At 49.8% G+C, this 69,620-nt stretch overlaps 1 protein-coding gene and 1 long non-coding RNA gene across 5 annotated transcripts; one reads left to right on the forward strand and one right to left on the reverse strand.

Moving 5' to 3' along the window:
* Window positions 1-6,190: 6,190 nt before the first annotated feature.
* On the reverse strand, window positions 6,191-11,917 carry LOC121344504. Of its 2 annotated transcripts, none has more exons than XR_005953835.1 (5): window positions 11,713-11,917; window positions 9,683-9,773; window positions 9,078-9,280; window positions 8,814-8,936; window positions 6,191-7,282 (listed from the first exon to the last, which is right to left on the reverse strand). It is a non-coding gene; the product is annotated as an uncharacterized LOC121344504 (long non-coding RNA). The 2 variants fall into 2 exon arrangements; XR_005953836.1 differs by having other exon boundaries at window positions 6,192-6,411; window positions 11,713-11,916.
* TBX5 (T-box transcription factor 5) lies at window positions 10,980-51,705 on the forward strand. Of its 3 annotated transcripts, none has more exons than XM_041420522.1 (9): window positions 10,980-10,999; window positions 15,780-15,955; window positions 17,373-17,467; window positions 19,997-20,116; window positions 21,149-21,296; window positions 23,425-23,577; window positions 31,949-32,040; window positions 42,015-42,241; window positions 50,761-51,705. In XM_041420522.1, exons 2-9 carry the CDS (start codon window positions 15,809-15,811, stop codon window positions 51,336-51,338), a joined length of 1,560 nt encoding a protein of 519 aa, XP_041276456.1. In that variant the 5' UTR covers window positions 10,980-10,999; window positions 15,780-15,808; the 3' UTR covers window positions 51,339-51,705. The 3 variants fall into 3 exon arrangements, with proteins under 3 accessions (XP_041276456.1, XP_041276454.1, XP_041276455.1); XM_041420520.1 differs by lacking the exon at window positions 10,980-10,999 and adding an exon at window positions 13,066-13,418; XM_041420521.1 differs by lacking the exon at window positions 10,980-10,999 and adding an exon at window positions 15,595-15,644.
* The last annotated feature ends 17,915 nt before the right edge of the window (window positions 51,706-69,620 follow it).

The following is a 69,620-nucleotide window of genomic DNA, read 5'->3' on the forward strand; positions in this document are numbered from 1 at the left end:
AGGTCTGTGGGACATGGATAAAAACTTGGGGCAGGATGATCCTGGCTGGAGACTTCCTTAGTATGAGGGCTTGGCCCTGCAGCCGTGGGGTTTGCCATGGGGAGATCTGTCCTTGCTGTCCATCCCTGTGACCTCAGGGAGCTGAGGAGCCTCTCTGGCCACAGGAGGTGTCTCACAGGCAGCTGGGGCAGCAGCTGAGCTCTGGAATCCGATCTGCACTGGAAGCTGGTGGCAGGAAAGCTTTGGCAGAGGGAGGGCTGGGACCAGCACGGCGTGTGCAGCGTCCCTGCCTGTCCAGCAGTGACATCCAAGGCAGGGCACCTGGCTCCAGCAGCTGCAGCTTCACAGTCCTGCCTGGCCCCAAATCTGCTCTGGGTGGGCATCCCCACTCTGAATTCCCTCTCAGGATGGTTTCTGAGCATGCTGAGCCTGGCCTTGCTACAGGCTCCCTTCTGGTGCCAGGATCAGCATCAGCAGATCCAGCAGAGCCAGCTCTCACTGGGCATTCCCAAATCAGCCCCCTCTCACCCAGTAGCTGCAGAAAATACAGCAACAGGATCTAATGCCAGCTCACCTGGTGAAGCTGGAGAGCCAAGTTGTGGAGAGAGTGTTGGCATCTATTTTTTTTTTTTTTTTTTAATAGGCGGGTTTCATTTCTGTGTATTTGGAAAGAGCAGGTTAAAAGCACAAGTCAGTGATAAGTTAAAGCATGCATACAAGAAATAAAAATAGCCCGGGCTGGGCTTGGTGGAGAGAAGGGGAGCTTGCACCATTTCCATTAAAAATGGCATTTAAGTGGAAGGTGAGCTTGAAACTTTGACAGGACCATGTCCATCCCCTTTGGAGACTGCTCCTGCAGAGTCAGGGTAGAACAGCTTTCCCTGCTGCTGACTTTTGTCACTTTTGAGTGTAGGGAAGGTCCACTTAAAAGAAAAATAACCAGATTTTTTTTCCCTGAAATACCCCTATCAAAATCTGCTCCTACAGAAAAACCACTCTCCTGCTGGAGATCTCATTTAGGAGTAATTGATGTGCTCCTCTTTCCTCCTTTCTGTGATGGAAAAGGGTATTAAAGGGTGTGCTCAGGTGCCATCCTGTGTCTGAAGATGACACGGGATATTTGGGCTTTAATAAAGCTCAGTTCCTGCATTTTCCAGCACCTGCTGAGCCTCAAGGCCGGGTCTGGAGACATTGTCTGGGATGTAAGTCCCAAGTCCCCTGGGTAGCACTGGGATCTGGCCTTTTCCCACCAGGTTGGGCCTTGCCCACTCAAGGGAAATCAAGGGAAATCAGACCAAAAAAGTCCCGGAAAGGAAAAAGGTGCAAAAAGAAAAACAAATAAACAAAAAAACCCCACCCCAAAATAACTGAAAAACCCTGTAAGCCCACACCTCCCTTCCTGTCCTCCATGGTTTGGAGAGGATGGTTTGGGGGGTGGGAGATCTGTTTTCACTCAAGAGCAGGGCTGTCCTGCTCTGCTGGGTCCACCCCACGGGCCCTGCACCCCTCTGGGCTGAGGTGGCTGCAGCCCAACCCACGGGCTGGGCAGAGCCCTGGGCAGGCACAATAACCCTGGGCAAGGTTCACCCTGCTCTGGCCAGAGCCAGCCCCGCCGAGCTCCCAGCCCCAGCAGTTGTAGGGGTCAAGCTAATGCTGACACTGGGGCCTTTGATTGTGTTTGATTCATGTCCCAACACCACTGGTAGGTCAGATGGGCTGTTAATCCAGATTCCCTTCCCCCTTCCACAGAGGAAAAAAAACGGAAAATGAGAAATAAGTTTAGTGGGTGACTTCCTAGCTCGCTTCAAGGCTTGTGGTGCCAGCTGGCTGCAAGCTCTGGGTGTTCAGAAATGCATTTCCTCCTCCTCAGTTTGGTTTTTGGTTGTTTTTTGTTTGGTTGTTTGTTTGTTTGTTGTTTTTTGTATGTTGGTTTGTGATTTTTTGTGGTTTTTTGTGTTTTTTGGGAGGTTTTTGTTGTTGTTGTTGTTGTTGTTGTTGTTTGGTTTTTTTGTTTGTTTTTTTTTGGGGTTTGGTTTTTTTTTGGTTTTTTTTTTTTTTTTTTTTTTTTTTGTAGCCTGCTGACTAAAATGCATTGGAAAGAAAAAGAATCTCAGCTGATGTGTGGAGCAGAGTCTGGTTGTGAGGTGGTTGTAGCCTGTTTCAGGGAACCTGGGCTGCCTGGGGAGCTGTGGTAGAAATGGGGTCTCTCTGCTTTGCCGTTTGCATTCAATCCCAGGGATTCCATTTCCATCTAATCTCGGCAGCTGGAGGCTGGAGGAGGAAGGTTTGCTGCAGAACTCAGCATCACCACCCGTTTTCTGTCTGTACAGAGCTTTTGTCTGCTTGAATGTGCTTTTGCATGTGATAGGAGGGGTTTTTTTTCCCAGCTGATAAAATGTATTTGTGCGATAAAATGTATTTGGTGTCGCTACAAGGCCGGATAATCAGATTGTGGGTGCGCTCGGCCAGGACTCGGAGGGTGCTCAGGGGGACAGCCGCCCTGGCGGGCAGTCCCCGGGGTGATGCTGTGTGGCAGACGGGCTCTGTGATTCCCGGGATGAGGGATTTCCCCGGTTTCCCCAGCCGTGCGGGCGGCCGGGAGCGAGCAGGAGCTGTCGCCGTGGATTTGGGAAGGAAGAGGCCGGGGAGCAGCAGCCCAGGGGGTACCTGGGGCGCGACACCCCCGCGGGAGGCTGAAAATAGCGCCAGGAGGGCCCTGGGCTGGGGAAGGCTGCTGTGGGCAAATGACCAATTAGGGAATCTTTGTCAGATTCGGGAAAGCCGAGATAAGTCCCTTTTATCAGCCTATAAAAATACCACTTTCACTTATCTGGAGCTACCTACGCCGCCCAGCTGCGGGAGCCGGGAGGGGGGAGCGGAGCCGCTCCGCAGACAGAGGAGGAGTTTCGGATGCGCTTGACAGCCAGGGGGGTTTGGAAAACCCTTTTCTGCTGGAGAACGAGCCCTCTCCCCTCACCTCTCTTTCCCCCGGAGCCCACCAGCTCTCCTAGCCGCAGTCTGCCTGGGTGGGGAATCCAAATTTTCCCTTTTCCTCCTATTTTCAGCCGTTTTTCCCGGTGTGATGCCGCGGGGGGGCTCGGCCAGGTGGCAGAGGAGCCGAGGAGTTTCTGGGGCAACGCGGAGTGAAGAAGAGGCACCCACGGGCACGGGGGAACCACGGGCTGCTGGGTGGGTGGGAGCAGGCTCCAGTCCCCCTTTTGCACTGAAATTCCCGTATTTAAATGGAAATGCTCAGATCCATCCTCCCCCCGAGGCCGTGCGTGGGGCTGGGTGTTTTCTGGACACCCCAAAAATCTCTTCCTGCATCTGTGCCTGTGCATCTGAAGGCGTCTCCGCCCGGATCCCCACACGCAAACGGAGGATCAAGACGTGGAGAGAGTGCTAACATGAATTCCTACTGTGGGAAAACATGCTGCACTTTGATTATTTTTTCTGTGGTTTCCAGGCTGTTTGGGCTGTAAGAAAACGAGCAGATAGAGCGTGGAGGGGGAAAAGAAACCCATCAGGCAACCCAGCTCTCAGCGCTGCTTTCTAGGTTTTTGAGAGGCTGCTGGGGAAGAGAAAAATGCGGGGAAAATATGGTTTTCGTTAAAAAAAAAAAAATCGCCAAGCAGTTTTGCTGGGTTGGAAAGAGGGCAGAGAGGCAGCTGTTCCCCCCTCGCCCTTCATCCCCCAGATCCAGGCCCGCAGCACTCCCTCCTGCTATTATTGTTTTTTAGGGCAGAACAAGCAAATCTGGCTGGCACCAAGTGAGAGCCTTGGCTGGCGTGGGGTGAAGTCGCCTCTCTTGGGGCTTGGGCAGGCAAAACTTTCAGCTGGGCTTTTTTGGAGTCGTTTCTCTTTCGAGGAATAAACACGGGCATGGAGAGGAGCAGGACGCTGCCTGCTCAGCAGCGGTGCCGCGGGGCGCGGGGCGACCCTTGGGGGGGCTCGGGGAAGGGGCCCGGTACCTTTCGCACAGATTTGCTGGAAGAGCTTCCAAATTCTTTTCCAAATATAGCCCCGGGGCGGCCGCCCGGCTCGCAGCTCCTGCGGGTGCCCTTCACGCAGCCCAGGGGGACAGGCAGTGGGGAGGGAGCGGGGACGGGGTGACCCCCGTGGAAACACGCGTGGAAGCTGCAGGGCCCATCCCCATCGCTCTCCGTTCTCCCTGGACACCGAGCAGCCTTTTGTTTTGCGAGCGAATGGGCTTTTTTGGTCCCTTCTGCCGCGCTGTCACCTCCGGTCCTTCCCCGAGGGTGGCACGGTCCCCGCTGCCCTGGCCCGGGCCAGCAAGGAGGGCCGAGGATTTCTTTTCCTGTCCTGACCCAAATCTGGGAATTCCCACCCCAAAAGGCCCTGGCAGGAGGGGCTGCGTGGGGAGAGCAGCGGTGTGTCCACAAGCCTTCAGATTTTGGGGGGGCACGCGGCTTTGGGGACAGACCCCCTCCTTTCCCTCAGAATTCCCGTCCTGGAGTGAAACCCGGGCTGGGGGAAGGAGGCAGAGCCTGGGGGGCATCTGGGGTGAGGGGTCCCCTCCCCGCCAGGCCTGGGAGCCTTCAAAGATCATTTCCCCCGCGATAAATGGGATTTCCACCCGCACCCCCCCGTCCCGCAGCCCCTGGTTCCATTATAAAAGGCTCCGCTTGGGATATTTCACCCCCATCACGTTTTTATAGCGAGATCAAGGACAAACTTGTTGCGGGTCTTCGGGATTTTTTAAATGTAGTTTCTTTTATTTATTTTAAATTTTTTTTTTCAAATTCTTTTCGGGGTAAAGCTCGGAGAAATTTGCGGTTCTCCCGCCGCAATTAAGAGGCGGAGGGAGCGCGATCTTGATTGCTCCTGCTCGTTCTGCTCGCTTCGGAGGTGGGGAAGGGGAGGGGGAGACGGGACGACGGGAGGGAATTGATTTTAGATTTCTCTTTTATGTCGGGTCTGGTTTCTGGTGATTAAATTTCTCTCTTCTGTGGACTGAACCTCGGGATAACTGATTAATAACATGCCACTTGGCGCCAACACGGGGTCTCGAGGCCTTTAATCGGCAAGATGCACAAGAGAACAGAGAGAAACACAGAGCAGGACAAAACTCCACCGACTATTTCAGCCTGCTGCTCTCTGCCTCGGCGGATTTTTTTTTCCCTCCCCCTCATCTTTTCAGTATTTCCTGCTAAACTCGTAAACTTTATTTGATTTACAGCTATTTCATGAACCTGCTTAAACTAACATGTGTTCCGTCTTGTCCGACTGAATCATAAAAACAATCTTGGATCCAAACGAGATTTTTTTTTTTTTAAAGGAAGAAACGAGTTATTAATGACAGAAAATAGACATTGTCTTGAACGGCGGCTCCTCGGGCCCCCGCAGTGCGGAGGTTGGTGGCTCCTGTGCCCGCAGCCTGCGGGGGGACCCGGGCTCGGCTCCGCAGGTCCCACCCGGGCTCCGGGGGAGCTTTTTTTGCAGAGATTGGAGCCCTCCTTTCTCCTCTACAGAATTTTTCGTTGGAAATGAACGATTTTCAAGCCAAAATGAGCTGGTAAAAGCATTAACCCGCGGCCCCTGCGGTGGCAGCCTGGCAGACACACACGGGGCAGGTAAACACGCCTGGCTGCCCCCCAAAAGTCCCAGGCAGGAACGAAACGAGTTCCAAAAATTGTCTCCAGTGGGGTGAAAGCAGGAATTTTTTGTGCCCAAAACCACAGGACAGAGAAGCAGGTATCAACAGGAACTGTTGATAACCATGGAACAGGTATAAATCTATAGGATTGGATGGATGGAAGCACACGCGGGCTTATAAAAAAAAAAAGTCAGATTTACCACACCGAGTACCGACACCACCCAAATATTCAGCCCCGATTCCCACCTCTGCTTGTGTGGAAAAGCTCTCCAGGGAAGATACCTGCTACCCTCAGAATTAACTCCCTGACACTTCGGGAAGCAGGATAGGACATCCCACTTCTCCCAGATATCGCTGATGACCCGCGGGGCTCTGCCCCTCCAAAACCGATTTCTCTGCTGCGCTCGGGTAGCTCAGGGCCCTGAAGCTGCAGTTTGGGACCTCACCCAGCCCTGGAACAAGAGAGGATATGCTCATTTTTTTTTTCTTTTCTCTTCCTCCTATGATCATTTTTTGGTATTTAACGTTTCCTGAACACGCACACAAAAGAAATCTCAAGAACTGTTTGGGTTATTGATATAATCTGTATTTTTCCCGCAGAGATAAAAATGGATTTTAGGATGCTCGTGATACCGGTCCAAGGCCGAGCCCACAGCCACCCCCCGCCTCTCTGGGAGCGTCTCCCGCTCCCGAAATTCGTGGATAGCCGGGAATACAAATTATAATGTGGATATCCAGAGCGGCCGCGCTGCGCTGTCGTTCGGCGTTATTTAGGGCAGGGGAAGAAAAGCGACCTGGGGCGAGAAAAGGGGGGGGAAACGGAAAATGGGGAAGAAAAGAGGCGAGAGGGCTTGGAAAGGAGAAAAGAGGGAAAGAAAAATGAGTTGGACAGAAAGGGAGGAAGAAATTCGGCCGGGATGAGGGAAGTGGGGATGCCCGGGGGTTCCCCCCCGCCCAGGGCTGCTCTCCCCGGGAGAGCGAGGGAAGGAAAAACATTCACAGGTGATGCTTTGAGGCTTTTTATCAGACACTGAAAAGATTCAAACCCTGCGGGATCGGGCTCCTTTTGCCACCCCCGCCCGCCCTCCAAGGTCAGGACAGGAACGCTCTCAGGGAGAGGCACGGGGCGCTGAGCATTTCCCCTTTTTTGCCCCCATTTCTTTTCTTCCCAGGCAGCGAAGAGAGCGAAGGCCTTATCAGCTTTTATTTTCTCCTCGGGGCCGAGATGAGGCCCTGACTGAGCCCTGCTTGGGCAGAGCAGATCAGCCCGGCCGTGCCCGCGGGGGGAATGGAGCGGGGATGCCCCGTGCCAAAAAATCCCCCACGGCAATGGGCACGAAGAGAAATGCAGCACAATTCCCTCTTCTTCTGGGCAACACTGGGGAAAAACTGGGGAGGGGGTGGTGGACCCCTGTCTTCCCGGAGTCCCCTCCCTGAGAGATGTCTTTTGGAGGGATCGGGGAGAAGAGAATGGATCCCTTCTGCTCCACTGGGGATTAATTTGGGGATCATCACGCTCTGCTTGGCATCCAGGAGGAAAAGGGATCTTCACCCCACGCGTGGGAGGTGCGGAAGGGCAGCGCTGTGCCCGCGCCTCGCCAAGCCCTGCCTCTGCCCGGCTCCTTCTTTTTCATTTTCGTCACCGTTCCAAAGCCTGCAGCTCGCCTGGGAAATTAATGGGCTCAGAGAGGGGAAAAGGGTTTTAATTGCATTTTTTTTTTTCTTAAGGTAGCCAGAAGGGCGGGAAAAAAACCCCAACAAACTAACAAAAACCAAATCCAAAACAACCGAAACCACAAACTGTAAAAGAAAAACGCTATTCACCTGTAATGTAAAAACAAGAAAAAAAATTTAAAAAAAAAAAAAAGAAAAAGAAAAAGAAAAAAGCTCGAGGCAGGTATCTACCCCCGAAGGCTCGTCTAAAGCAATTCTCCAGCACTAAATGCAGGATTTTGTAATGGAAATAATGACACCACAGAACTGTATTGGTGGGACTTTCATACAAATATTTTGTTGATACCAACTCTCAGATCAGTGCAGTCAGTCCCTGCCCCCACGACTGAGGGGAAAGAAAATAGGAAACAATTGGGAGGAAAAACCCAACACATATTAAAAAAAAAGAAAATACAAACCAATAAGTGAATGGACAAAAATGCTTCCAGAGAGGAGGATTATTTTATATTTTAAACACTTGTTTGCTCCCAGGTGCGTATTTCGCCAAAGCGAAAAGCGGCCAACAAAAGGGGAATAAAAGCAAAAAGAGAACTGGTCCGAGAGGGGAAGTAAATTATCTAAAAATGTAAAGGAAAAATAATAATCCCTGCTAGGAGGGAGCTGATTTTCTCTGTAAATATGGCAAGGAGGGGAAAAAGAGCGTCGGGAAGCACAAGCGCTGATGTCTCTGTATTTCACAAGCCGGGCGGCCGCGCTGCCCCGTCCTGGGCAGGACGAGGAGCCGCGAGAGAAAAGCAAAAACCTCTTCGATTTGGTTAAGCCGACCCAAAAAGTGATTTTAAAGGGGTGTGGAGGGCGGGCGGGGGGAGAGTGAGTTCACGCTCGGCACTATTTCTTACTGCTGACACCTCGACCCCACTGCGAGCCAGCACCCCGGCCATCCCCCTCCCTGCAGCTGCCCGGGAATTCCCGCAAGGAGAAAGCTCCGGGCCAGGGACACCCTGCAGGGGCCGTGCGGGGCTCCGGCATGCGGGGCTCCCCAGCCGGGGCTCCCCGCCGCCCGGGGCTGCCCGGGCCGGCTCCTGCGCGCCCCAGGAGCTGAAAACCCGGGAGGCAGCCCGGCAGGGCTGCGCGGAACTCGGGGGGACAGGCACGGAGCAGCCACCCCCACGGAGGTAAGTGCTCCACGGTGCTTGGGGCCGTGGCTGCTGGGGAATGCGTGTGGGGGATTGCTGTTTCTGGATTATATATACATATATTTATATATATGTGTAGGGACAGTGTGGTGCATAGGCGGTGCGTCCGTGCCGATCCACTCGCCCGCCTTCTGCGCAGATTTGCGCCCACTCCCACTGAGCTGGGCGGAGGGTGGGGGTAGATTAAGGCTTGTGTGCACCTAAAAATCTGCCTTTAAACCCTGGGTAAAACGTAAATATCCATATAAAACCAATAGCGGATGGGGCAGGGATGGCTTGAGCCTGAGGAAACGCTGTTGGGCAAGTGTTTGTGAAGATCTCATCACCTGCACATCCACGCGCGCGATTTTTGTGCTGTGCCTGGGGGTATTTCCGTGCACAAACAGCCACGTTTATTCACGAGGAACTCTTGGATCCCAGCACTCGGGCGGTCGCACTGCACGTTTAGTCTAAAGATATCAAATAAATAATACATGGAATACACGGGATAGAAAAATCGCTTAAAGGCTTGAGCGAGGAGGCATCGTGTGTGGGGGCGTGTTTGCAAACGGGGTGTCCGCGCTCATACATGCACATCTGTACTTAAATACCTGTATTTACGTGTGTCTGTCCGCATTTCTGCGTGTGCTGGTCCCGTGTCCCCTCATCCTCCCGCTCCCGGCTGTGTCTCATTCCCCGGCAGCAGCAGCGGGATCCGGGCTGCTCCAGCCCCGGAGGCCGAGAGCGAGCGCTCCGCGATTCCCGTCCCTCGGGGCTGCGGGGGGACCTCAGGGACACCGGGAGGTGATGCCGGCTGCGGGGGAGAATATTTCAATTCTCATTTCGGGTGAGGTCCTGTCCCGCTCCGCTGCCAGCACTTCGGGCGCTCGGTGCCAGCTGCAGAGCCACCCTCGGTGGGTTTTTCCCTTCTCTCGGGGAATTTTTCTCTCCATCCCGGATATTTGGGAGGACTGACAAGCACGGCCAGATCCAGCAAATGGGGGCATCAGGGTTAAGGGGGCCTTTCCCTCCCTAAGCCACTTCCTTTTTATTTTTTTGCTCCATCCTTGCTGGTGCTTTTCCTGCGGGCCTGGCTGCCCCGGAGCGCGCAGAGCTGGGCCCGGGAGCTCGGGGCAGAGCAGGCAGGGCTGGGGGTGCGGGGGGCTGCCTCGGCCCCTCGGCCCGAGCAGGGCTGGGATGCCCGCTGGGAACTCACCTGGGCAGCCTCCGGCTCCCGCGCGGCTCCTCGCTCTTCCTTAGGTGCTGCTCTTTATTTCCTCGCTCCCTGCTTCTCCTCCTCTCTTTTTCTGTTGGAGGAAAAAACGCTTTAGCACTTTTTTTTCTCTATCTGTGTATGTGTAATTTTTTTCCTTTTATTTTTCCTTTACTTTTTAATTTTTTTTTTTTAATTTGAGTGAAATCTTCTTTCTACCACCGCGTGTGCATCCCAAAATTCCTCCAAATTAAGGGAGACCTGGGACACGGGGCAGCGCCAGCGGCATCTCTGCAGCCACTGGCTGCACTTGGAGGGATCTGAAGGGGTTTGATTTTTTTTTTCCCCTTGTCAATCTCATTTGGCAAATAATCGCCTGGACTTATTACTTTTTTTTCCTTCCCTTTTTCCCTCCTATATTTTTTATTTAATCAGAGTAAATAATTGGTTCTCGAAGCACACTCGAATCCGTGCAAATAACCAGGCTATCATTTACTATATATAGCCCAGCGTGCTTGCTTCCAGAGGCGCCTGAGCGTTCATTGAACAAGTTTCCCGCTCGCTCTCACAGAATTATTTGTTTAGCAAAAGAAATTCAGCTGAATAATGGCAATCCCGTTGGATTATTTAACTTGTGGTGAAGAGGGAGTTTTGCTTCCGCTTTCCCCCTTTTCTGCTCCGAGGACGGGCGGGTTTCCCTGACGTTCCCAGCGGCTCCGTGCCTGCTCGTGTATGATACAAACCCCTCACACCCCCATGCCTAAGTCTGCCTTGTGAATATCTATATTTATATGTATAAACATACATCATGTAGAGGTCGCACGCACCCAGCCACGGTTATTTCGCGTTTCACCGAATGGATTTCTTTTTCTCTGATAGAGCTTTAAAAAGAGAAGAATAATACAAATTAACCTTCCATTACTGCTGCAGTCAACCATGACAGAATAGGCCAGTTGCGTGGTTGGTGACGTCTCCGTGTCCTATAGGAGCAAAGCTCGTGAGATAGCAGCTATCGCCTTGAACTCTCTTTATTTTATCGGAGTATGGCTGGTAATAAACAGTAATATTTAATTTGTCTGAGACCACAAACCGGCTACGAGCTGGAAGGCTCCTCGCCTTGCCCTTCCACTCCTGGGGGAGCCTGAATTTGCCTTTCTTTTTTTCCCCAGCTGCTTTTTTTTTTTTTTTTTTTTTTTTTTTGCTTTCCCTCCTTGTCCGCTCCTCCCCCCCCACAACCTGCAGACGGAAATAAATTCGATTTATTTGCATCGTTTTCAACTTGTCTTCAAGGTGTTTGAGAGCTAGTTTGGCACTGGAGAGGTGAGTGCTTTTCTAGGCAGCGGCCGTGCTCGGGTTCGCTCTTCCGAACTTCAGGATTTTCACTTCTCCCTTCCTTTCCGCCGAGGGGAGGGAAGCTCTTGCTCTCTGCGAGAAACCTTTCTCCTCGTTGCTTTTGCTTCTTTTTTTTTTATTATTTTTTAATTCTTTTTTTTAAGGAAAAACCCTCTCTCTTTCGGGGATGCTCGCAGCACACGTGCGGCCGGCCGCGCTCCCCGCGCGTTTCCGCGGCTCCCCCGCACCGCCTGCCCGCCTGCCCCGCTGCCTTCCCGCACCTTCCCCCCGCGTTTGCAGCTCTCGGAGCAGAGCCAGGGCCAGGGAAAGGCTCCGCGGAGCCTCCGCTGCCCGCTCGCCCCAGGCCGGGGCCGCTCCTGCGGGGAGAGGAGCGCCCGCTCTGCTGCCTCGTTTATTTGTGTTTGGAAGGGCTCCACGGCTCCTTTCCCCTCGAAAAATAATGAAATATGGGACAAGCTTCGCTCTGTTTGTTTAAGTAGCATTCTCTGGCTTATTCTCTGCGGCTACAAGTGCAGTTATTTTATTATTCTTATTTGCAAGAGTTTACTGTTGGCTGTTTATTCTCAAGTAGCTGTTGGGACTGGCGTGCACATGGGAAGGGTTTGGAGATGCCAAACTACACCCGCGGACTCACCCCCCTCCCCGAGAGCCGCTCGCCCCCAGACTTTCCCCTTCCTCACCTCAAACTTTCAGAGGGCTCCGGTGTTATCGCGCCCTGCGAGAGCTGGGAGCGAGGGTGGATTTGCTGAAAACTTCCTCGAAACGCCAAAAAAAGAAAAAAAAAATAGAAGAAGAAGAAATTGTCTGAGAGGCAGAAAAGAGTGAGGGGTTTTTTTTTTTTTTTTGGATAGGTGGGGGGACGGGACAGAGCGGCGAGCAGAGGGTGGGGGCAGCAGCAGCAGGAGGAGGAGGAGGGTGGGCAGAGCAGATCTGAACCATGCCATTTATTCCGAGTCTTATCAAAAATCCGCCTCGCCAATCTGGTTCTCTTCAGCCTGCAGAATGCGACAGGGAGGCTGTTTACCCTGCGCTGACCTATTCAACTTTACCCTCCCAATAATACATTAAAAAAAAAAAAAAGGAGAGAGCGAAGGAAGATGCAGATAAACCCCCAGCCCCGCTCCTCGCTGACGGCTTGATTATTTGAGCTCCGGGGGGCTGCGGCCCTCGGCCGTGGCAGCGCGGCGAGGGGTGAGGAAGAGGATGGCAAAGGGCAGGGGAAGGAGCCTGGATGCGGCCACAAGCGGGGACAAGGGACACAGCCCCGCGCACACAGCCCGGGGCCTTCGGTCCCGCTGCGCCGCGTTTTTTGGGGGGTTTGTACTCATTAGGAAAATCTATTTTAGGGGAACACCCCGCACCCCCCAATAGAAGGCCTCTGTGAGCACCAGCAAATTTAGAGCTGGGTTTAAATCCACACCTCCGGGTGCCTTTGAGGGCGGGAGGGGGAACTGGGGGTGGTGCGAGGTTAGCGGAGCCAGCGATTTATTTAGGGCTGGGGGGGCAGGATATTCCCAGACGCTGAATTTTCTCTTTGGTTGGGAGAGATGGATGGAGGAGGGAGGGAGGGAAGGAGGGAGGGAGCGGGGAAGGAGGTAAAGGAGAGGGGGAGGGTTGCTGCGGAGTTTGATGATTGTCTTTGTGCCTTGTTCTTGTTTGCCGGCCAGAAAAATAGGCTGGAAAAGGAGGTTTGGGGGGGAGGGGGCGGGAGGGAGGGCTGTGGGAGAGGGAGTCTCTCCGGAGCAGGATCCCAGCTGGTTGGGCAGTGGGTCCCGGCACTTGGCGAGCGGAGCTGGACGAGCCCACGTCACCTCCGCGCTCCGCTCGGCTCCTCCGCGCCCGCGCCCGGCTCCGCGCACAGCGCAGCGCCGCGAACCTGCCGGAGGAGCGGGGTTACCAGCCGCACGAAACTTTTTTCTTCTTCTTTTCTTTTTTTCCGAGAGAGTGCTGCTTTCTTTTTCTTTCGCCTTGGCGCGCTCTCTTTTTTTTTTTTTTTTTTTTTAATTACTATTTTTAATTTTTAAATTATTTTTAGCTGGGCAGCAGCAGGAGTGGGCTGGGGAGAGCTGCATCTGATCAGGCTGAGAAAAGAGTGGGGGTGGGGGCTTTATCTTGGTCTCAGGATCCTTTCTAGTGCGTCTGACAACCTGGAAGTGTTTGGAGAGAGCAGGAGAGAGAGAGAGAGAGAGAAGCAGGCTTGCATTGGATAGATTTTTTTTCTTCCAGGCTGGGTTTTCACATGCTGATCCGCAAATATAAATAAATAAAAGGAAATATGCACACGAGAAGCCTGATCCTATTGTAATTTCCATTGCAAACGGGGGAAAATAGAGCCACACATTATATATGTGGAGATGCATTGATTGCATGGAACTCAACGAGCAAGGTAACGGCTCTCGCATTGCCATGTCTGTCCGTCGGGGTCTGTCCGTGTGTGCGGGTGGTGAGCTGTGCACAGCCAGAGCGGCACCGGGGCTGCGAGGCCTCGGGGAGAGCAGCGGGGGCTGGGGGGGCCCGGGGCGAAGCCGGAACAAAAGCAGAGGGTGGTGATTTTATTTTATTTTATTTTATTTTTTCAAATTCTCCCCCACACCTTGTGTTTTTTCCTCTCGCAAACCCACTCGGCGCTACTTTAGCAAAGCGAGATGCATTTTTCATCCAGCCACCGCGGCCTGGTTCTGTCAAGCTCCATTTCTTCTCAGAAGCTCTTTTAAGGGGAAAAAAAAAAAGAAAAAAGAAAAAAAAAATTAGAAGCCACGGATCGCCAAATGCTCTTAGTTGTGGGGTTATTTTTTGTCGTCACACCCTCTGTTTTTAAAATGATGAATATTTTTATATCTGCTTATTTATGTCTGGGCGCGGAGAGCATCGAGGAGGCTCCGCTGGGCTGGGCTGCCATGGCCGGGTCCCTCTTTGTTTTAATAAACATGCTTTAGGGTTTTTATTATTATGTTCCCTCGCTCTACCCCCTAACCTTGCCTGCTCTAGGGGAATCAGCTCCAAGCTGGAGGGAAATCGATTATAAAATGCATAAGCAGCACTTCCCAAGGACAAAAAAAAAAAAAAAAAAAAAAAAAAAAAAAAAAAAAAAAAAAAAAGGAGGAGGAGGGGAAGAGAAAAGCCTTAAATGGTCCCTGGAGCTGCGGCTCTGCCCCCACGGGCTGGGCCCGGGCCCGGCGCAGCGGCTCCCGCAGCGCCCCGCGCACTTTCCGCGCTTTCGCTTCGCCCTTGGGTCTGCGGCGGGTGCGAGCTGGGAAAAAAAACCTTTGGGAAGAGAGGGAAGGAGGGAGGGACCGGGCACGGGCCGTGCCTGCACGAGCTGCAGCTCCAGAGGTGCGGACCTGGAGTCCCCTCGCTTTTTGTCCTTTTAAATTATAAATCCGTCCTTGTGTGCGTTACCCGCCACCAGCGGGAAGATCATTTTCTGCCCCCTCCTTTCCACTCCCAATTTTCCTTCGCTTTTAAAGGAGAATTGTCTTTTTCTCCCTCTCTCTGCTCTATTTTGAACAGCTTTCAAATATCGTTGCAGGGCGAAGAACCCATTTAAAAACATTCTCATGTATTTAAACCCAATATTGCCTCCATATGGTTGGCCTTTCAAAACTGAATCCCCTTCTTTGAGACATGCAAGAAATATTTTTTTTAAAGCAGCTAAAACTCCCAACTCCTTAAGAACAATAAAAACCTAACAGATAATTCAATGGCTTTTATCTTTTTTGGTGGGCTTTTTCTTTTCTTTTCTTCCTTTTTTTTTTTTTTTTTTTTTTTTTGTGTGTGTGTGTGTGTTGCTATGAAATTTTACCATTCCTGATAGAGCCTTTAAAGCTAAGTCAAAATACAGTTTTAAAGCTCACTGCGGTTACTCACATCAGATATAAACCTTGTCATTTTTAAGCTCGTTTTCTCTGCTGGTGCAGTTTTATCCTAAATGTTCTGACTTCGTTCACTCCAGCCCCGATTCCACCCCCCGTTCACCAGCCCGAGTCCTCGTTACCTCGCACAGCGTTTGTCCGATTGATTTATTTGCACTTTTATATTGTAATTTTCTCGTCCATCCTTTGCTTTTCTTGTAAATGCCCGGGGTAAGAGAAGAACAGGCTTTTAACATTTTTCCTGTTTTAGAAGAGGTGCAAGAAGTTGAGTTTTCCTTGGCAATTGGGTGCTAGAAGTGGCCTCGTGTGTCAGTGGTGTTTTCCTGCTCCAAACCGGAGCGGGGTGAAAGCTTCCCCTTCCCTGGGAGGAAAGTTGGGACTTTCAACCCCCCGGGCCGCAGCGAGCCGGAGGAACTGGAGGTGGCCGAGCCCCGGGGGGGGCTCTGGAGCCCCCACCTCGAATCCCCGGACCTCCAGAGTCATTTGTGCCACGAGCTGCTCGTTCCACAGCCCCTCGGGTGCCTCGCTCCCCTCGCGCTGCCAGGCAGCCCTAAAACGCGCTGTTTACCTTTTCCAAAAGATGCATTCAATAATACCGCCTCCCCCTTCCCCTCCCTCCCCACCCCCCCGAGCCCCCCCCAAATCCTATCATCCCTTGCGGGCTGCGATAATAAATAAAAGTCTTTATTTCTCCCTCTGCCAAAGTTAAAGGGCCTTGCTCCCTTCCTGGGCAGCTGGAAGTGAGTGTTGGGATGGTCGGGGCAGCCCCGGCCGGCGCTCGGAGCCACCCCGCCCGACCCAAATCGATCTTTTATTAAACGTCAGCATTGACTCGTGCGTCTCTTATCTGTGCTCTCTCCGATGTGTGCCTGCAGTGGGGGATTCGGCGAAGGAAGCTCGTAACATGGCGGATGGCGAGGAAGGCTTCGGGCTGCCCAGCACGCCGGCGGATCCGGAGGCCAAGGAGCTGCAGGCCGAAGGCAAGCAGGACACGCAGCTGGGGGCCAGCAGCAAGTCGCCCACCTCACCGCAAGCAGCCTTCACCCAGCAGGTAAGCACCCACGCCGCTCCCCGTCCCTGTTCATTCGCCCATCTGCCCCTTTTCCCCACGTTCGCCCCCGCCCCAGCCGCCTGGTTGGGTGAGTTGAGCCCCCACGCGAGGGCAAAGCCTCACCTGCCCGTGGGGCTCGGCCTGCTGCCCTGTTATTCCAGGCCGTGCTCAAGCGCCAAAACTGCGGGGATGCGGCCCTGAGAGTTTTGGGGGTGTGGAGGAGCAGGAGGGGAGCAGGACCCCAAAACACAACGAGGGGAGCTCGCCCTGCAGCGGCACCCCCACACCCACCGGTGTCCGCTCCCGAGTGGAAAAATGCACGGGCGAGCACCCACGGAGCGGAGATGCCCTTATATCTGTATATAAATGTATATATTTTGTACATATCCACATCTGTGCGCCCCTTGCACACCCGGGCACAGCCGCACCCCGCACCCCCAGCGGGCACTCAGCGCAGGCTGAGCCACCCCCAGAGCGACACTTGGGGTGTCCCCGATGCCCTCCCTCAGCCCTCGCCCCCCTGGCACTGCGTGTGCCGGAACACGCGTGGGCTCCGTGCGGGATCTCCGTGCTCCGAGCCACCCCTCGGCTTCTCCCCGTGCTGGGAGCTCCCAGCCCCGGGAGGGGAGAAATGCGGGGAAAGGAGATTTTCCACCTCGGTCCCGACTGTAGGGTCCCCCGGCAGGTACCCCCATGGACCCCGCTGCCCACGGGTGTGGCAGAAGGCTCGGCAGGGCCAGGGTGGGCACCGGGGCACCGGGGGTGTTTGGAAAGCGAACCCCAAAGTTGGACGGGGCTTTTTTAGTGAGGGGGAGAAGCGCTTGGTTCGGCTGGGGGTGTCCCCTGTGTCCCCCAGCCCGGGTGGAGGGATGTGCTGCCCCAACCGCAGGGCTCGCAGCTCTTGGGTGGGAACAGAAAATCAGAGGGCGAGGGGAGCAGGGTGACACCCCGCGCCGCTCGAGCCTGTGGATCACCCGTGGGACGGTGCAAATCTCCTCCGCTTGGCTCTGGGAGCAGCCGGGGCATTTCTCTGGGAGGATGCTGTTGGAGCCGGCTCCGGGGGCTCCCTGCCCTCGCCCCCCGTCCCACGAGTCCCGCGGCCCGCAGGACTCCGCTCCAGGCCTGCCCCAACAGCATCCCCGGCCTGGAAACCCCTCTGGCCGGGGTTATCCCGGGAATGCCCCGAGCTCCGGCCCGCAGAGCCCGGCCCTTCCCCGGCGAGCTTCCCGGCGAGGCCGTGCGGGGCCCGGCTGCCCTGGCGGGGCTGTCCCCGCCGCCCTCGGGGCTGTCCCCGCTGCCCTCGGGGCTGTCCCCGCTGCTCTCGGGGCTGTCCCAGTCCCCTCGGGGCTGTCCCCGCTCCCCTCGGGGCTGTCCCAGTCCCCTCGGGGCTGACGCTCTGTGCCTCCCCGCTCCGCAGGGCATGGAGGGCATCAAGGTGTTTTTGCACGAACGCGAGCTGTGGCTGAAGTTCCACGAGGTGGGCACGGAGATGATCATAACAAAGGCCGGGAGGTAAGAGCAGGGGGGCTCCGCGGTCCCCTCCGTGTTTGCGGGGACGGGGGGACACACCCGCCTGGACGGGGGACACCGGGCACCTCCCTGGCACGGGGACGGTCACAGCTCTCGTGTCCGAGCCCCCCGTGTGTGTGTGTGTGCCACTGGCCGGCCGTGGAGAGCCCTCCCTGCCCGGAGAGAGGCGGCAGAAATTGTTTCTTCTGGCTTCTTTCTTAACCAGAACAGTTGGGTCATTAATTCCGACTTCAGGCCTTTGGAAACTTTCCAGGCGAACGCGAGTTGCAACCACTTGGCCAAAAAGCAAACTTTGTTTAGAGCAGCTCCGTGGGCCATTATTATTATCATTATTATTATTATTATTATTATTATTATTATTATTATTATTATTATTATTATTATTATTATTATTATTGTAGCACTTTGGTTCTCCTGCTCCCCCCTCCCCCAAAGTTTTATGCCGTTTTACAGAGTTTTTTATTTATTTTTGCTCACTCTGGAGAGAATATTCCCATCTCAGCCACTTCACCCCTTTTAAAAGTCTAGGCGGTCTTAAGCTACTGTTTATAGAGAGATAACAAAGCTGTTTAGATGCAGAGATAGATGCGTCCGCAAATAAATATCATGTGGATGTATTTCTATGCGGGTGTTTATCTGCGTGGGTGTGCGGAAAAATATGCAGCCTTGCAAATCCAACTTTATTGGGGTTCTAATCTGTTCCATGAGCGGCTGTGTAAACCTGATCCGCAGATATTTATATGTGGACGCGGGTGTTTTTGAGGGGATTTAACATTATCCTGGATATTAACGTGGTGGAGGGTTATTAAATTGAAGAGTGGCCAGCGAGACGCAGTAAAAAAGTCTCTCCAGTCCTAGCAACAAATTGGGGGCAGCCCCAGGGAGGATTTTTCGTTGTGGTTTTTTCAATTAGAATCCTTGGAGGAAAAGGGAAAAAGCCTCCACGTGTAGGAACAGTTTCAGATTGTAGGGACACAATCAACAAGGCAGAACCAAACTTTCATTTTGCTCAGTCAGCTGGTATTTGTTGTGGTCTTCCAAAATTTGCCTAATCGGGGGGGGGGGGGGGGGGGGAATAAATATCGAGCTGGTTGGATAAAGTTTTAGTGAATAGATCTCACCTTCCCCTTGAACCTCGCTGCTGCGAAAATGGATTTGAAAGGGGTTTGTGGCCAAGGGGACATGGGATGGAGTCGGTGATGGGACCTCCCGAAAAAATCCGGTTTACAGGGACCAAAAAAAAAAAAAAAAATCCAACTCTCGAGGGGAGACAGAAACCACCTTGGAGAAATTTCAAACCAAAATCTCTGTGGACAGAGATCTCATCCGGAGAGCAATAAAAGAATAAAAGAGACGTTTACAGGCAGGGGCTCGAGGGGAGATGCGGGCTAGGTTTCCTTATTTGTATCATTGCCCGCCGTTCTTGTTGAAATCCCTGGTCCGGCTGCTCAGGTGCTTTCCAAGGAGTTACAGATTAGTCTCCAGGTGGAATTTGGTTTATTCTCCCTTAAAATTTAAAGTTCAACACCCGCTTCCTTCGTTGGGCGCTTTTCGTCCCCCTTCAACTTTTTAGAATCGAATTAAAGCCCAGCCCAGGCAGGATCCCGAGCCTCGGAGAAGAGCGCGGTATTTTTAGAGGTGTGGGACTTTTTCTTTTTGGATTTTTTTTTTTTTATGGTTGTTTATGTGTGTTTTAAGTCCAGGGCTCCATTTTCATCTGCTTTATTTTTAAATATTTGGAAAGCTCGAACTAAAATAACAGCGTGGTTTAAGTGCCTGCCTTGCAGTAATGGAAAATATTTCGAAAAGCCCCTGCCTTGTGTGTATCCGAGGGTTTCCAGGGATTTGTCAGGTGTGTTTGCTGCTGTCTCGGGCTGATCGCAGAGCTGGTCACGGATTTTCTCTTCCACCTGAGTGCGTGCAGGTTTTTTGCTCCGCATCTGTTCCTAGAACCTCAAGGTGTTCACATAAATGTATTTTAAAATGTTTCTATTTCTACATATGTAATACATGAGAACATATTTCTATAAATATATACATTTATAGAAAGATATATAAATATAATTTTTATAGGAGTATCTATATTATAACTTTTAAAATAAAACTTTTTTTGGCAAATTTCCTCTCCTGTTCCAGCTGTTTATGGAGAGAGGAAAGTAACTTGCTTCCAAAAGTTCTCACGCGCAGATTTGTTCAAAAAACGAAGATTCAAAACTTCAGTGAAATAAATAATTAGTATAAATACAAATAGACGAGCAGACACACGAGGAGGTGAATAAACAAACCCGCCAGCCTCGAAATTCCGATTTTGCTTTGATAAATCACCCGGTTCGCCTCGGATGGGACCCAGCACCACCCAAACTTGTCCCACATGCCGGGGAAGATCCACCTGGGAACGTGGTTTAACCCTTTTGTTAAATGTTCCCCCCAATGTCTCCTCCTCGCACACGCACACGAAACCACCTTGGCAAACTTTGTTTTTATTTAATTATTTATTTATTTATTCAACAGGCGAATGTTCCCCAGTTACAAAGTGAAGGTCACTGGACTCAATCCAAAGACGAAGTACATCCTGTTGATGGATATTGTACCGGCGGATGACCACAGATACAAATTCGCGGATAATAAATGGTAGGCACGCGTGGGGGAGAGGGACGAGACCTCCGGGCTGCCCGGGGGGGACAAATCCTTCAATCAGCGGCTAGTCCTTCTTTTTCCGTGCAAAATGCTGGGCTGCAGGAGGCTCACCTGGGAGTAGTGGGGTGTTCCCACAGCCCCTGGGAGAGAAATGCATCCAAAAAAAGGGGAAAAACCGCAGGAATTTTGTCGCAATTAACGAATCCTGTTTGACAATGAGATTATTTGCTATTGTGGAACTGATGGTTTAATTATATTAAGGAAGGAAATATCGCCGGGCAGGAAAATCTTTAAGGATCGATTCTTTGCTCCGGGCCGTTAATTAGGGAAAGGGGAAGGATGGGGTTAAACGGGCGAGCGGCGAGAGCCATCTCCGACGGGAAAGGTGCCAAAGAGCTCAGCAATTCCCCGAGCCAGCCGTGCTGGAAATGCCTTTTCTCCCCGGCACGGGGTACCTGGCTGGGAGGGGACGAAGGGGCAGCTGGAACCCACGGGAGGAGCCCCAGGAAGGGATGGAAGGGAGCAGGAACCCCAGGAATGGACGGAAGGGAGCAGAAGTCCAAGGGGGGCTACGGCTGGGGAGCAGGAGCCCCAAGAGGGGACGGACGGGGAGCAGGAACACCAGGAAGGGACGGAAGGGACCAGGAGCCCACGGGGGGCTACGGCTGGGGAGCAGGAGCCCCCAAGAGGAGATGGTTGGGGAGCAGGAACCGCAAGAGGGGACGGACGGGGAGCAGAAGCCCAGGAAGGGATGGAAGGGAGCAGGAACCCCAAGAGGGGATGGCCGGGGAGCAGGAACCCACGGGGGGCTACGGCTGGGGAGCAGGAGCCCCAAGAGGGGACGGACGGGGAGCAGAAGCCCAGGAAGGGATGGACGGGGAGCAGGAGCCCACGGGAGGGGATGGACGGGAGCAGAAGCCCAGGAAGGGATGGACGGGAGCAGGAGCCCACGGGAGGGGATGGACGGGAGCAGGAGCCCACGGGACGTCCCCAGGCGGCCGCAGCTCAGCCCCGTGTCCCACGCAGGTCGGTGACAGGCAAGGCAGAGCCGGCCATGCCCGGCAGGCTGTACGTGCACCCCGATTCCCCCGCTACCGGAGCGCACTGGATGAGGCAGCTGGTTTCCTTCCAGAAGCTCAAACTCACCAACAACCACCTGGATCCCTTCGGACATGTAAGTACCGGGGCTGGGACAAGGGCATCGTGCTGTCCAGCACCCACGGTGGGTGTCCTCTGCCACCGAGAGCGTGCCAGTGTCACCCACCCTCAAATCCAGGGCTGCTGGGGTGTTGTTTCACCCCTGAGAGAGCGGGATGAACCCCTCCAAAAATAGAAGCATAAACCTTAAAACCGGGTTGTTTCGTGGGAATTGATGACAGACCCCCGGGACCTGGAGTTGGCGAATGGGTGAAACTCTCCTGGCTTGACTGAGTATTTGGTCACCCCAAATTTTAATCGCATGGCGAGTCCCCAGTCGTTAAAATCCGCTCGCTGCCTCCGGGAATTTGCCTAACAGGTAAAATCAATCAGGCATAATTAGCGGAGGAAATAGGACCTAAAACGATGTGGATCCCTCGATCAGAAGAAGGAAAAAAAAAAAAAAAAGAAAAAAAAAAAGGAAAAGTAACAATAATTTAAGACAATTAGAGAACTTGAATCCCGCTAGAACTTCTAGGGCATTAAAAAAGTTTTTGCGAGACTCGTGGGGCCGTGAAAATTTGTGTGAATTCTGCAGCCAGGAACAGCCCTCCTAACAATAATTAAAGACAATTAGAGAACTTGAAGTCCCGCTAGAACTTCTAGGGCATTAAAAAAGTTTTTGCGAGACTCGTGGGGCCGTGAAAATTTGTGTGAATTCTGCAGCCAGGAACAGCCCTCCTTCGAAGGTCTCCAAAGATGCGAGTTCCTCTGAGCAAATATATATATGCATGTAAGAATAAAATATATATATGTACATATATATATATATAATATATAATTGAACGAATATGTGACTCCAGATCCCGCCAGCCCTTTCCAAGAGTGGATTTTTCTCCAGTCTCGTTTCAACACTTCAGTTTCATTTTTTCCAAGCTGTTTTTTTTTCTTCTTCTTCGCTTTTTAATGATAAATTTTTTGCTATTAAATCCTCGCCCACGTGGTAGCCAAGAAGTGAGAAGGCTTTAGGGGAGAGGAGGCAGCAGAGTCCCCATCCCACCCCAATGCTGAGCATCATTTACAAGCTCTCCTTTGCACCTCCATTTGCGGCGGTTGATTTCCTTTTTCTTTTTATAATTCGAATTTTATTTTAATTCTAATTGAGCTGGTGCAGAAGGGGTTTGCAAGAGCTGTTTCCCACGGATCAGGACCTTTCCTGCGGGAAGAGGGAGGGGAGCAGCGCAGCCGGGGGAACCCATCCCACCCCCGGGGTGCTTTTGGGGAGAAGGGGGGGATCCGGCCCGGGGGGAAGGGGCCAGGCATCCCCGCTGGGAACAGGCGGCTCTGGGGAAAAAGTCCCTCCAAACAAACCCAAGACGCTGAGGGGACAATGAGGGACTTCAGAGGAGGAGCTGCGCCAGGAGCCTCTCAATTAGAGTCGCTGTAATGAAATTAAAAACCATTAGATCGTTCACCGTTGATGTCTACGACTTTCCTGGATGTCAAAGCAATTTGCTTAAACCCCCGGGACGGGGGAGGCGGCGGCGGGACGCGCTGCGTCTCGCTGTCGCCAGGGTCCGGCAGTCATTATCGGGCCCGAGCGGCCCCCCGCCGCCGCCGCCGCCCCCCATCTCCCCCGGGATTAACCCGGTACCGAGCAGGGCCCGCTTTTTATCTGGAGCACCGCGACAGCCCCTCCCGGCTCCGCCACCGTCCTCTGCGGGTGGCTGGCGGGAGGGATGTCCCCAAAGCTCCGAATCCCTCCAGATCTCTTCCCTCGCCCTTTCTTCACTCTTTACCCCCCTGCGATGGGATGGGGGTGTTGAGATGCCCCCATTTGCCCCCATCACGAGTTGGGGGAGCAGATCTGGCCCCCCAGGGGTTTGTATGGACGGAGCAGGGCTGGGGAGGGGGCAGCAGGTGAGGGAGCGCCTTTGACAGCACCCGGCCCTGCTGGGCTCCCGGGCGAGTTTGTGCAGAGATCCGTGCCCCTACCCCAGCACCTCCATCTGCCCCTCCAAGGGGCTCCTGAAAAGGGCAAACATTTTGGGGAAGGGGCTGCGGGTTCCTGCTGGTGTGTGTCCTCCTCCCGTGGGAAGGGGGGGATGCGCCGTGCTGTGCCCCCTCCATTCCCATGGGATGTTCTCTCCTTCTCCTCTGCCCAGATCATCCTGAACTCCATGCACAAATACCAGCCCCGGCTCCACATCGTGAAAGCGGACGAGAACAACGGTTTCGGCTCCAAGAACACCGCCTTCTGCACCCACGTCTTCCCGGAGACCGCCTTCATCGCCGTCACCTCCTACCAAAACCACAAGGTGAGGGGCTGGGCCGGCCCCGCAAACCGCATCCCGCTCCTCGCCTCTTCCCGCTGCTCTTCCTGAGAGACTCAGCCCCTCTTCCCTCCCTGCTTCTTCTTTCAGCCCTTCTTTTTCTTTCCACTCCTTCTTTCCTTCTCCTTTTTCTTTCCTTCCCTCTCCTTTCCCCTTCTCTATTTCCTTTCCCTCTTCTTTTTCTTCTCTTTTCCTCCTTCCTTATCTTCTCCTTTCCCCCTTGTCCTTTCTTCTTCTCCTCTCCCCTCCCTGTACTTTTCCTTTCCTTCTCTCTCCTTTCCCCCTCCTTTTTCCTCTGCCTTCCCCTTCTCCACTTCCTTTCCCCCTTCTTTTCCTTCTCTTTGTTTCCTTCCGTTTCTTCTGCTCTTCCCCTTAGCCTTTCTTCTCCTCTCCCCTCCCTGTATTTTTCCTTTCCTTCCTTCTTTCTCTTCCCCTTTTCTTCCTCTCCTTGTCCCCTTCTTTTTCCTCTCCTTGTCCTTTCTTCTTGTCCTTTCATTTCCCTTGCCCATTTTCCTCCTCCCTTCTCCCTCCTCTCCCTTCCCCTTTCCTCTCTCCCATCCCCATCCCATCCCTTCTGTTATTCCTGGCCACACAAAGCATCCAAAGCCGGGCTCGGGGCGAGCCGGGGAGGGGGAATGAGCTCACCAGGATGCTTTGCTCACATGGAGACGACCAACCGAGGAAGTTTGCTTTATCTTCCCCCCTCCCCATGGGTCAAAGGCTCCTAATCTGGAGGAGGGAGCCGGGCGCTCCCCTCCGCGGCCGGGCGCTGATAACCCGGCTGCCCACGGGGGGCTGCGGGCTTGGCAGCCGGGAGGCCCGGCCAGGAAAGGGAGGCTCAGCTCCCGAGATCAGGCAAACAAAGCACGAAAATAACGGGATGGGTTTGTCTTCTGCTGGAGTAGAAAAGGGTTGGGCGGAATAAGGGTTTTCTTGGTGCTGTCGTTGCCCCTCTGTGAGGAGCCCGCTGCTCCCGCTCCTTCCCTGCTTGGGGTTTGGCTTCCCCACCCAGCAGGGAGGAGGAGGAGGAGGAAGGCTGAGTGTTGCAGGCAGGGTGGTTCTCCACAGGGATGTCTTTCACCAACTGTCCCTTGCCACAGCCCCATGAAAACTCAATTTCTTTCAGCAAAAAAGCAAATTCCTCTCCTAATCACATAAAAAGCACTCACTATAAACCTGTGCTTACAGGCAGGTAGGATGGTTCCTTTGTACCCAATTTCTTGAACAGAGAAAAGTCTTTTAGCACCCCAAAAAAATCCTGGATGCTTTCCTGGAAATGCAGGTTCCTAAACCTGTGTGAAATTATTGCATTTCCTCCATCCAGCAGCTGACCAGCAAGATGCAGAGAGCAGAGCTGGGCTGGAGAAGAAAGAGTGTTCCACCATAACTAGGGAGAAAGGAAAATACTTCCCTGCCCTTTAAAATAGGAGCTGCTGGCACGGCTGGGACAAGCAAACAGAATCCAAATTGAGTCCTTGCCAAATTATGCCTTAAATTATAACTCCACTGTGGATGCTATAAAATCAAGTTTAACTTCTGCTTGATGGATTTGCAGAAAGAATATAATATTAATAGAAGTGGGAGTTAATAAAACAGGACACACTGCCTGCTTTAAAGGCATTTCCCGAGCAGAAAACAGACGTGAATGGAACTGCTCTCCTTTGAAGAAAAACGGGGCTGGTTTATAGGAAAAGAAATGATCATGCAAATAAAACGAAAGCAAAGCAGGAACATGTAAGTACAGTAGTTTGGGAAAACTGCCATGCTAGGAGGAGCAGGAATATTTGATTGTAAATCAGCAACATCTGTGTGATAAGAAATGACATCTGTGTATCTGACACACGCAGGAATTCCCACAGACACACCAGGACACATTTTACACACCCCTGACACGTTTTACAGGCTCTGACATCCCTCTGCCCCCTGACACACACATTCCTCCCAGTGCTGCTTGCAGTCAGGGGGGAAACAGGGGAAGAGTGGCTGTAGCCCCAAGATAAAATCCCAATTGGAAAAGATTGAGCCATAAAAAGAAACCAGGGGATGATCTTCCCTGAATGGCATCTCCCTGCAGGGAAGGGAATAAAAGCTGCAGCTCACCCCAGTGCAGACAGGGAATGATATTGGGGTTGATGCAAATGCCAGGGAGAAACATCCTCCAGCTGAGGTGGCTGAAACTGAGTTGGGGTCTTTTCCACCAGCTGAAACCCGAGCTCAGCTTTCACAGCTGAGGTGTTGCTTGGAAAACCAGATTTTCCTCTTGTAGCACAGGCTGCATTTCCCCCAGCCATAAAGGATGGCAGCCCCCCACATGTGGGGCATCCCCAGTTCTTGCTGTCAGTGCACTGCTAATTTCTTTCCCATTTTTCTCTCTCACCTTCACCCCTCACCTGTAGCTCATCCCTCATGCAGTATTTCCCATCCACCTCACCCAGCCTCTGACATACTTTACACAGAGTTGTAAATATGTGTGCATTTTACACACACACACACAAATTCATCCCTGCATGGGGTTTAGGTTTCAAGAGCTCTGTTCGAGCTGAATTCTCTTACAGAATGAATTGTGTGACCCACCCCAAAATGCATTTAAGTCCATGCTTCCACAGCTTATAGAAATACCTGCCTGCTTCCAGATAGGTCAATTTATTTCAAGAGCACAGCTGCAATCCCAATGTAGGGCTTGTGCTTATTTCCCCTGATATTTTAGACAGCCTGAAAAGATATTTAAGCACCCTGGGATCTCCCTCTCCTCAGCCCTACTCCCCAAAAAGAGGCTTAAGCTATGAAGAGAGTTTTGGTGAAGTTTTCAGGGCAGTTGTCAGCAGCTCCATTGGTCACCTCCCCCCTCTCTGCTATCCTGAAAAACACCCCAGAAATATCGAGGTGTTAAAAAAGGTCACATGCACATTTCATTTCCTTGCCATTTACACAATGGGTGCTTGCAATCAGGTTGATTCCCAAATATTAACTTTCCCTGCAGTTAAGCACCATTTTGCTGTAGCTTAAATCATTGTGTTACTGGCTCGTATTTATTAGGTATGAGCTCTCTGCTTAGGACCAGGAAATGAACCTAATAGACAGAAATAATTAAGGTTCTGCCCTCACGAGGGTTCTTTCAAAAGCAAGAATTCACAACAATTATTCTCATTAATTTTTACAACCTACTTTTCCCCCTTAGCTGGACTTGGACTTTATATTGGTTCCCCCTCCTCAGGATATCCGGTTTTATGCTGATTTTTTTCCCCCCACCCTAAGTTATTTAACATTCTTGGTAGCCAAAGTTCTTTTAAGGAAACATTAGCCCCAGCTGGGATGTTACAGACACCCAGAAATGTTGTGTGCTCCAGGGAGGAGCACGGCAGGGCATGGCCAAAGACTGGATTCACTGACAGATATCTGTTGGGATTTCTGAATAGAAAGTTTCATCCTTCCCCTAAAAAGACCCAGTGCTAAAATCATGCTGGTGAGTCAGCTGGTTCTCCATTCCATGGAGTTCTGGAGAGCTGCCTGTCCCCTCTGAGCACGTGGCTTCTTGTCTCTGTCTTTGAGGGCTGGAGGTGGGCAGGTCCTTGGGGTGGGGTGTTTTCTCCTGCGAGCTCCATTTTCCCTGTCTTAGGTTGCAGGTGGTCACCTCCACCACTTCAGCAGAGGCCACCCTGCCCTGCCTGGGGTCATTGTCCCTGTCTTTCTCCATCTGGCTGGCAAGAGGGGACAGCCCCTCTCCTTGCCCAGGGCAGACTCTTCTCCAAAGAGGGGTCCCCCAAGTGCTGGGAGAGGCAGAGCTCCCTGGGGCTAAGCAAGGTGAGACAAGTAGCTCCTCTTCATCACCAGACCTGGTGGCTTCTGTGCAGCCCTGGGGCACCTGAGGATGGCAGGGAGCTGCTGCTCTCTCCCTGACCCTCTCTGGGGCTCCTCATGATCCTTACTGCTGTTCCAGACCTTGGTGGGACAGTGCTTCCTTCCAGGGGTCTCATGCCCTTCACAACTCTGGCTGAACCAGCCTCTTCTGTCCACAGTCTTGTCCCTGCTCCCTGCCAGCCCTGGGATGGGGTGCTCAGCCAGCCCTGAGCCCCTGGACCCTTTTGGTGCCCAAAGCAGCCCCTCTCCTCAAGCTTGGCCAAGAGCCCCACTGGATCTGGCATCCATCCTGCCTGCAGCCTCATGTCCTTCCCCCAAAACTCCGTGCCAGGTCTCTCTTCCCATCCTTGGTCCTTGTGCCTCGGTTCAGGCAGCAGCCTCCTCACTGAGCCCCTCTGCCTCACCCCAGTACCTCCAACCAGCCTCCCAGTCCCCCCCATTTCCTTCACTGCCTTTGGGTTCAGCATCTTCTCCCCTCTGCCAGCAACTCCCCCCATCCTTCTACTGGCCTTTACCTGGGGCTCTGAGTCCCAGCTCCCCATCCAGGCCCTCTGCTTGGCCCACATCTCCCTGGGCTCAGCAGCCACCTTGTCTGCATCTGTTTCTCTCCTCCCCCTCGTCTGGTCTTGCTTCCTCCTCCATCCTGCCTTGGTTCCCATCTGGGCTATGTGAGAGCCAGGCAGAAGAAGTCTCTGTGCTCCCCACCCCAGGGGAGCCTCCCGTGGCTCCCAGCACTGCCAGCTCCAGTGGTGGCACAGCTGCTCCAGGTCCCTCTCTGTCACCCTGAGCAGGACCACAGGCACCTGCAGGCCAGGGAGAAATGGATCCTTATGGAGAGGGGAGGACCATGAGTGCTCTGCACTCTCAAGGGTGTTCACCTGCACCTCTTCATCACTAAATGGTGATTTCCTCCCCCCCCCCCCCCCCATCAGTTTTAAGTTCTCCAAGTAGACCTGAGTGAGAATTCAGAAATTAATAATTCACATTCCTTGCAGAACATTCCTTTTCCAGAATGCCCAACCCTTCTTAGTTTCAGAGGAGCCCACAAAGATCAGGATGTATGGTTTTCCCTTAGCTTAAGTGCTTAAAAAAAAGAAGTTGATAGCAAAATTTGTAAATAAAATAGAGCCTGCAGCACCTGGTGTGGAGCACATCCCCTCTAACAAAGTTTTAACTTTGTTACAGCTTCTAAAGTGAGAAACAATTGAGTTTTGATTAAGTTATTGATAAAGAATAATACAAAATGGTAGTTTTGATTTTGGCCATAATGATATTCGTGAGCCCTTAGGCACAAATCCCACATGTCTGTGGAAAAGGAAAAAGAAGCAAAGCATCTTTCCTCGACCCAACTCAATGCAAAGCTAAATTTTGTCATGCTGGAGCTAAGGCTGCTGTTGGGAAGGTCTCAGCAGAAGAGCTTTGTGGCCAATTAGCCCAGAGAAAGGAGTGCAGGGGAGCAGCCCAGGGATTCCTTTGGGATTCCCAATTCCATTGGGAACTGTCACTTCCCATTAAAGTGAAGATGAACCCATAGGTCAGACAAGACCTGAAAAGCAGAAACCTGGGAGGCTTCACCCTGCAAAGCTCTGCTCTCCAAGGGTCTGTGGCAGCTTCAGAACCAGCGAAGCTCTGCCGTCAGTAACAAACACACAAACAAAGCCCTTCAGTTTTATTGAACCTGTGCTGTACAATTCAGCCCTGGGCACTCTGTCTTAATGACCTCGCAGGACGTTGTATCCTGTTTTATTTTTCATGAGGCAATTGTCATTTGACTTTCTGACAGCTTTTCTTTCCCCCTGCCCCTCGTGAGTTACAGTCAATTAAACTCAGTTTTGCTGTGGCAAAGCTGATCCAGAAGAAGGTTATTTCCACCTCTGAGTTTGCTTTTCCACCTCTGGAATCGTTTGGAAGTCAGGCAAAAAAAGTGGCCAAATGAAATATCTTCCACAGGTTGTTTGTTAAAGCAGGGATTCACCAACATTTTCTCTGTTTTCTAGTTTGTTGTGTACAGCTTTGTTAAATCTGGCTTGGGCTCTTCTGGCTTTGTTGTGGCTGATGTCATGAGGTGTCACCTGGGGAAACTTTGTTCTGGGAGCTCCAATCCATCTGAAGGACACCAAAGGTCTGAGAATTAATTCTAAACCTGTAGTCCCTGGTTATCAGATGCCTTCAATCCAGCAGATCCTTAATTTTAGGGAGGCTGAAGTTGGCTGTGATTCTCTTAGGGCTTTTGGCCACCAGCACCAACACCTTTGTTTGTAAGTGTGTTCCTCGTGTGGGTTAGGGGACTTCTCCTAAATCACCAGATTTGCAATATTGAGGTCCCTTTCTGATATTTTGGCTGCTATTTCATGGGTCATTAAAAGCTTGAAGAATCAAACGGGGCATTCAACTGAGGGGCTTAAACAAGGGGCTGGAGCACTGCTGGCTCCTCCTCCAGTGACCAGAGTGCACTGGGGACCTGTGAAGGCACTGCCACCCACCCCAGAGCCCTCTGGCAGTCCCCATGTCTCTCCCTTGATTCCAGCAGGGAGCTGAGGCTCCCAGTGCAGGCACCTTGGTTAAAATGCCTTCGGTCAGCTTGGGATGAATCCGGCCCTTTGTGCCTTTGTGTGCTGGTGCCAATCCTGTAAATCCTCACTCACTGAAGGACTTCGCTTATGTGAGCAAATATTGCCATTGGGGTCGGCAAGGGAGGACAACTCCTACATTTACAGGGCTTCAGGAGCATTCAAAATGTTGAATAATGCCTATTATTCATTCTAGAAGAGTCACCACCTTCAAACCGATAGGCAGTTGCTTTGCAAAATACATAGCTGGTTGTGTAATAATTCAGGGCTTTTAATTACAAAATGCACCTCTGTTTTATTGCTAGAGAATGGCTCAACTGGCAAATTGACCCCAAAAGATTGTTTGTTTACCCTTCTCTTTGAAATCTGAAATGAGGGACAAAAAAAAAAGTGCCAAAAGTGCCAAGGGCTTGTTTATGTGCTGAAGTATGGTCCTGATTTAATGGGAATGCCTGTGGAGATAAGTGTAAGTGTGGTGGGGGGCTCAGTGAGAAGTTTGGGGCTGAATGAGGCAAAAATGGCAAATAAACAAGCGGCCCTTGGAAAAAAAAATATGCAAAAAAGACAAGAAAAGAGCAAAATAATCTGGTTGTGCATACACCTGGCGAGGTTTGCTATTGACACTGGGCGAGCCAGATTTTCCTCTTTGGATTTTGGCAGGGAGGTGGGCCTGGTTGTTTGTGCTTGACTCGGTGAGCATGAACCTCTCTCTGTTCTCCCTCCGTTGATCCTGAGCTGTTTCCTTCCCCTTGGCCAGCTCTCAGTAGGAAGGAAGGACGGGGTTTCCATAAAACGTGGTGAGAGAGTGAAGCTCCTCCAGTGGCAAACACGGGGTTGTCTTCCTTCCTGGTCAAGTGCTTCTCCTGATTCCTTGCTGAGAGCAGGCAGTGATGGAAAAAAGACAGGGAAAAAGGGAACTTTCCCCTCTTCTGCCCAAATTTTGGGGCTTTGCAGCAATATCACACCTGGTCCAGGCTCAGTCCTCTTCTGCCAAGGCACCAAAGCACTTGCATCAGATTTGGCATGGCAGAGGGAGTTTTTACAAAATCCACAGGGCAGCTGAGGGTGTTGCTGGTCCACAATGAATATTGGCTTAAATGACAAGCCCTGCTCACCAAAACCCTCAGGAAAAGTAGTGCATGAGGGGATTGAACCTCTGGGAGCAGCACAGTCTCTTTGGGTAAGGGCATGGTCTGTCTAGAAGCTGGTTTAAATGTTAAATTTAGATGTTTTAAGAGGACCAAAGTTGAGACTGAGGGGATTAATCTGGCTAAACTTTAGACTCTCAAGGTAGCTCACTCAGTGAGCAAACTGGAAGTGATGGGGAGACAAAAATCCTCTTGGGTTTGATGGTCACAGGTGAAGTTGCCCTCAAAGTAATTTAGATAATGAGTCCATGCAGTGCTGCCAGCTGGGGGGCAGGATGGCACATGCAGAGCACCTGGAGCACATTTAGCTGGTCTGAAACAGCCAAAGGGTGAGATTCACTGGGCTGGGAGAGAGGGTGCAGGGTCTGAGAGGTGAGGTTTTGGTCTTGCCTCTGCACTGGTGAGAAAATACTTGGGATTTGTTCAGACCCATCCCTGGTTCTCTGAGCAGTTGAAGCCCTTTCATTCCCAACAGCAAAATGAAAGTAAGAACTCTCAGAAAGCAGATTTTCTCCAGAGAAAAATGTGTGTGAGCAGTCCCACATGTTAGCTATGGGACAAGCCTGGGAGAAGCGAGAGGCTGTTGACAGGAGATATTTTTTCTTGTGGAGCATTCCAGGGAAAGGCCCATCTGGAGTGGCCACTGCCTGAGCTGAGGGATGACTGGAGTTTCTGCAAGCTGTATTTTCCCTCCCATGCCTGCCTTGGGTTTAATAACCACTGTCTCCTCTGTCCAGGCCTTGGGCTGGCCATGACCCTGGTGTGTTTCCTCCCTTTCAGATCACCCAGCTGAAGATTGAGAACAACCCCTTTGCCAAAGGCTTCCGTGGCAGCGACGACATGGAGCTCCACAGGATGTCCAGGATGCAGAGGTAACGTGTGCCCCCCTCATGGGGACCCTCCCAGGCTCACCAGAGCCACCTGGGCCTTGCTTGGCACGTCCCTCGCGCCTGGCCTGAGCCAGGACATGGTGCCACTCCCTGCCTTGGCATCTGCATGGCTGTTCTACATCGGGTTCTTGAAATATGCCCAGGACATGGGGCCAAAATCTTGGACCCTCTGCTGCCAGGGGAATTCCTTCATTGCTGGGGGGCAGAGGCAGGACCTCACTTGTGGGCTGCTGTCTTGGCCACAGGGGCTCCTTATTTCTTTCAGACACGTCCCCATCCAGAGCTGCCTTTAGCTTTGTGCTAAACTCTCCTCTCTGAGGCTGCACGTTGACTTAGACCCACTAAAAACTTGGAGTAGCTGGGAGAAGCTCTGGCCATCAGGCTACTGTGGATGAGCTCCTGAGTTCCTTTCTCCCAGTGCTTTAAAGACAAAGCTTCCAGCCTTGTTTTGGGAGTAGGGTTTTTCAGGTTGCTCCAGCTGCCTCTGGAGGTGGTGGTGGAGAGTCCTGTGCTCTGTTGTTACTGGCTTTGGAGGGGCTTTGGCAGGAGGAGAGTGTTTGCCTGCTCGGTTCTGGATGTGCAGAGCAGGAGCAGAGGTGTGGTGGTTTCAGGTTGAAGAAGGAAAGGTTAGAAAATGTTGGGAACTCCAGGGCCAGGTGGCTGAGGAGACCTTTTCAAATCTTGGGTTTGGCTGCAAGTACTTAAGCTGAAAAGCAAGCCTAAATCTTGTTTGAAAATCCTGTTTAATGTCCTTTTCTAAATGTCAGGCCCTGCTGGTAATTAACTTCGTGCTTTTCCCTTCACTTGGAACTTTCTCCATGTGTCAAGCTGCTTCCTGGTGCAAATGTTTTGCAGGAATGGTGCCATACCCACGGTTCTAACTAAGACAGATGGAGATTCTCAACAGAGCATTTTCCAGGAGGGGAGGAGCCACTCAGATCCTTTATTCTCTGGCTCCTGCTGGAGGGACCTGCTTTGGGACCTTCTGATGGGAGGGTTTTTCCCACTGCCCACCCAGGAGCCAGCTGTAGGTGGTCACTTCTGGTTGTTGTAGTTGATGATGTGAGCGTGGTACTCCAGAGAAAGGAAAATTGTGCTGTCAGGCACCAAATAATTCCTTCAATCCTGCAAACATGCCTGGAACTCACCCAAACTGGGCAAATGTCCTCCTGTGTACAAACATGTTCAGACTCAGCCCCAGAAAAGCCAAGATAGATGTATAAAAAAGGTACAGGCAACACTTAATCTGCTCCATCGAAATAATCTCCGCGGGCTCCTGAATGTGCCCTGTGTTCCCTGCCTGCCCTTTCCAACAGATCCTGGCAGGATCTGTCAATATTTATTTATTTATGGTGGCACTACCCCTTGAAATAGCTCCCCCCACCCCGTGCCAGTCTCCCAGCCTCTACTGGAACTTGAGTGATGATGTGTTCTCCCCCGCAGCCAATATTTTTTTCTGCTGCCAAACCACCCTTTCATTGCAGTCGCTGGAAAGATTTGAAGGTTTGGATTCATGGGGGGGTTTTTTGGAGCAGGAGGGAGGAGGTGGAACAGGGAGGACTCTTAGGAAGGGCTCGGTGCCATATGAAGAGCATGGCATCAAGCCACGCTGAGCCCGTGCTAAAAATTGATTGGCATTTTTATGCAGGAGCTGCGGTCGATGATCCAGGGAACAGAAACACTTGGAATATATAAATACACCCACTCAGGCCTGGCAGGGCTGGAAGGGTTAAAATCCTTGCCTTTACTGGATAATTTCTGATGTTCATTTTAATAACTTAGCAGAGGAATGGCTGTGTGCCTTCACAAAGGTGGCATTTTTTTTAAGGGAGGGCAGGATAAGATGATTATAGTAAAATAAAGACCCATTCAAGGTTGCAAATATGTGCCCACCTTTGTGGCTTTTTTATGTAGATATATGAATATATTCAAAATTATATATGAAAATATATAAAACCATATATAAAATCAGTTATGTATATAAATAAATTGTAGCTATAAAAAATAGGTTTGTCTATGAGATAAAGAACCATTCAGCATTGAGAATGTTGCAGAACTATGCCCTGCCTTTTGTGGGTTTATATAGATTTAGCATATAAACATATATTAAAATGTAATTAAATTTATATGTTATATATTTTAATATATAAACGTATGTTTATGATGTTGTTTCCCAGTGATGGACCAGTCAGTCTCTCCTGGTTTTGGGGGAATGATGTCCATTTGTGCCCTTGGAGAATATGGTGGGATGCATTTTTAGTGCTATTTCTTCATTATGAAAAAGTAGCTGGAAAACCCCACATTTTTATAACAGTGCAGAGCCTTTTGTACCAGAAACTTCTGACCTGACGTTCGTTCACCATGGCTTTGTGAGTCCATCCCTCTCCATGGCTTTCTCCTTTCCAGGGCCTCCCATATTGGTTTTTTCCTCTTCTTTTCCAGAAAGGTGTTAATAAGTCTGTCCAGGCAAAACTTCATTCAGGAGTGGTGTGAAGACTTTCAGCAGCAGAGAGTTTCATTGAAAGAGAGGAGCCATGAGCTCCAGAGATCCAAATTGCAGTGAATGTTCCTTTTCCTCCCACTGCCTTTCTTTCCTGAAGCACAAGAGGGGCCTTCAGCAGCCTCTTTGGTAGGATGGACTCTCTGGGAAGAGGAGGTTTTTCAAAGCTTTCAAGTTTCTGAGCATGAGGTTGAGTTTTTTATTTTATTGATTAGGGAAACCCCACCCCCCAAAACATTAAAAAGGAAGGAAAATGCATAGAGGGATGTGTTTTACTCCATGTGTGGGTCTGGAACACTGTGAGGGAGCAATTCTGGCCAGCCCTGTAACCAATCCTTGCTGCTCATCTGCAGCTCCCATTGTCTGTGCTGGTTCTTATGGGGGCTGAGGAGCTTCTGGTAGTCTGGAAGACCCTGGTTATTTTGTAATTGAATTAATTTTGTAAATTAATGCAGTTCAGCCCTTGAAGCTTCTGTTAGGAAGGCTTTTGAGAGGGATGATGATGCCATGAAATGGTGGCTCTTGGCTCCTTCAATGGGTACTCTGAGCCCTTGAAAAGTGACAAAAAAACCCAGATTGCTCCATGTGACAGGGAAGAGTGACAGCGTGGTCTGACGTTGTGACTGTGCTCTCTCTGTCAAGGATCACGAGCCAGTTTGCTGCCTTTGGCATTAATCCACAGCAATCTGCTTGGCTCCAAAGGAATTATTCCAAAGATTCCCATGTGTCATCGAGAGCAGAAACAGGGCCAGGCACTGAGGACACAAAATCGGCTCCATGAGTCAGAGCCAGTGTGACAGAGATGACAGTGCATTTTGGGGTGCCAGCAGAAGAAATGGATGAGCTCTGGTGTTCCCTGGCATTCCAACATCCTGTTTGGGTTGATGGGCACCAGGCTGACTCAAGCATATCAGTCTTGCTCTGCTGCAAACCACCTCGTTTTTCTTGTGTCTTCTCACTGCATCTTTAATCAACTCCCATTTCCCAGGTTCTGTCACTGAAATCTCCCAGGGGTCACCCTCTGTCTGAAATGTTTTCAGTGTGAAATTTGGCATTATGACATCTGCTGGGAAGGGGATGCTTTCCTCCAGCACACATCCCCCAAGAAATATTCCTGGTCCTGGTTGAAATGTGTTCTGTGGAATTTGACAGAATTCAGATGCACTCCAAAAGGATTCTGGGCAGATCTCACTTATTAACAGCTTTTTTGAAGTGAGAAAGCCACTCAAGAAGCACAGGGTAGCTGCAGTTTCTGTCACTGACCTTCCTCTGGGGATCTGATCAGCAGGGTTTGATCAGCTGAAGCTCAGCCCAGCATGAAGGGATGAGGTGCTGCCTCTGGCCCACATCCATTCTCCAGCTCCTCTTGTGCTCCTCTTACTCTAACATCTTTTTTTCTGGAGAAATTTGTCTTTTTATTTGCCTGCTAATGAGAGCTCCTGGTCTCTACCTTGTTCTTCTCATTGGTGGTTCTTGGGTTGGTTGCAGTGATGGCTTTGGGCTGCACTGCTCAGAGGAGTTGCTAACAGACCACAGGATCATCATGGAATGGTTTGGGTTGAAGAAACCTTAAAGATCATCTCATTCCACCCCCTGCCATGGCCAGGGACACCTTGCACATCCCAGGTGGCTCCAAGCCCTGTCCAGCCTGGCCTTGGACACTGCCAGGGATCCAGGGGCAGCCACAGCTCCTCTGTGGCCCTGTGCCAGGGCCTCCCCACTCTCACAGGGGTGGGTTTTTTTCCAAATATCCCATCTAAACCTATTCTATCATTGTGAAGCCATTTCCCCTTTTCCTGTCACTCCGAGGCCTTGTAAACAGCCTCTCTCCAACTCTCTGTAAGTCACCCTGGAACCTTCTCTTTTCCAGAGACAAATTCCAATCCCAGTTCTGCCAGCAGAGCCTTTCCTCCCAGCAGAGCTGCTCCATCCCTCTGCCCATCCTGGTGCTTCCTCTGGATTTGCTCCCGCAGCTCCCGGTCCTCCCTGTGCTGGGTCCAGGGCTGGGGTCTCACCTGGGTGGGGCAGAGCAACCCTCCCTTGCCCTGCTGCCTGTGATGCTGGGGAGGCAGCCCAGGACCTGGGAGGTTTTTTGGGTGCTGGGGCATATCCAGCTCTCCCCCACCAGCACCCCAAATCCCTTCTCCCCAGGGCTGCTCCATCATTTCATCCCCAGCCTGGACTGATCCCATGATTGTCCCTGCCCCAGCACGGCACCAACACTTGGCCTTGTTCAGCTGCCTGAGATTGCCCAAGGATCTCGGAGCCCCTCAGGTCCTGGCAGGAAGGTCAGGACGTTTGCTGTGTTGGAGGAGAATGGGGCACTGAACAGACTCCCATGTTCCTCAGTGGACGTTTTGGTTTGTGCTGCTGCACGTCCAGTCTCGGGTGTTATTCCCTGTGGGCTGCTCTGCAGTCCCCACACAGAGAGGGGTCATGGTTACTCAGAGGCTGAGACTGCAGGAAGTCCTCAGTAATTCCTCTCCTACCACGTCCTTTCCTGCTGTAGTTTATCCACTTCCAGACAGCCTCTTGAGAGTGGTTCAATTTTATTTCAGTATTCTGGAAATCAGCTGAAATGAATGCACACTGGCAACTGGGTTTGGTTTGATTTTTTTTTTTCCCCTGGGAGATGATCTGTTTATTCCAGGCACTTTTCCCCCTTTTTTTCCTTTTGCTGTGTCTGTCACGGCTGACTTCCACTTCTTCCCTTCTCTTGAGCCTCAGCAGGAAGGACAACAATTGGTGGCCTGGGAACTATAAACCCCAAAGCCATTGAGTTGTATTTGCACATCTGGAACTGGGGTTTGAGTCTGTGCTGGGTAGAGGGGACAACACTGATGGGGTGACAAATATTTGTCCTTTTGTTGGGACTGCCCAAGGAGGAAAGAGTGGAGAGGAATCCCTGTGTTCATCCTTGGGTCAGGTTTTAGACTAAGATTTGATATTGTGAACAAGATTTACACAGTTCAGGGATTTCCAAGGCTGCTGTAAAAACATGGAAAGGAAATCCTTTCCCATGTCATGCTTCACCTTGACCTCCCACAGATCCTTGGGATCTGATATTTAATAAGCCTTTTGAAGCCTTGTTGCCATGAGCTACAGCAGCTCTGGAAAACCTTGAGGTATCCAATGTTTTGTTGCAGAAATATCAGGAACATCTTCTAAAATAACTTGTTTAGGGCCAGTAGGGGTTGGATGCTTCAGTGCAGGAGGTTCCTATTTCTAAACTGTGGGTTTTTGGAGAGGTTTCCAACCAGGTTTTTGTCTGGCAGCTTCATTTACTATGCCTTGGCTTGTACCTCAGGAAACTTCACGTCTGCACATGAAAATATATGGAAAACTTTTATGCTCTTAGAGTGTAGTAATAAGAAAGTGAACTGGATGTTGCTCTGTGCAGGTCTGTATTTATAATTTTTTCAGTTATTAGTAATTTGCAGTGGCCAACAAGGTTTCTGGTTCTCAGATTGCAAAATCATCTTGAGTTTGCTGCTTTGAATTCTTTGCTGGCCGTGAGTTTGTGGCAGAAGTGATCTTAAAAAACTCTTGAGTCTGTCATGGTGAGAGCATCACTTGGCATCACGGAAAGGGGAAGTTTTCATGAGAGAAAATGAGAGTGAGTTTCTAATTCCACCCGGCAGAGGTGGGATTTGGGATTGCAGGAGGGATTCACTTGTCAGGCCTGAGCTGTAGGGTGGGAGTTCTGTGAGGAATTTGAAGAGGAATGTGGGTGCTACTGGGAAGTTCTGCAGAGCTGCTGTCCAACCCTGTGGATTTGGGAGACCTCTGGCCAGATGGGAGGCAAGAACAGAGTTAAGACTTCAGCACCAATAGTCTTGGACCTCATCAATGACTTCTTTTCCCATGTTTTTAACAAAAAAATCAAAATATTACACAGCACCTTTGCTGCTCCTCCCTCTCCCCTTCTGCTATTTTAATACAGTAACTAAATATTCATTATTAGCTTCCAACAGGCTTTAAATAGACCATGGACAGGTTTTTTCCTTGTAAATTCTTTTCCCAATCAACTTTTTAAAAATTTCTTTTAGTTTTGCAATTTTTAACGCAAAAATGGAAGTAGCTCATTAACACCCCATGTAAAACTAATGTTCTGGCCAAGAAGCATAAACAACCTCATCCTTGCTATGTGGACAATTTCTTACATTGCTTAAGTCAAGCTTTAACACTCTTTCCCCCCATTATTACTTCGCTGCAGATTTTGTTTTGGACAGCAAAATTTCTGGATATGACAGAAACCATTCTATTAAACTATAGCTCAGGATGACAACCACTATTTTGGGAATAGTGACTTTAAGAAAAAAAAAAAAAAATTGATCCATTTCAGTTTGTCCTTCAGTCTTTAAAAATGATAGCTGTGCACTCTACATGTTGAGTGGGCTCAGGAAAAAACAGAAATATTTTGAGATGACTGCTGCTATAGAAGATGCCAAAGATTTATTTCAGCTCAGCTTGTATAAGGAGGAATATGCAGAATTACAGAGATAACAGCCTTTGTGCATTGAAAAACATCAAAGTGAAAGAAAGATAATATTTTGGATATTTAGTAAGAAAACACTTTCCTTCATCTCCCTCCCCCAGTAGCTGATTTTTTAGCAAAAATATCACCCAACGTGTTTTGACTGAAATGGAAATATTTCAGTCTGGAGAGAAGTTATTGCGATACCTCCTGGGAATTGCTGTTTGGAAATTTGGTGTGTCCAACCTGTGTGTGTCCAACCAGCAGGAGCTGGGAGTTCCCTCTCCTGTGTGACTCCCAGCTCCTGCTGTATCCCCCAGAGCAGCACAGTCCTCTCCTCTGGCCATGGAGATTCCCCTATTCCCTGGGAAATGCAGTCTGGAAAGAATCTGGAACGCAACACCCCTGTGCTCTGGCACTTGGGATTGAAGTATTGCTGTTGCAGACAAACAGCTCCTCCTTGGCCTGAAAGGAACTGAGCTTCCCTTTGGCCAGCAGGAGGAATTCCTTCACCGGAAGGATGGTCAGGCCTTTGAATGGAAGTGGTGGAGTCTCCATCCCTGGAGGTGCCCAGGGAATGATTGGACATGGCACCCAGTGCTCTGGTTTAGTTGACAGTGTGTTGATCAAAGGTTGGACTGAACCTTGGAGGTCTCTTCTGGCCTTCATGATTCTAGGAATATAGTTTTTCATCAAGAAATAAAAGCCCTAATCAGGTTGTTCAGTTTTTCCTGCTCTCAGCTCTCCATTGAAAGAGAGGAAAGTGTTGGCTAGGGTGAGAAGTATCTGGGGTGGGGTTGGCTCCCAGTGCTTTGGTGGGGCTCGGCATAGCGAGGGCCTGACCTTTGTGGGGTCCCGCTGGGAATTTACGGTCAGAAATCCCCATGGAGATCACATTCCAAAGAGATGTCCTTTGAAAAGGGTCATAGAATCACTGAGACTGGAAAACACCTCCAGGATTTCACCCCAGATTTACCCACTATGGCCAAATCTACCAGTGAAAGATGTTCCTCAGTGTCACATGACCTGGCTTCATGCCATGAGATGTCCTTCTTTGCCCTCCACCGGAGCTCTCAGGTTCCCACTGGGAAACAAAGCAAAGATCTGTCATTTTTTGGGAATTGGATGTTGGTTGTGTGGGGCTAAGAGAGATGAACCCAGACAATCCATGCAGCCTCTCCTCAGGAAGGAGAGCTAAGGAGGAGCATCCAGGAGTCACCTCCTTGCACATGAACTCCTTGGAAGGGAAACAAGGTGAGGATGCAGCTTAGGGGTGTTGTGTTGGTACAGTTTTCATTGAGGATCACAGGGTGAAGGTGCAACAGGCAGCTCAAAACTATCACCTGGGAGGGCTGGGAGATCCCTTAGAACTCAGAGATTTGAGGGTCATCCCTGAGGTTTGATGGCCACAGTTCTTGACCTTCCCCAGAAGCCACCAAATCTGCCCTCCAGATAAATCTCCTGGTGGAATTAAATGCTGGGTGTCCAAGGGCAGGTCCTCTGAGTCCCACCACATATCCTGGCATCCACTGCTGCCCTGAATATCCGAGGGATAAATCTTCCTCCTAGTCCATCTCTCTTTTGTTCCTCATGCACAGCCTGGATTTTAGTTCTGAGCAAATGCTGCTTCCAGGGGATGAAACCCCACCTTTGGAGCAGGCTGTCCTTGGCAAGCCCCCAGTTGCTGGGCTTGGGAAAGCTTTCATGGCCCAAGCAGAGCCACATTTCTATGGGTTTGAGCTCCTGGGTGAATTTCCCTTCCATTCCAGCTCAGTTGCTGATGTTTCTGGCAGCCAGCTCAGCAGTGGTTTGGATGAAAGCTCCCTGCTGGCGTAGGTTTATATGACTGCTATTGTTATATTTTGTAAATAAGTTCTGAATTCTTCAGTGATAGATCCTCCCTGAGGGGTGTCACTGCAGGTTCAGGGCTCTTCCTCTGCATGGAAGTAGCCAGGTGAGCCAGTGGATGGCATTTAAGGAGCTGTCCTTGCTCCAGCACAATGATTTTGGACAGGTGAGGGGGGTACCTCAGAGCCAGCTTGGTCCAATGGCTACAGACTCAGAGGAGAAAACTTGTGTAGGAATCAGCACTTTGTGGCTGCTCTCAGCCTGGTGACATTTTGGGGAGCTGTACTACCAGATCTTTATGTAGCAAGCCTCTGGGTTCAGGAGGAGACTTTTACCTCACCTGAAGTGTCTGAGACCCCCTGTTCAGCTTCAGTGCTCCCTGCAGAGCAGGAATCACCTTTGGGGTTGTCACATTGCCAATGTGTTTGGAGAAACACCTCCAAAAACACTGTAGGGTCTTTGAGGAGAGGGGATTTCCAGCCTGTGCTGGCAAAGCATCCTGACTTCAAACCAGCTCTGGGGGCAAGGGAACAATCCAGGCTTTCCCTCCCATCCTGCCTCTGCTGAGGCTCTGGTGTGCATCAAATCTCAGTGATTTATTTATTTCTCTTTTCTGAGCTTGGTCTGTGGTGCAGAGATACCCTATCCAGCACAAGCAGGCTGACAGACTCCAGGCAAAAAGAATGGGGACGACTACTACAAGGGAAAAAAAGTAGACCTAAATATTTAATTAATTTCCAAGTCAGCTTGGCAGAAATTATGTCTCTATTTACATGCGTGTGCATATTGCAAATACATTACAAACAGTATACAGCCTATAAATGCTACAATATGTAAATAGAAATCTTGTTTATTTTGCTGAAACAGTATTTATATATTTTATGTGTGGGTATAAAATAGTGGTGGTTTAAAAGGCATGAATTTAAGGGGACTAAAAAGAAAGGGAATAACGAGTTCTGCATGGATAAAGTGTGACGGGACTGCAGCCTCCAGGGAGGGATATCTCCATTTCCCTGAAAGCCAAAACAAACTCCATGACACTAATGTGCTGCCTTCATTTATTAATCCTCTGATCTATTTATTAATTGATTGCTTTGCTGACTTGTTTCTCTTCTGTTTATTTGCTTGTAGTAAAGAGTACCCAGTTGTTCCCAGGAGCACAGTGAGACAAAAAGTGTCCTCGAATCACAGCCCCTTCAGCGGCGAGACCAGGGTCCTTTCTGCCTCCTCCAACCTGGGCTCCCAGTACCAGTGTGAGAACGGGGTGTCCAGCACCTCCCAGGACCTGCTGCCTCCTGCCAACCCCTACCCCATCTCCCAGGAGCACGGCCAGATCTACCACTGCACCAAGAGAAAAGGTCAGAGCTTGCCTGCTCCCTGCTTCGTGTTTTCCCCCCTCCTAACATGACTGTCAGCATTGTTTCCTGATGTTTCCCCTTGGACAGCTCCAAGGATAACTGCCTTTGTGGGTAGAAAAACATCAAAGTGAAAGAAAGAGAGTATTTTAGATATTCAGTGAGAAAATACTTTCCTTTGTCTCCCTCCTCCAATAGTTGATTTTTTGGCAAAAATAGCATGCAACAAACAAATGAACGAGGCATGAGGGTTGTGGGCAGCTCCCCCAAGCTGGGCTGGGAACTCTAAAATCCCATTTCTGCTGGGTTGGGAATGAGCTGTTTGGAGGGCTGGCAGTGCCTTTCACCCACCATGAATCCACATTTGGAAAGATAGCTGGTGCTGGAGATAAAGATGACTTATCTGCAGCCCCTCAGACAGGGTTAATCTCCAAGTGGAGATACCTTGACAGTTTGTATTTTGCCCAGTTTTCAACTCAGGGCTGTCTCTCACTTGGGAGACAGTTTTCTGTCTGCAGAAATGCTCAGGCTAATGAAGGGTGCCTGGGAGTGAAACCCATGATATCCATGGTCCTTCCCTCCTGCTGCCACTGAGCTGCTTTTGACAGAGCTTTAGGGATCAAACTGTGAGGGCTTTCCAGTGACTGCTCAGCTAGTCCTGGCGTGAAGAGGCCCCTGATAGCGATGGGATAATTGTTCTGGGCAGGAGAAAGGGGTTTGTGGTCTCTGCCCTCCTCTCCCAAAGCAGTGGGAATGCTTCAATGCAGCACCACTTGTAGGACTGAGACAGCAAAAGCTTTAGATCAGTCTTACTTGGAAACAAATAGGGGATTTCCAGGGCTGGATGCAACAAGGGGTGAGCAGGAGCTGGTTTCTGCCAACCCTGTTGCCTTTCTCAGGATTTACTCTATGGATCTATGGAAAAGCTTCCAGAAGGCAGCAAGCACCAAGTCAGCAGGAATTTCTCCCCACAGCAGAGCCCTTCCCGCTTCCCTGCACAACCCTATCAGTCAGACACGTGTCATTATTTTTAGCAACATAACCCCTGGAGCACTGGGATGTGCAGACACACAGTCTAAGGTAGGGAGGGCTGGGAAGTGCTGGCAGAGGAGGCAGGAGGGCAGTGGAAGTCTCTCCCATGTCCTTGGTGAATCCTCCAGATATTGTAGGAGCACATGGGTTGTGTAAGGTATGCAAAGTAAAAAAAAAAAGCCCTGAGAAATCCTAATATTTTCCCGAGATTGAGGTAAACAGTGGAAAACAGGTGGTATTTTCTGTCCCCTCCAGCTGGCCAGGTGACTGTGCTCACATAGAATGTGTTAGAGCAGGGACTGGAAATGGGGATGCTGGCCTTGAGCCGGCTGTAAGGCAGGGAATAAGGAGATGCCCAAAGCGTCCCCCACACAGAAGGGGGTGTGTGGCCTGTTTTACCCCTGCATTGCTGAGGGGAGAAGATGCTGGGGTGCTGCCAAGTCCCACTGCTGGTGGTGGAAGGTGGTCCCTGTGATCCTTGCTCAGTGCTGGGAGCTCCTGGGAGTCCTTTCTCAGCTCCGCTGTCCTGGGAGTTGAGCTCTCACCTCTGCTCTTCCCCCTTTTCCAAAACTAACCAAAACAAGCTGGCCCAAATGACAAACAGCCCTTGGGACAATCCCTGACTGCTCCGTGTCCCTGCCCCGCGGGGCAATTCATCATTCGCCTCCGCATTGTAACGTGATAAGGAACCAACAGAGGTTTCCTTCCAGTTTTGGGATTCCCGCTAAGTGGTGTCTCCATGGGTGGTTTCCCTCAATCCCCCAATTATCTCACTTCCTCTTATTGTCACAGAAGACACGGCTATCTGCCCTGGAATAAAGCTCCCCGGCCCGCTCGGCCTGCGTGGCACAGCGCGGGGGACAGGCCGAGCAAGGCCTTGTCTGCAGGGCCCATGGCCCCTCCTTATCTCTGCCATGCCTTGAGTGGCACAAGCAGTTAAGGGCCCTTTATCAAAGCCGCCAAAGGCTTTAATCAAAGAGGAGCAGCGTCCTGCCCGATAGCAGCGGCTTCTTCCGCGGGGCTGGGTGTCCCGGCAGGCCGAGCCGCTGCTCTCCTCCCTGCGCCGCCTTCTCTCCCCTCCCTGTGCCTTTGGTAAATCGAAAACAGCCACCAGGGCTTAGAGGAAAGAAACACAAAGTTAATAGGAACCAGAGAGCCAGCCTGAGCTGCCAAGCAGCTCTTTGCAAAGTGAAATTAATTAAAAGGAAAAAAAAGTCATCAGAGATGAGCAATTTGGGTTGGTTAAATCAGACCGTGATCCAAGGTTTCATGTCACTGAGCGTGGATCTTCCTTCCAGCACCAGCAAGGATCTTTGTTGGACATGGGAAAATAATCCTATGTATGATATTCCTCTTTTTTTTTTTTTTTTTTGAGGTTCCAGCCTCTCATTTCTGAGTTTTTTCTCATAGTTCTCCTGCTTTCCTACATTTGTTCTTGACAGTTAACAAGTCTCACCACCTCAGAAAACTCAAAAGCAAGAGTTTGTCTGCTCCTACTGTCCCTCTGTCCATTTTCTGGACTGGAAATCTTATTGATTGTGTTGGACTATCCACTCCCCAAGCATTGACTCCTCCCCAGGCAGCTTAGGATTTATCTCAAGCGGATTGTTTCCTTTCCCAAGGCTGTGGTTACGGATAAGTGCTCTCAGGGGCAGAGGGCAGTTCAGCTGGCTTTGTGACCAGCTGCTGTCTGCATCTTCTGGGGTGAATTCCAAGCCAGTCTCCTTCCAGCTTTGACATCTCCTGAACTTTCTCTGCCTCCTCTTCAATCAGAGCCAAGCCTTGGGTTAGGCTCACTTAGGGACAGGTCTGTGTTCACCCAACTCAAAGGAACCTTGTTCAATTTCTGCTTTCCTGGTGACCTAAGACAAGAATAAGTCTCTGTGGCTGGCAGTGTTGTTCTTAGCTGTCAAGGCAAGATGGATTCACTGTGGAGATCTGATATGGAATTACATTAGGGGAGAGCAGCAGGGCTGCCAGGGGATGTTATCGCTGAAGGCTCCCCTGCTTCAGGGAGGTGATGCTCTCCTGGCTGAGGAAGGAAGGAAGGACACATCCCAGAGCTCCTAATCTGGTGATTCCTGGTGTGCAGGTGGGAGGGCAGGGTCACAGCATTGGGAATGACCCCGGTGCACTGCAGTGGGGTCACTGTTCCAGGAATGGGGAATGGCAAGGGTCATCCTGCCTTGTACCCCAGCCCCACACTGGGATTGCTGATGGCATATGACAAAGTCACTGGTCTTGAGAGGATGGACTACCTCCAACCCTGGATCTCATCAAGGAGCAGCCTCAGCTCTTGATGTGGATTTTTAGGCTGACACAAAGAGCAGTTGGAGCTTTGTCTTTTTTTCTGGTTGTTCTCCACCTCTCCCTCTCCATTGTTGTGCTTGGAGAAGCCCAAAAGGCCTCACCAGCAGGCAGCTTGCCTTGTGTCTTTCATTTAGCCCCACATCCCAGTTAGGATACTGGGCCTTGTTTTCCCTTGTATTATCCTCTCTCTCAGATATCCTGTGGACTAAATAGTCATCCCTCTAAACCTCTGCTCCCTCCCAGCCTTACACAATCCCAACCACTTGGCAGATTTCTGGGATGCTTGCGATGCTGAACAGGAGGCAACTGGAACAGTCTCTCCCTGGGGAGGTTATAAAAGTTGTCAAGTTGGCACTCTGAGGGAGAAGGACGTGGCAGAATCCACTGGCTCCAACCAGTGAGGACCATGTCCTTCAGCCCCCTAACTTGGACATCACCCTGGGGAAGGATTTATCTTTCATCTCCTTCCTGCTCTGATGAGGTCAGTGCTGGTACAGCAATGCCTTTCCACCTTCCCCTCAAGAACAGGCACTGTCAATGTGCACACACCTCTTTGTAGACCGAACCAACTTCTCCCACATCCCACCCAGCTTTGTTTTTTTCACTCAAGGAATCTGTAGGACAAAATTCAGGCATGGGATATCTCCTTGGAGGACACGCTGCTCACTCCAGACATCACACCCTGATGCCTGGAGATGTGATGAGCTGGCCAAGGCTCAGGCTGTGCTGCAGCTGGAGAGATGCAGTGGAGCCCAGGGCAGGGTGGCTGTGGGACACTGAGGCTGAGGAAGGGACTCCCTGCATGGGGAGGAGATGTTCAGGGAGCTGGGGTGCACCCAGCTCTTGCTGAGCAGTGACACTCTTGTGGCACTGTAGTTTGATATTCCTAATGAGGAAAGGCTGAGGGAGCTGGGCCAGTCTTGACTAAGAGGGGAAGTGTGCGGGAAGGTGCCAGGGGATGGACCAGGCTCTGCTCCATGGTGTCCAGCAGCAGGACAACAGGCAGGAACTGATGCCTGGGAAGTTCCACCTGAACATGAGGAAGGACTTCTTTCCAGTCAGGCTGCCCAGGAGGGTGTGGAGTCCCCTCTCTGGAGATATTCCAGAATTTTCTGGACACAGTCCTGTGCCATGTGCTCTGGGGTGACCCTGCTGGAGTAGGGAGGTTGGACCAGATAACCCACTGTGGTCCCTTCCAACCTGACCCATTCTCTGAACCCCTTCTCCTGTCAGAGGTGCCTCTGTGCCTCTGCAGAGAGTGCTGGCAGCTTGCTGCCTGTGGAAAAGATTCCAGCTTTTGGGGGTTGGATTGTCCCTGTCCCACAGCCCTGTTGTGTTCAGTACAACACAGCCATATCACAAACAGTGAGATATAGCTGGAATGGCTGGAGTGTCTTAGGTTCCATGTCCTAGGATTTAGGACTTATTTATTCTTTAGATATTTTCATTTTGATTGGATCTGCCTTGTCCTTTTCTTCTTGGACAACCTTTGTCACTCTTGCACCCTGGTATTGGCTCTTCGGGCTCTGGAATCCAGACTGGATAAAACAACAGAGTTCGTAATAATCACCCATTGTGTTTCCCTCACAAAGTCAGGATGAACCTCCTGTAACACCCTGGAAGTGTGGGTGAGCTCTGAAAACCAAAAAAGTCGTGTCCCATTCTTCATTGTCTTCCACCCTGGGGAGATGAGTGTCATCTGTGGGGAAGGAGCTCTCCTCATTTACACCAAGGGGGAGAGGGAGGCCCAGCACACCCTGAAGTCCAGAGGCTTTCCATGTTTGCATTTCATTCTACGTGGCCCGAATCTTGGAATTGGGAAAATTCCATTTAAAAAGCCATTTGCGTGGTATTTACAACCCAGCTGGAAGTAGTAAATACCGGAAATCTTGGAAGCGCTCATGCTCTCGCTCAAGCTCCTTCATTAGATAGATCATCAAATTCCTTGTGAGGGAGCCAGTTTCCACCCCATTCTTCAGGCTCCGTTTTCCTTGGATTCACTTCAGAGCAGCTTCTCCCTGGTGCTGGCAGCTCCCCCTGCTTGGCAGCACCTCCTGCTTTTTGAGGTTTGTGCAGCATCGAGGGGCTGCTCCCTAGAGCTGATCACCACCCTTGGCTTCCAAGAATAGCAGCAACACGGCGGGGGGATGGGCAGGATATCTCCCAGGATAGCCAACAACTCCTCTGAGGGCTCAGTGGCACCTGGAAAGGGACAAGGAGCTGCTGTCAGGGAACCAACACCAGGAATCAAACCCTGAGTCTCCAGTGTCCTGCTTACGCTGACAGGAGGAGGTAAGAGGACGTTCAGGGACAGGATTGTCCCTTGAGCTGCACTGTCCAGGCTCCAGAGCCCGTGAAGGTGAATTGAAACTGCAGCCTTTGGCATTGCATGAGAGACCTGTTTGTCTTGAGCTCCTTTTGTCATTGAAGATGTCCCCTTTCCCCCCTAAAGCTGCTCCACACACCTGGGGATGCCCTCTGGCTGCTCTGTGCTGGCTCTGATCTCCTCTGTGGGGAGTGGTGGGACAAGACCAGAGAGCCTGGACTGCTGCAAATCCCTCAGGCAGCACCAGCTGAGGCTCTCTGCTCTGCACCATCCCACCTCAGGATGCACAGGGACCATTCTCTTCCCTGTCTAGCACTTTGAGGGTCCATAAATATGAAAATCACTGGGAAGAGGGGCAGGAGGATGGGCAGAAGCTGTTAGGGCAGGCTGGAATCCTTTGTTAGTGCCTAGGTCCCATTTGGAAGTGAGAACAAGGTCTTTACACACCTTAAAATACCTTTCCACATAAAATATCAGTGAACCTGGCTCTAGAGAGACCAGCAGAGTGATCCTGAGAGCTTACAGAAGAACAGAGGGCCCTTATGGGGTTACCACTGAAATCCTGGTCAGCTTTGTTTTTTCTCTTCACCTGTGATGGATTCTGGAAGTGGTTCTGTGACACTGCAGCTCTGCCCAGCTGGGCTGTGGCAGGCTGTGAAATGTCTGGGCTAAATGGAAAAATCAGCAAGCTCAGGTTGTAAGTCAGGCTGTTTTACACCATGGAAAAACAGAGTTTGACTGGTTTGTGTTGTATATTTAAAAAAATCAAAATAAAATAAACAGTCAAACCCCAAGCCAATGATTTCTGGTGCCAGCAGAGTGATGCGGTTTAATGCTGAAAACTTTATTAGCAGAACAATGCTGCATTTTACAAGACATTGTTTTTCCACCCCAGTGTTCTTATTACTCAGCGGTGGGTCAGGAATCCAAACTTTTTACACTGTCCATAAAAGCTCCAGCTCAGGCTGTTCTTCCAGACGTACCTCCTGACATGGAGCTGAGATCAGGAGAGAGGTTAGACCTGTGCCTCCAGCTTTAGGCTTTCAGGGGACCCCATCCTTTCCTCTGCTCCTACAAAAACTGGACCTGAGCTGGGTTGAGGAGGATGACACATTCCTGCACCTTCCTGCTCATTGTTTCAGCTGGTTTCAAAAATGGGATGGAATTGCTCATTTATCTCATCCTGCTTCCCACCCCAATGTACAGGGAAGGGAGAGGAGAAGCTTGATTATCAGGGCTCTGCATTGCTGAGGTGAAGGAGCCAGGCTTTGATGTTGTCAGGAAGAATGAAATGGGACTGTGGCTTTCCAGATGAATTATGCTATTACAGAGCCAAAGGCCACTGTGGGGATGTCCCCATGGTGTCCCTCAGGACACCATGACGTCCCCAAGTCTCTCCCTCTCTTTGTGGAATTGTTGAAGCAAGATGAAGAGCAGCAGTTGTTCCAGCTGGACTTGGAAGACCCCTGGGTGGGAACAAGAGGTTATTTTACATGCAGAGAGGGTGCAGCTTCCAGGAGAGCCCTCATGGTTCAGGGCAATAAGGGTTACGTGCATGTGCGTGTTTAGAAGAAACAAAAGCTGCCTGCACTGCCCACCTGCCTCTCCTGAAGGTGTGACATGAGCATTCCCCTCGGAGCAGCCTGGCAGCAGCACCTCTGTGCCTCTTGTGGGGCAGATGCTCTCAGTCCTCCTTTCTGTGCAGCTCTTTGGGGTTTGTTTCCCCACCATATTTTGGGGGTGGAAAAAATTACAGCTCAAAACACGTTGGTGGAGAAAAATTGTAAAGGGTAACTTGTTCCAAATTTCTTTCAAATCTGACCCCTGTTCAAAGGGTGCAGCCAGGACAGCTCTAACCAAGTGGGATGTTTTCTTGCCTGCACCAGAAATCTTGTTTTTGAAACAGCAGCAAAGTTAATCCATGTCAGAACAGCTCCCCTTCCCTTGCCACACTGTCCTTAAAATCTCTTGGTGAAGTGCTCATCCCTGGGAATTTTGCCATCCATTCCAGCAGAGCTGGATTTCATTTGATGACCCTGTGAATGAATAAATAAGTGCACATTCATTTATTCATTTGGCCTCACCCTGGAGATTTCACCTAAATTGTTTATCTCCTTCCCTCTGCTGGCCTGGGATGCTGCAGGAAACAAAGGGCTCTGCAAGATGTGCCTTGCTGTTTCTAGCTGTGAAATTTACTTTTCTCCTTTGTTCCCCTTGGCTCCAGCACACGTCCCTGTGTGGATTTATGTGCCCACAGCCCTGTGTGGATTTATGTGCCCAGCTGCCTTGGCACAGCTGAAGGCTGGGGCTGTCAAACTCCAAATCTGATTGTCCCAACCGTGCCATTGCTGGTGCTCTCTTGGGAGGATTTTTATTATGATCTCCTTTTTTGTCTCTTTTTATAATTTATATTTTAGCATGGAAATATTTTGTTGTAAAGGATTTGAGTTGACAGCATCAGCTGTGAGCCTCCTATGGGAGAGGGGGGATCCTGGTAGATGCAGAGGTCACAGGCAGATGTTATTCCTCAGGTAAAAGTGGCAGCAGGAAGGAGATGGGGAGCATGTGGGGGGATCACCAAGCAAGATAAACCTCAGGATCCCTCCAGCATCTTGATTTTTCCTCCCAGAGTTCCTGGCTAATCCCTTCCCCCCCTCCAGGAGAGAGGGCCAAGTGCAAGGCTTGGTTTCCACAGGATAGATGAGATCAGTTCCAGGGAAATGATGGGGATTTACACTGATGGAAGTGTCAGCTTGTCCTCAGTAAAAGCAGGACTGTAGAGAGGGACGTTCAGCTGCAGGCACATTATCACTGGTGGTAAAAGTCATTACCAATGACTTTTCTCTCCCAACAGATGAGGAATGTTCCACCACCGAGCATCCCTACAAGAAGCCCTACATGGAAACCTCTCCAGCAGAGGAGGACCCTTTCTACAGGTCCAGTTACCCGCAGCAGCAGGGACTGAACACGTCGTACAGGACTGAGTCGGCGCAGCGCCAGGCCTGCATGTACGCCAGCTCGGCGCCGCCCACGGAGCCCGTGCCCAGCCTGGAGGACATCAGCTGTAACACGTGGCCCAGCGTGCCCTCGTACAGCAGTTGCACAGTGTCTGCCATGCAGCCCATGGACAGGTTACCCTACCAGCATTTCTCTGCCCACTTCACCTCGGGGCCGCTCATGCCTCGCCTGGGCAGCGTGGCCAACCACACGTCGCCCCAAATCGCAGACACCCACAGCATGTTCCAGCATCAAAGCTCTCACCAGCCCATCGTGAGGCAGTGTGGACCTCAAACGGGCATTCAGTCCCCTCCCAGCAGCCTCCAGCCAGCGGAATTCCTGTATTCCCACGGCGTGCCTCGAACCCTGTCGCCCCACCAGTACCACTCGGTGCACGGCGTGGGGATGGTGCCAGAGTGGAGTGAGAACAGCTAACCAGGGGGGCAGGGAATGCCAGAGCCACGGGAAAATCCCAGCAAACGGGAGAAGGAAAAGGAAAAGAATCCCCCTGTTGATAACAAAGCGTTTTGCAAGACTCCTTGAAGTGAATGTTCACCGCTAGCACTCGAGAGGGACGGACACTGACTGAAACCACGGCTGGAAGTCATCGGCCTCGGTGTGACTTGCCCTGACCCCCCCTTTTGTTTTCTTTGGTTTCAAAAGAAAAGCCAACAGCCCAGCACACTTCTGTCCCTCCACGGTCCCACCCAGTTTGTGTTGCTGCAACCACCCTCGTCCCCCTCCCCGTCCTTCTGCTCTTTTTGTTCTCCAAGGGACACCAAACTCCTGCTGCCTTTCTCACCATGGTCAGAATGCTTGAACGAGAACAATTAGGATGTTACTTGTGGTGTTGATGTTGACAATGTTATATAATAAATAATAATATATATTTTTTTCTTTCCATTTTCTCAGAAAAAAAGAAAAGAAAAAGACACCGGCCCTTTTTACCAAGGGTGAATTTTGGAGTGGTGTTTCTTTTTTTCTTTTAGTTAGTGTCATCTTTACTTTTCAGCAGAAAGAGGTACTGAGAACCCCCAAATAAATAAATCCAGTACCTACCTCACCCAGGCATTGTACCAAGAGTAAAATTACTCCCACAGGGAGCTGTGTTTCCTTACAAATTCCCCAAAATTCTCTCCAGGAACCATTCCATAAACCATCCCCTCATCTCCTTTCCCACTTGTAATTCTCTCACTCCTCTTCCCTTCCCATCTCCTGGTCTTTCCTGGTCCCTCAGCCGTCTCTGCCGGAATCATGGGGTTATTTCCAACCTTCCAAACATCCCCAGCTTGAGTCCTACTGGATTTTTAGCAGCGTATGGAAAGCCGGGCTCTGAGCCAGCTGCCACAGGGGGAGAGGGGGGAGACACTGAGAGGAAAAAGTTTGCTCACCAAAATGATGATGACGCTTGTTTGCAATCCCAGGCTTTCATTTTCTCCTGTGTTCCTTTGCTTCCTCTCCAAAAGAAAAAGGAAAAATTAAAAAAAAAAAAAAAAAGGGATATCAGTCTGGGTGTGTGATGTGAGATATTAAATAAATGTGTTTAAAAGGGGCAGAAAGTGATCATGAGAGGCTGGGAGTGGTAGAGGCAAAAAGAGAAGGAAAAGCAAAATTGTGCAAGGAAAAATGTCTACTGCAGAATATTTCAGGTGTAAAATTTCCTGGTCCTATTTATTTATACGTGGGAGTTCCAATAACTCCAAGGATGTCACAAAAGCAGCTGATTCCAAGAGGTTCAAATTTTTATTGAAATGGAAGTTTGCTTTCTTTTCTTCTTTTTTTTTTTTTTTCCTCTCCAAGCTGTGCACACTCTATATAATTTACATATATTTTTAATTAAAAGTAATTCTAATTAACTAAAGAGCTTGTCAACCTCTGGGAATGTGGGTGGGAATTGTGGGAATTCCGATGTGGGAGGGAATATAGACAAGTACCCAAAGCCATGGAGCTAAGGAGAAAAAAATAATCCCAACCTAGCTGTGCCCTCCTATTTTTGTGTGCCAATTTATGGCTAATAAATACCACACGCTCTCAATGGCAAGGGAGTGCCCACCTATTTTTAATGTATTTTTGGGTTTGGGGCAGATTTTTTTGCACCTACTTGATGCCTATAATTGAATTTTGATTGATTTCTGTTGTAGCAGAGGAGGTGGAACAGCACAGGGGGGAAGGTAGGGATGGGCTGAGCTTGAGCTGAGCTTGGGGCTTTGGCCTTGTCTGCCCCACAGCTGCCTGGGTCCCCCAGGGCCCTGCTCTCCTGGGGTCACCTTCCCATCCAGGCAGATTTACAAAGTGACACCGGTGGGTGCTGGGGTGGCATTGGCAATGCCCAGTGAGGTGGAACTTCCACCCTGTTCCCAGGGAAGTGTGGCTGGTGGGAGGTGTTTGGCCCAGGGGAGATGTGGGGTTGTGTCCCAGCCTGGGTGAAGGAGAGGAGATGCTTTGGGAACTGGAAACCAGGTGGGAAAATCAGCTCCAGAGCAATGAAGAGATTGCAGCTGGGAAGCCCAACAGAAAGGTTGGCTCTGTGCAGCTGCAGAGCCAGGATCACCTCAGGAAGAGCATGGAAGGAGCCCAGGAGGTGTTCCCAGCCAGACCAGGATCACCTCAGGAAGAGCATGGAAAGAGCCCAGGAGGTGTCCCCAGCCTGTCCCACATGGCAGGGACACTGAGGGACTCTCTGAAAAGGCACAGAAAGGCAGCAGGATTGTTCAGACGCAGAAAGACAGGGTTGGCTGAAGAGGTGTTTAACAGAGGGTTTATTGCAAAATCAGTCTCATGGAAGGTTTTTACACACAAAACCATCACTTTAGAAGCCATACATTAGAAGACTTGCATCAGAAACTGCTATAATTGTAGTTACAATGTCTTTTATATAGTTCTTATCCAATCAGCACCTTCCACAAAGCTTGCTAGCATCTTCATTACCAATGCTAATTGCTAAGTTTTATACAATTTACACCAATGCATCTTTTTCTGTCCAGTTGTAGAACTCTACAGAAACTTATTGCTGTATCTTCTACCTTTTATCAACTCTATAACAAGTTCTGTTGCTAAACTTTAATTGTATTCTACTATCTTGCTTATTTCTCCACTTGTATGAGGCCTAGATCTACTTGCTTAAAACATATTTCTGCTTAAGCTACAAATCTTTATTCTTATTTTGTGTCTGTTTCACTGTTCTATCCTCAAGCTCCAAGCCTTTTCCAAGGTCTGAGGTCAAACACTGTATCCATCTCTATCTCTGAGCGTGTATGCTCGAGGCCTTGGGAGCTCTCTGTGCTTGCGTTTCCCACCCGGGATCTGTAGGGCCACTCCACAGAGATATTCCCACCTTGCTGTCCCAGGGATGTGGGGCACGGAGTCTTCTGGGCCTCTCCCAGCACTGCCTCCAATAAAACTTTTTTTGTTTTTTTGGATGTCTGCTTTTAATGCCTCATGCTTGCAAAACATTTTGGGATTGTTGGGTTAGACACAGCCAAAATGTGATGCTGGAGCTTGCTCTGGGTATCAACAACATTTGTGGGCAGAAGGAGATGCAGGCACCACATGTGGGGCAGGGCTGGGACCTCAATTCTTGCAAAGCTTTTTGTCTGCATGGAGCCACCCTCAGGGAATCCCCCAAACGTTGCATTAAATCACACAGAACATGCAGTGCTCCAAGATTGATGAGTAAATTGCATTTTGAGTTAAGGAACACAACAATTACACTGTATTTAGCTGTCATCTGCGCTGTCCTTTCCCAGCTCGCTGTCCCACTGCTGACCATGTAATCATCTAATCCCCATCGAGTGATTCCCATGTAATTTGAGGGGCAGTGGTTACCCTGTAAGTAAAGAGGTCTCCCCAGAAGTGCCTGCCAGGCATCTCAAAGAGGATTAAGGAAAACTAAACTCCCATGGAAAATTACTTCTTAAGCACTGGGAGGAAAGCCTCAAGCTTCCAATTCCACTCATTTCCTCAGAGCGCCTCAGGTTTGGTTTTTGGCTCTTTGGGGTTATGCTGAGATCCTGTGATGGGTTTTGGGGTTGGAAGACCAGGCAGATCCCTGAGGATACAGCTTTGTGGAGCCACATTGGTATGAGCAGCAGGGAGGCCATCAGCAGCAGAATCAGCACTTGTCACAGCAGTAAAATCTGGGATCAAGGCAAAGGAAAGGTGGTGGGAGGAGCCAATAATGTATGGCTTCTTTTCCTCCTCTTTTGAAGGAGTTTGTCAGCGTGGCCTTTCCATATGGAATTCCATTTCCATGGGTAGGACTGGGAGGAGTCAGGATGTGAAGGGAAAAGGTGATCCCAGCCTGGATGTGGATGTGCCTGCTCTATCTCGAGCTTCTACTTTTCCCAGGTGGTCCAAAACAACACCAGGAGCTGTCAAGAAGAAGGTTGTTCTCTCCCTCTGATTGTGATTTTGTGTTCCAAAGATCCTGATGTGATTTCTTTAATTTCTTTTCTTATGGATTTATTTCTTAGCCAAGAATAATAATGCTGACGATAACAATAAACAGCAAAATTAGGGGAAAAATTACATTTGTCCATGGAGAAATTGGACAAATGAGCTTGCAAAATTCACCCTACTCAGAGCTAAACTGGCAATTCTTCCCTGTGAGGGTGGTGAGACCCTGGCACAGGGTGCCCAGTGAAGCCCCTGGATCCCTGGCAGTGTCCAAGGCCAGGCTGGACAGGGCTTGGAGCAGCCTGGGATGGTGGAAGGTGTCCCTGCCATGGCAGGGGTGGCACTGGATGGGCTTTAAGGTCCCTTACCACACCAACCATTCCATGATTCTTTAATAAGAAACCTTGAAACGTGAGGAGTTCCCAAACAATCCTCTGGTGTTTTCCATAAACCCCACTGAGGGTGTTGGGGCTGGGCTGCTCAGGGACAGGGATGATGGAACAGAGTCCAGGAGAGCTGCACCCCGGGGTGAGGAGGGAACTGGGCCCCAAAGGGAGCTCCAGAGGAGGAGGAGAGCTGCTGAGGTGGGGGGAGAAGGCAGTGGAGACCCCTCCTCCCCATGAGCAGGGAATCTGCTGAGGAAAGGAGCCGTGGAACATCACCAGGCAGGAGGCAAACAGGCCTGTAGGGATGAAGCAGAATAAACAAGAGCAGGCTGAGCAATTCCTTGGAGCACAGAACCCAATCCATGCTGAGAACACATTTGAAAGAGTGAGCAGCAATTCCAGCCTGTGGTCACAATGCTGTTTTTCCAGCTGCCTCCCTGGGCTCAAACACTCCCTGCCGGGTACCTGGGGAGGATTTTGATGTCCTGAGAGGCACAGAGAGCTCTTTGTCTGCCCCTATCAATCACTCCACATTTCAAGTTTCACCAGCCAGTGCTGGGTGGGTTTTGAGATGATTTTCCCCACCAGCAGCCCCCAAACCTGCACTGGTGAATCTTTTCCTACAGGCAGGGATGCTTGGAAGGGGCAAAGTCACCCCTGTGCTGCTCAGGTTGCTCCCACAGCAGAGCCAACCTCCCAAAAATTGCTGTTTTGCCTCGAGGGCTGAGGGAAAAAAATATCCCAAAGCCTCAGGATTCTTGTCCATAAATCCAGCCCACAATATCATAGATTTTACAGTGCTGCCAACTCTGACAATTTTATGATGGGTCTCATGTGATTTGCAAAAGTGTGGTTTCATTTTTTCTCTTAAAATTTCCAGCTCCTGGACACCAGTGAATATATGAGGTTCTCAAAGGATTCTGAGTCTTTCCCCCACTGCCCTGTTTTTGATTTTTTGTTTGATTTTAGAACATACTGTAAAGTTGGAAATTTTACTGGAGAGAAAAGTGAGGCAGAGAAAACATGACTTGGGAGGTGGAGCTGGAACTCATCATGGATGAAAAAATATTTCGTTTTGGGGCCTTTTAAATTTGTTTGTTTGCTTTTTAAAATTGTTTTTCTCTGTTAAAGTCAATGCCTTTGCTGTGTTATTTTTGAGAAACAAAAATGACGAAGTTGTACTGAGTGGTAAATGTTCACAGAGTGGTTTGGATAAATTCCCACCCCCAAAGAGGGGCAATACTTCATTCACATTTAGACTTTACTCCTTCAAAATTTCCATTGAAATTTTCCAACCTGAAGTCATTTCAGAGGGACACATTTCACTTGAACCCATCACACCCAGGGGCTCCAGTATCTCCTGCTTCCTTTTTTTGGTTGAAGCAAATTCTTCAGGCTCAGTGCCTGTTCTGGCTGTGGGGTTTGGAGATTTTGCCCTAGACCTGTAAGGACTCAGCTACAGAAAAGTGGATTTAAAAGTGTTCCTGAGACAAATAAAGGCATCTCCTAGAAGAAGAAGCATCAGAGCTGCTTAGCTTTTGGCATAAAATATTGCTGCTGGGCACCTCAGCATCCCAACTTGTTGCTCAGCTGTAAAGAGTTTTCAAAGAAGGAATAAAACATGGGGAAGTCAGGAACCAAAAAGGGTAAACTCATTCTTAGCTGAGTTATAATACAGCTATTATTATTTAATAAGAATAAATATATAAAATGTTTAATATAATCTATAATTTAATAATTATTAATAGTTATTATATTTAATATAATATATAATTTCAATAATAATTAAAAATAAGTATTTCCCCACTGTCTTCCAGGCACTGGGGTTCAGTCTATGCCTTTACTTGAAGGTTTTTAATCATGAGGAAGGGAGCTCTGGGTCTGAGCAGGATTATCACCATCCCAGGGCATTCCTGAACCTGATATGGGATTATTTTTAAAGTTGGTTTGTTTGGATCTTTGTTCAACTGACACAGCTGTTAATAAAGCACAGGAAAGTGAGATGTTCTTTCTCACCTGGTCATGGCTTTTTTAACAGGTTTTAGGGTTTATTAACAGCTCGATCAGTTATTGATGGATGGGGGCAGAACCCCCTTGGATCATTAGCTGGATCCTGCTCTTTCCAGGACAGAATTCCAGGAGAATTTCAGGACAGGTAACCCTGACTGAGAGCTGCAGCAGGCTGGGATGGGACAGTAGCTAAATATAACCTAAATTAGGGCTTCATCTGGAGAGTTTGGGAGCCAGGAAAAGTAGAACAGGCACTATTTAAAGAATGAATTGGCTGGAGAAACGCTCCAAGCTCAATGGCATTTCACTGAGGACCCTCAACATTCAACCTGAAATTCTTTTGGGTTTTTTGTTGAAGGTGCTTGAATTTAGCTTGTGAAGGTCCCAAAACACAACCGCAGTGGCACATTTCTTGAGGAAATTAAGCTGCTCCTGACTCCCTGCACCAACTATTCCTTAAACAGAAGGTTTTATCTATCACTCTTGTCCACAGCCGAGCTGCTATTGGGAATTCCAGCAGGAATATTCTTTTAGATAGATGGGCCCATGCAGAGTTAGGTCAGAGAAAAAAAGTCATGTGGGTTTTTTTTAATTTATTTTTTTGCTTAATCCCTCCTGATGAAGTTCAGTGTAGCAGAAATGTATTAATTGAACGCTGTGCTGTGGGGATCTGTTCTCCTTCAGGACAGAAGAGTGGCACAACAGGGGAATAAGTGATTTGTACATCAGGGATAATAGAAAGCACAGCCATTGTCCAGACCTGGCTTGTGCAACTCACTTGGGATTCCATCAAGGACATGATCCTTGCCTGGAGGAGAGGGATTAAATGGTAGGATAAAAGGAATAAAATGGCAAAGCCAGGAAAACCCCCCCAGACTCCAGTAAAAGACAAGCAGACGCTGCTCTCTCCTCACACTTCGGAGTGACCCTGGCAGGGAGATGCTCCCTTGATTCCCAACCTTTCCAAAGCACTCGTGGCAAGGAGCAGCTCTGTGGTGCCACGACCCTGAGCTGTCCCCTGCTCCCCTGGCTGGTGCTGGTGCTCAAGGGGCTCTTTCTCAGTGTCACTGATGGCCCTGACCTTTATGTTCAGTCGGTGCTGGAGCTCACTGAGCTCCCCCTCACTGGGGAGGGATCAGCCTGGGAGAGCTGGCACTGCTTCCTCCCCATCCACCTCCTGGCTTCCATGGCATGGAAAAATCCTCAAGCTACCTGCCTCCCTTGAAGCCAAGGGGATGAGGGGAAATGGCAGAAAATCCCTTACATCGCTGTGATTTTTGGAGACATAAAAGCTTCTCTTTGAGAGCAAATACTTTTTTTTTTTTTCCAACCCCCCCCGGGCTCAAGAAATTCCTTGGAAAATAATTTGTCAAGGCCCTGCCTGATCAAAGACATATATAAAAGGACCCTTTTTTTTCAAGGGGAAAAACTCCCCCTCCGAGCTCAGAATGAATTGGCAATTCATTTACCAACTGTCAGATAAAGTAGCTCAATCCCTATCACGTCTTTAGCTGGAGCTGTGGCCAGAAGGAAGCAATTCCCGGCCCACTGTGCGTCCATGTTTGGGGTATGTTAGTGATTAGAGTATTCCTGCCTGGGGGATGCAGAAAGATATGACTCAGATTCACAAAAGAGCCATAAATCTCCCTCCTTTTATTCAAAATGTGTGTTTTATAGCCATTTCCTGGCCAATTTCTGCCTCGGATAAATATGTAACATATCTGTGTGTGTAGAGTTTTTAGGGCTGAGTGTTGGGCTTCCTCTCAAGAGCCAATTGTCTGCTCAGAGCAGCAGAGAGCTACACTCAAACTTTTCCTTTCATTCCCAGCAAATTCCCTCGTTGAACCTCAATTGCCTGTCCCAGTGGCACCTGCTCCTGTTCTCCTTGAGCTGTGGTCCCTGGAAAAGGACTGGGTGGGAGATAGGCTCTGGAAAACCCTAAAAAGTCATCCAGGCCCCAAGACAGGATCAACCAGATTAGAAGGACAATGTAGGGCTGAAGGAAAAGGCAGGAGGAGATGGACAGCATGGCAGGAAAAGTCAAGGCAGGGATATTCCCCCAGCAGAAACGCCCAGCGTCTTTAACTGTGCCATCTTTTGGCACTGATGGCTGCAACCCTTCACTGAAATCAGCTGAAGTAGCTGAGAAATGCTCCCCAAGACCCATTTGCTCTTCATATTCAGCCAGAGGATGAGTTCCAGGAAGAAGGAAGAACAACAGGAACAACTCCTGCCGAGTAACAGCACTCAGCCTTCCCTCGGTGTCCTGCTCTTCCAAGTCACGCAGAAAGCTGATTCCCCTCACTAGAACAACAGGAAAACCCATCCTCTTTGCAGGAAAGCAGTAAATTTGGGGGTCTGGCATTGCTGGTACTTTATTTTTAGCTCTTCCTTCTAATCCTTTAAGCCTGTAGTTCCTTTCTGTTTCCTTTTCCCCTAAACCAGGAGCTGCAATCGCTTGGCCCTGGTTCAAAGTCTCAAAGCCAAGGGCAAAGCTCCCAGATCCCAGAGCAGTCTGTGAGGGGCCTAAGGTTTATCTCCTGGAGGGTTTGATCTCAAAGCTGCTGGAGTTGGTGGGAATCTCACCCCCAACCCTCAGGAGCTTTGTTTTACCATGCCCTCAAACATACCCAGCCTATCTGGCAGTACCCAGGGTGCACGTGGTGTTTAAATATAACAAGTGTGGCTGCAAGAAACAGCCTCAAAATGCTTCCTAAACTTTGGCCCAAGGTTAGAATTGATCTCAGATAGCCAGTGTGATGCCTTGAGTGGAAGATAAAGCAAGAAAAATGTGGATTAATGACAGAGGATGATGGGAATTTCTCCTAAAGGTGGGTGGCAGAGGAAAATATCACTCGTTAGAGTGAGATTTGTGTTCTAGCTGTGCTTTGGGTGCTCCTCAGGAGGGAGGCACTGCCAGGCTGCTCTTTTTCTGCTCTTTGCTGCTTTTCAGTGATTTCTGGGGGCTTCACATTGCAGGTTTATCTCCTTCCAGGAGCCATTCCCACCAGGTGAATAATCCCATGGCTCTCAGAGCCAGGAGATGTTGATTCCTTTGAATTCCCTCCCTCTGCATCAGGCATTTCTGGTTCTGGGCTCATTTATCAACAGGGAAAAGAACTTCTGGAGATCCAAATGCTGGGTTTAGCAATTCTCTACTTGAGGTGACACTTGGATTTCAAATAAGGAACCAGCAGATCTGAAACCTTCCACACAAGTGTCTTTCCGCTCTGCCCACAGCTTTCAGCTGAATTTATTTTTTTTCTCCTTGTGGTATCTCCATTTCAGGCCCCCTCATGTAAACATTTTGAAGCACATGCTGGTTTTAACAATGATTCATCCTATTAAAGTCCAAGTGGCTCCTCAGAGGATGCTTTCCAGAACTAGGCAATAGATATAAAAAGGGCAGGGACCACGACTTCCCTGGGCTATCTCAAGTGCCTGATACTTCAGACACAACAGGCTCAGCTGCAGAGGAGCTGGGCTCCCTATTAAAGCTGCTTAGAAATAGCATTTATAGGGTTCTTTTTCCTCTAGAAAATCCTCTTTGTTCAAACATCCTCAACAGGCTCAGATTGTTGGGGTTTCAGGCAGCTCTGGGTGGTTCAGAGCAGGGGTCTCCTGTGAGGGAAGGGGAGTGGGATGTGACTCTGTGCACAGCAGGGTTTATTCTCAGCCAGAAAACAAAATAGTCAAGCTGAGGGATGCCAATTTTCCAGTTTTTGACCCCAAACATTTGGTGTTCAATAGGTACAACACAAAAAAAGGGCTTTCCCCCTTGATCTGTGCCACTTTTTGTGTTTTACACAGCTGAGGAGGGCCTGGCTGGTCCCAGCTCAGCACAGGAATTTGGGAAGCTCCTGGCTCTGCCTGGACACCACGTGCAGCCCTGGAGAAGGTCCCTGGCTGTGCTCAAGCACTTCAAATGTCACTGGGAAGTGGCCCCTGTGCCCAGGGGCTCTGTGAGCCTGGCTGGGACAGCTCAGATGCTGGCACAGGGATGTCCCAGCGCTGTGAGGCTTCTCCAGGACCTCTGGAGACAGGGAAAAACCAGGGAGGGTGGACAAGGAGCATCCCTGGATCATATCTTGGCTTGTTTTAGTTGAAGACTATCAAAGCTCTCTCAGGAATGAAGTTTTTTTTGGTATCACCTTGTGTGTTTAGGCAGAGAAGCTCAGGGAATTTTGGGGGATGTCTCTGGGAAGTTTTCCAAGCGTCCACGACCTTCACTGCTTGTCCCCTCTGCTGGCTGGACCTCAGCCAGCCCTGCATGGCTTTGTCAGGCTGCTGCTAAGCCTGAGCTCTTCCCTAAAATAGAAATTAAAAATGCTTTCATTGATTTTTTTTTTTAATTATTTTTTTGCAAGCTGAAATGGAGCAGGGGTGTTACAAACAGTGTGTTTTTCATGAGACATTTAAAAGCCAAAAAAAAAAAAAATTGTCCAGAAATGAATCTATGACAAAATTAATCTTTTTCATTACAAGGTGATTCAATGCAGAGAAGTGTTTTGCTTCTTTAGTGATTTATCAGCTGTCTTCAAATAGACCAGGTAATTTAAGGTAAAAAATTATCATTCTGTTGAAAAATCACTTTTTCTTCCTGGAGAGTAAGAACTATTTCAAGAAGAAAAGCTTTCTCTGGGTACCAGGGAAGTGCTCCTGGAGATGTTGTGGAGACAGGGAAAAGAAGTTAAGTAAGCTGACTTTATATATTTATATAGAGTATTTTAAACTGTCTATAAAAGATTTTTTTTTTTAAATCTGCTTGATTGGTGGGCAACCAAACAAAGGTAGAGGTGCCAACATGATATTTTTGAGGGGAGTTTCTAACTCATCAGACATTTGTAGAAGGTATCTATGGACCCTTGAGGCTTCTGAAAAAAGCAAATTGATTGCAGGACATTACCAGGGAGAAAAGAGAAAATCCAAAAGCCCTGAGCATGCTTTAGGGAAAAAAATAATAATAGAATTTCCAGGAAAAGCCTCAAGATGCTGGTGGTGAGGCTGAGTGAGGGAACACCTGGGGAAGATTGATTAAGAGACAGCCAATGTGTGCCTGTGATTTATGAGGAGTGGGCCTGGCTTTAGTAGGAGTTTTTGGGAGATATTGCTGCTATGGTGCAGGACAGAAAGCTCCTGGATGCAATCGAGTTCCCAGACTGTCAAACATCACTTGATAAGGTTCCATGAGGGAGATTATTCACTCAGAGAGGGGGAAACAGAGTAAGAGGTCAAAGAAGCTGTGGGGCAGAAACCTGCTTGGAGAATTCTCTCAGTGCATCCAACTCAGTACAAACATGTGTGGAAAAATAGAAATACACGTCTATCTGTCTCCATCTGTCTGCCCATCTAATTATTTACCTGAAACAGTCACTCCTGCTCCTCCTTCCTGGCAGCAGGGAGCAATTCCCTGTCCTTGAATCCTGCCTGCTTCAGCTGGGAGAAGATTATTTTAGGGATTCATTCCCAGGAGGCCCCTTTGAGTTTTGGGTTATTATTTTTGCTCCCCTTTGTGTTGGATGATGGAGCTGGGATCAGGGGGTGCTGTTGGGAGCTGCAGAGATCCATCCCTGCTCTTTTAAGTGCTTACACTGTGGCCAAGGCACTGAATTGCCCTTTTTAAGACGTGATGAATAACCAGGCTGTGCCTGAAGGATGCTCAAATGAGCACACAGTGTTTTCCAGCTGGATAAAGACAGGCAGCAGATAAGAGAAGCTGATAACTTTGGCTTTTGGGAGTGATCAATGGCCTCAAGATATGCCTTATAAATGTTGGCAAAATGAAGGATTTTGAGCATCCCTGGAGCTTGCAATGCTTGAGAGTCTGGAGTGTGCAGCCCTACATGCACTGCCTTTCAAATGGCTCAGTGGAGATTTCTGAAATGTAATCTCTGCCTTTATTTGTTTCCATGCCATTTGGAATTCTCTGGGGAATCAGAAGGGCTGGGCTGTGTTCCCTGTCCTTTGATAAGGTTGTATCTTCTGGAATTTCACTTTTGGAGGTGGAGGTTTGAGAGATGTGCCCAGAAAGAAGTGAGGCAGAGACCAGCAGCTTTAGGGACTTCTGCTCTTACTCCACACCAGGTAGCTGCTGCTTCCTTCTGCTCTGCTCCCCGGAGCCTAAACAATGAGAGCTCTTTTTGGCACAAAAATGGGCACTTCTGGAGCCATCCAGTGAGACATCAGCATGGTTTTTACATCATATTGAAAAGCCAGGCTGTTAGGACTAAAGAAGAAGGAGAAAGGCCTAAAGCTGCCTCAAAAATCCCAGAAATCTTTTGATGCCTTCAGTCCTGAAGCTACAATGGGATAAAAACCACAGCTAGCAGAAAAATATGGGACAGTGCTTCCCTGGAGCAAGGAATCAGCTGGGAGCTTAGGCCAGATACAGTTATGGCATCACCTTGGCATGCCAAAAAAAGCCTGAGCCTGCCTTGGTTTGTGGTGGTGAGGGAGGATCTCACTGCCCTCTGAACTGGGGTGAGTCCACTTCCAAAGTGTTCTCTTTTATGGGTGTACCTAAACCCCTAAATTGAAGTTTTTCCATTTAGGAAGAGACTCCACATGGTCAGTGGCCCATGCTCACGTTGGGAAGGTCCAAAGTCAGTGGGACCATTACAAAAAAAAGGGAATTTCAGACAAAACTCTACCCTAGCAGCACAGTCAGATGGTGGAGGCAATTGCCAAGAAGGCCACAAAGGTCTCATGTGCTTTTAAGATGCAGTTAGACATTTTATAGGAAAAGAACTGCATGTGGGAATCTCAGAGGGAAAGGAGGGGAATGCCATGCACTAAGTGGGAACAGGGATGTGTTTTGGGGCTCACAACTCTGTTTGAGAACTGCCACCTGTGATCTGTGTCCTGAACTTCTTCATTCCAACCTGAAAGGGGCTTTTCCAGCAGATTCCCACTCTGCTTGGTCCGTGTGAAGCTGCCTTGCCTCAGTTCCTGGGCAGAGCAGGCCCAGAGGAGTGGGAACAGGGAGCAGGGATGTGTCTTGTGGCTCACAAGCCTTTTTGAGAACTGTCACCTGTGATCTGTGCCCTGAACTACTTCATTCCAACCTGAAAGGGGCTTTTCCAGCAGATTCCCACTCTGCTTGGTCCGTGTGAAGCTGCCTTGCCTCAGTTCCTGGGCAGAGCAGGCCCAGAGGAGCAGAGGCCATAAAGCTTTTCTGGGGGAATGGCCCTGGGAGCTGCATCCTGTTCTTGCATACAACTCCTGCATTTTCCTACAAGCACTGTAACCATCAACCTGCAGGAAAAGATTCTGAGCCCTCAAAATATACCTGGGAGACTTTACCTTGTGTGTCCCAAGATTTGCAGTGCTCTCCCAGGGCAGAAGGGGATGGCTGCAGTGTGACCCCATCCCCACAGATGCTTTCCTTGAAAATTCACTTTATCTGAAATTAACTTTAACCCAAAAACAGCCCAGGGAGAGAGCTGTGCCTCTGAGAGACATCTGGGGTGCTTGCACTCAGGGCTGTGGGAGTTCTTGGCATCTAATTTTAGCAATTTAAAATTTCTGCCTTAAATTTAAGCTACTCATCCAGGCTTTTTTAAAAATAAACATGTGTCCTTCAGCTCCTGGAGGCTCCACAGGTCAGCAGAAAACACAGAGGGAGCATGTGGTGCTTGTAGGGATGCCCCAGCAGTGCAAAACAATGCTCTTGCTCTGGGTGAGGACAGGGAGCTGGCACAGACTCAGGTTTCTGCTCAGAGCCTCTCGTAGGCTGAGACAGAAAGATAAACAGAAATGGGAAACAGTGGCTGGAGCGACACAAATGCAGCTTCTCCTCTGCTATTTGCTCTTGGGGGTGGTTGCATTCCTTCAAAGCAGAGAGCAAGTCAACAACAAGACAATAATAATCACAGCAACAATAAAAAACGTGTCCACTCGGGCTGTTTCCTAAATCCTGCTCTGGCAGGGGCTGTGGGCTGCCTGCTCCTGGTGCTGCAGCCCTGCTGGGAAGCGATAAGGACACACAACCTCCTGCACTTGAAAGTGCACTCAAAATAGAAAGAGAGATAGAGCTCTACAAGAGGAGCCCGGGCAGCCTCAGGCTTCCCCCAGGCCTGGCTGGGGGCTCCAAGAGCCAGGAACCCCCTGGAGCAAACTGGGAGCAAATTCTCTGTTGTTTTTGGTGGACCGAGGGGCAATGTGCTCCTCAAAGCTGGAGCAGCTCTGTTGTCACCAAACTCACTGGGACTGAGTTTGGTGAACCCCTGCTGTTCTCAGGGGGTGAACAGCACAGGGACCCTTGGCACAGCCAGGCTTTGGAGCAATTTGGGCCAGACCTCCCTTTCATTTTAGGTGTAAGGAAGCTCTGGAGTCACCAGTGTCAGAAAAATGATGGATATTATACAGAATATACAGGAGGAATTGGTCCCTGTGAGGGTGGGGAGCCCCTGGCACAGGGTGCCCAGAGCAGCTGTGGCTGCCCCTGGATCTCTGGCAGTGCCCAAAGAAAGGATGGACAGGGCTTGGAGCACCCTGGGATGTGGAAGGTGTCCCTGCCATGGCAGGGGTTGGAATGAGATGGGCTTTAAAGTCCTTACCAACCCAAATCATTCTATGGATTCTTCAGCAGAAAGTTCCATGATCATCCAGGTGCAATGGTAAACACAAACTCCTCTTTCTCTTGGGAAAACAGGAGCTTTGGGTAGCTTTTGGGTCATCACGTGTGGCCCCTCTCGGGCTCTGTTGCTTTTTCTTACGGTTCATTTCAGATGACAAACCCCTTCCAAAGCAGCACCTAGAGAGACTGGTGAGCCAACTGATGGATGGAGCAGGGAGCTTCTCCAGCAGATGTGGTTTTCCAGACTCTTGGCTTTCCCTGTTCTTGGTGAGGTACTCAGGAGAGGGAAGGAGCCTCTGTGAAGCCAAAACCTTTGCCCACAGACCAGCAAAGCCCCATAATACTGAACATCAAACTTCTGTTTCGACCTCAAGGGAGCATTCAGACCTTGGCCATGAGATAGGATGAGATCATGGTGTCTGTTTGCAACAAATTTCAAACCATCTCTGCTGTTGGGCATGTGCTGAGCATCAAAGTTAGCTCGCTGTTCTGAGAGATGCCTTCTCCAGAACTGCTCCTGTGCTCATCCTGTGCTCCTGGGTGGAGCTCATTCCCCCTGTGCTTTTTCATTTTCCAGCAGTGAATTGAGTTCTGCACCTGCTCAGCTGTTTTCCAGAGGTGAATTCACCAGCTCAGTAGCTACATGAGGATATCTAATCCCTTCTCCACCCTGCTCCTGCCCTCCAAAGCAAACAGCAGCAGGCAACACAAGCACTGCTTTCCATGAATTGTTCTGCTCTGTTTTCGAAGAAGAGACCTGGGAAAATCTGTGGAAACTTTCTCGCTGGCCCAAGTGAGTGAAGAGAAAGAAAAACATTGCTCCAGAATCAAGATTGAAATGGTTTTGGTTTTTCTTGCGTTCAAAGATGAACAGGAAAGGCAATTCATGAGGGAAAAGGGAATGGCTGCTGTAGAAACCACAAAAAAGCTTTCGAGGACCTGGCTCCAATCCTGCTGTGCTTGGATGAGCTGCTGGTTCACAACCTGGATGTCACCAAGAGTCAGGCACGATCAGCTGCTCTGCAAAACATAAAACTGTGGGACACAGAAGGGTTCTACAGTAAAATTCACTGCTGGATGGGGCAGCAAAGAGGCAGCTGCTGCTTGATCAGAAGTGCTTCAGTATGGAGCTGAGCTTCCTAAATCTCTGCTACAATCCAAGCCTTGTTCTTCCTCTTGCACCCCGCCCAGTATCAAAGACAGGAGAATAAAATAAAAGGAAGTGGTTGAAATGGTCTTGGAAGAGGAAATTCTTGTCTAATTCCAGGTCGTGGCAGAGGCTGTGTGTTCTGCGTGGGGAGACTCTCTCATCTCCCAGGCCTGGAAAAGCCATTGGCAGTTTTGAATCTAGAACTAAAGACTTCCTCCCCTCTGGCCCCAGAGAGGGAGAGAAAAGATGAGTGTTTTTGTGCATGGAAAGGGTGGCTGGTTCCATGGGAGGAATCATGTCTTGGCTGTTTGGAAGGCAGGATGTCAGCCTCGGAAGGCCAAGAGTTTATTTTGGAAAAGCAAGCTTCAAGTTTCTCATGTGCAGCACATGGATGTGCTTCACCTCCTTCTCCTCCTCTCTGCCTTTCCTGCCAGGGTACTCCCAGCCCTCCTGGTGGCCCTGTCCCCAACCCTGGGGCACAGTGTCACCGTGTCCCTGTCGGCAGCAAAGCTCCTGACGCAGGAGGGTGAAGCTGGAGGTGCTCCCAACCTCATTGTGGAGCTTCCCTCCTGGAAAACCTTGGCTTCTCCAGTTTCCCACACTTCAGCTCATCCTCTCCTTCCCTGAAGTGCTTTTTGGGAAGCCAAAACACCTGCTCTGTGAACTCAGCTCCTGGAGGAAAGTTGGCAGAGATGTCCTTCCTGGACTGGAATGATGATTTTGTTTTTAAATTGCAGGTAGATAGGATTCCTTCTGTCTTTCCTGAAGCACCTGGCACCCTGCTTCAGGAATTATCTGGGATGTGCCAGCTTGTGCCCTCTGTCCTGGCTCCCTGAAGGTGCCATCTCCCAGCCAGCATTCCCGTCTTGCTTCCAGGAGGTGCCAGTGTCACTCCCAGAGCTCTGTTCCTCCTGCTGGATGAAGAGCAGCATCCCTTGGCTCTGCCAGCTCTTATTCCTGCCTCATCCAGCCCTGTGAAGTCAGGCCAGGAGTCTGAGCTGGAATTAGGCAATGACAGTGAGGACTTAATCTGGTGTACAATTAGTGGTCAAGACTCGGCTCCCGAGACACAAGGGAAGAGAGGCAGCTCCTCCTATTTTCCTTTTCAGCAGCAGCCCAATAATTCCCTAAATCCAAACTTTGGATGGCTCTGCTATCCTTTTGGAAAGAAGAACAAAAATAACATCACTAAGCCCACTGCAGCCCCTTGAAGTGGACTCAAATGGAAATAAAAGCCCTTTGCAGAGTGAGCTTTGGATGGATTTTTCACTGAGCGTCCAAAAATTCCTTGGAAAGAGCATGTCGGCCAAAGGCCAGGGTCTGGGCTGTGTACCTGTGCTCTGGCCAGATGGAGGAGAAACAGAACAGATGCACCAAGATGAAGAGAAGCTTTCAGAGTGTTTTCAGAGCCTCCTGTTCGCTGAAAGGGCTGGAAAGTGATTTAGAAAACAAATCCTTTGAACATGAGGAAAATATTGTCTTGGACAGTGCTACCAGTGCCCTTCCAGGCTTCCAGAGGTGGGGAAATGTCATTTGCCTGCAAGGAACTCAACCCAAACTCTTCCTCAGTGTGAGGGGCTGGACTGGGAGGAGACAACACATGGCAAGTTGAATAAGGCTCTTAAAATATTTGGCCTTCCTCTAATGGAGGTTAAAGTTGGCAATTATTTAGTGGGGTTTTTTTTCCCCTGACTTTGCCCAAATGTCCAAGGAGATCTGAGATTGCACTGCTCTCCCAGAGGGGCAAAAGGAAGGGAAATTCTTTGGTGAATATCAATAAAATATAAAGGAAAACCCTGCACCTCCTGTCCCTCTCCCACAAGACAAGGAAAGCAGCGCTTCTCTGGCCACAGCATCAGCGGGGCTTCAGCTCCTGAAAAGCAGCTGCTGTGGGTTCTGGATGTGAAAATCAGACTCCATCCCTCTTCTAAATTTTTTACACATTATTGTCTTTCCACTGTGAAGAGAGAAATTTTTAAAAACTGGGGTTCACATAGGTTTTTTTCTACTCCATTAACTGTGGGCACAGAAAAAGGAAAACCAGACATGCAGACAACTATCAGCAGTGATTTCCATGGAAACCTGAGGGTTTTAACAACTCTGGAGGCTGATGGTGATGTATGCTCACTAAAGGTGAAGTGCTGGCAGCTGGAGCTAGTGCTGAAACCACTGGATTGAACATGGAAATCAACGTGGGA

The sequence above is a fragment of the Onychostruthus taczanowskii genome, unplaced genomic scaffold, assembly GCF_017590055.1.
Source record: "Onychostruthus taczanowskii isolate IOZ18803 unplaced genomic scaffold, ASM1759005v1 scaffold64, whole genome shotgun sequence".
Lineage (NCBI taxonomy): Eukaryota > Metazoa > Chordata > Aves > Passeriformes > Passeridae > Onychostruthus > Onychostruthus taczanowskii.

Coding starts and splice junctions, on each gene's coding strand:
- TBX5 (XM_041420520.1), top strand. CDS start 13,379: ATGTGGAGATGCATTGATTGCATGGAACTCAACGAGCAAG. Junction 13,419..15,779: donor CATGGAACTCAACGAGCAAG/GTAACGGCTCTC, acceptor GTGTGCCTGCAG/TGGGGGATTCGGCGAAGGAA. Junction 15,956..17,372: donor AAGCAGCCTTCACCCAGCAG/GTAAGCACCCAC, acceptor CCCGCTCCGCAG/GGCATGGAGGGCATCAAGGT.